Source organism: Anguilla rostrata, chromosome 3, assembly GCF_018555375.3.
Source record: "Anguilla rostrata isolate EN2019 chromosome 3, ASM1855537v3, whole genome shotgun sequence".
Taxonomy (NCBI): domain Eukaryota; kingdom Metazoa; phylum Chordata; class Actinopteri; order Anguilliformes; family Anguillidae; genus Anguilla; species Anguilla rostrata.
Window position 1 is genome coordinate 45,755,980 of NC_057935.1, and position 72,089 is coordinate 45,828,068.

General features: G+C 39.0%; 1 protein-coding gene across 3 annotated transcripts; it reads left to right on the forward strand.

The window, feature by feature from the left end:
* The first annotated feature begins 3,103 nt into the window (after nt 1–3,103).
* LOC135250991 (E3 ubiquitin-protein ligase Midline-1-like) lies at nt 3,104–59,487 on the forward strand. 3 transcript variants are annotated; one of them, XM_064327907.1, is made up of 10 exons: nt 3,104–3,233; nt 29,509–30,230; nt 45,176–45,271; nt 48,337–48,444; nt 49,971–50,119; nt 50,566–50,693; nt 52,148–52,291; nt 55,335–55,496; nt 56,301–56,508; nt 57,238–59,487. In XM_064327907.1, exons 2-10 carry the CDS (start codon nt 29,565–29,567, stop codon nt 57,584–57,586), a joined length of 2,010 nt encoding a protein of 669 aa, XP_064183977.1. In that variant the 5' UTR covers nt 3,104–3,233; nt 29,509–29,564; the 3' UTR covers nt 57,587–59,487. The 3 variants fall into 3 exon arrangements, with proteins under 3 accessions (XP_064183977.1, XP_064183976.1, XP_064183975.1); XM_064327906.1 differs by lacking the exon at nt 3,104–3,233 and adding an exon at nt 16,818–17,064; XM_064327905.1 differs by lacking the exon at nt 3,104–3,233 and adding an exon at nt 26,102–26,752.
* Nucleotides 59,488–72,089: the final 12,602 nt, after the last annotated feature.

The following is a 72,089-nucleotide window of genomic DNA, read 5'->3' on the forward strand; positions in this document are numbered from 1 at the left end:
TGAACCTTGGTCCCATCCATCCACAAGACCTTTTTCCAGAACTCTGCAGGCTCTTTTAGGCCATCCTTTGGAAACTGTAACCCGGTCATCCTGTTTTTGCATCTAACTAGTGGCTTGCATCTTGCAGTGTAGCCTCTTTAGTTCTTGAAGCCTTGCGTGGAAAGCAGTCACAACCACATCCATGCCAGCCTCCTGAAGAGTGTTTCCAATCTGTGGGACATGAATTTGGTTGGTATTTCTTCATTATGTGAGATTTCTTCAGTCATCAACTGAAGAGATCTTTGGCCTACCAGTCCCAATTACTGAGCTCACAAGCGATCTCTTTAGGGATGTCCCGATCCGATCATTGGATTGGTATCGGCTTCTGATACCGCCATATTAGGTGGATTGGATATCGGCTAGGACATGGCCAATCTGAATCTATTCCTGTCTGAGACTACAACACTTACTATGCATATCAATTCTTGCCTGTAGCAAAGCTTCGCCTCTGTACTTTCTGACTCCTTTTATGCCAATTGCCATCACTCCCGTGAACAAGCACTGTCCATTTGCCACCATGAATGAGGCTGTGGTTTATGAAACAAGTTGGGAATCTGCTACGATGTCTGCTGTGTAAAACTTATACAAAGTCCAAAAGCAGCCCTATGGCCACTTGCACCATCTGCAATACCAGTGTTTCAAGGGGCGGCATTATCACAGCTTCTTACAATAAGTCTACTGCACATTTGATAAAGCATCTGAAGAAACGCCACTAAAAGGAGTATGCCGACTTTTCGCAGTGGTTATTTTTATCTTTTATTGGAATCTTCAAGCTTGATGATAATGCTTATACACTACTCAAAAGTAGGGCTGGGCACTATAGCCTAACATACTTTTAGGTAGGCTATTAGCTACCAGTATGAATTCACGCAGCAGTAAGCCCACAGTATGTGGTGTTGCAGTAGATCGGCAATGGTATTTTATTGTTTGTCATTAATGAATTTTAGAAATAGCATGTTGCAACCGTGGGCTATGATTTTAGTAACACAAACATAAGGTAAATTATCTTATTTGAATGAAACTCGCACCATTTCATAAAATCTTTTTAAAAAACATGACTTGCACAGGTGTGATTAAAGAAAAAACCGATACGCCATAGCCTGTGGTGGCGTTGATTGTTATTAAACACTTAAGAACATTTTATAATTGTAGATGAGGTATATCACCCATATTTGCAGGCCGCATGTAGGGTATGTTGTTTATTATCCAATTATTGAACATTATTCAACATTTCATGCCATTCATGCTCTCAATAAAAATAGTGAAGCTATTATTTTTATTGATCCTTATTTTTTTGTCACAGTAGACATAGTTTACTTCTCCTGTAATTTGCATTGAAAAATCAAATCACATCATACTGTAAATAATATGAAAAATATCATGATATTTTGACCATATGACCCAGCTCCACTTCAGAGTCTGTAGCCAGAGTGATTATCATTTGATAATGGTGCACTTGGAAACCATTAAAGGAAAAAAAGAAATACAACCAGCCATATTGTGCACCTGCATTAAGGCCAATTTTTTCTCGAGCAGAATTTATTTAATTTTTTTCTGTATAATTTGTTTAGAATTATCTTCCTTGCCCTGGCATTGTTTTACAGATTTTAAGCCAAACTGGGTGTTCTTGTGTTAGACTAGCTGTTGAATAATTTAATGAAGACACATGACAAAAAATGATCAGCATCGGATCCATATCGGCTGATACTGAACATTACTCTTCTCAGATCGGACCGGGAGACAAAAAAACCTGGATTGGGTCATCACTAGCCCTCTTTCTTTTTAATGATGCGCGAAACAGTTGATTTTCAGTTTTGGCTTTTGAAGCGCTCAGCTCAGCTGTCTGTCCCTAATTCCCTGCCATTACGCTTGTGGTTGATTGGGTTGCTGACACGGCATTGCAATTAAAATCTAAAGTCTTTGTCCGTGCTGTGCTACGCTATGGGGAGGGAGGTGGAGGCAGGGGAGAGGCTTCAATACGTTATCAATTATTATTTTTCTCAGACCACTCAGATAACAATGTGCTTCGTAGAAAAGCAGATCATTAAGAACGTTCTGGCAAAGTGCGTGAAGGTAAACAAGCTATTCTTGAATAGAACACTTTTCAACTGGTGATAATAATCCTTCCAGATTGATGGCTTTCATTTCACAGTCATTATGTGATACTATGATGTAGACATCTATAATAACTAAGTAACACTTTTCTCTTCTATTTAAAGACTGTTTATCTGCTGGCTAATGATAATTTGAATGCAAGGTGTTTTTACTATTTTATCATGATCGCTGGATATTCTGTATATAGGCCTATTGTTAGGACATTCTGTCCATGCTGAATTTACATTTCCAGATGCATTGCTGCTTGTTCTTTGCTACACAGTGTTTCTATAATTGGCCCACACCTTCTACAAATTTATTTTTTATTTTGGTTTCCCACAGAATATCTATGGCGTGCCTTCTATCTGAATTAACTTTGAATCGAAGTAAGATAGCATACTATGCTCGTCTGAGAGGAAAGAATTTGAAATTACAGTAGATTCTATTATGTACTCCTTATATTCTGTGCTTCAGGGTAATTTAAGATAATTTTCTGGATATTTCATTATTTGAAGGTCCTAATGTCCCCGGGCTAATTAAAAATGGAGAGGAATCATTAAAATGCTAATTTACTGTATTTGTTGGGAGGGGGCTGCATCAAACCATTAAACTACTGCATCAAACTAATTACAACTACAGTTTCTAACAGCATGTAAATCCATAGTACCTTTCATTCCTGTATCTTACTGGTGGCATGGTCAGAAAGGAACAGGGATGCTCATTCGATGCATAATGGACAGTAATGGAGACGTAGCGGGATGCAGTGGTGCAGGTGCGGGAGAGTCTCACGGACCCAAGCCAGCTGGTTAACTGGGGTGATTCATCACAGTGCAGTCCCCGAGGTTCCCGCGCTCTCTTGTTTTCCACGTTTACGGCTCTTTTGTTTTAAATGGAGTGGGGGAGTGTTGAGGCTAAGAGCGCACACCCCCATTGATGGGCATAACATCCATGAAATATCTCTCAGGCACGCTTCACGCTCGCCAAAGCACGCGGCAAGACCGCGCAGGAGTGAACGGGGGAGGTAATAGGGTTCGTTTGCTTTGGACCAGCTTTGGATGCGTGTTTTTCAGTGCTAGACGCTCGTCGTTTTCTTTTACGAGGTACAGCAACTTTATTCTCTTTTGCTGCGAGTTGGACAAAATGAGCGAGAACAGGTGCATGCGATTATTTTTTATGGGGAGCGTGGTAAATTATTCAGTGATAATCTGTTTGTGAAGGGAGTTAAAGAGGACGGGAGAACTGTTCTGAGGGACAAGTTGATGTGAGTAATGTGCTCATGTGAAATTGTTTTAGTTCTTGCTTTCTGTATCCATTTACAGCAAACTTCGTGTGTTACTGCATGCCTACACAAAGTTACGCAGATTCCATATTTCTTTATATCATAAGGATGTTAAATGACTGGGTTTTAAAAGTTCATAGTCGAAAGTTTACTGGTTGGATAGCATTGCATGACGTATACGTATGTATATAACGGAGTTAAAAACAGATCTGTAACAAACATATACATTAGTGTGGTCTGTATTCTGTTTGTGACTTGTGAAATTTCAACTGAACATTCCAACCATCAGTTGTGTATTACATATCATGGTGTATATATAGCTGGAAGAAGGACTTTATAGGGAAAGTAAATAATTAGTGTGATTGTGTGGCATGTGTGAAAATGATAAACATAAAGGAAATAACAGTTCTGCATATACATGCAATTGGAATAAGTTGGGGACTATGTTAGGGTCTATGTGTACTTACACAAGTGGTTGTTCTTACTGTCTATTTTGATAGAAAATACGTTGTCGGATGGGAATATCAGTGCCAAATGGTTATTGTATGATTTTTGTTTACAAATGACCATCACCTACAAAGTCAGGATGATTTCTAGGCTTCAATGACACAAGTCAAATACATTTTCTCATTGGCATCAGGCTGCAACTTCATTTTATATAAATATTCATGAATATTTGTGTATAGTGTACAAATTTGGTGGCTCTGGCTAATTGATACATGTTAAAAACCAATGCACTTTGTTGCCATAATTACAAACTATAATTGTTTGGGTGTTCATATGTTCTAATTGTTCATTTTAAACCAGAGAAAAGACCTAGTAGAATATTTATCTTACAGGTGGTTTGGGTACACAAAACCTCACGTGGTATCGAATTATTACCCGTTAAGTTAATATTCCAGAGAAATTGCCTACACATTGTTCTGTTTTCAGCCATCTTGTTGTCCATTCATTTATAATTCTAGAATTGTACTAAATGCAGTTTCCCTGAGGAGTATATTTAATAAAATGAAAACGGCATAGAATTTCAGCATTGCAACCACGCTGCTGTGAGTGTTACCATGTGACCCATCATTCAGAATTGGGGAGGCTTGTATCCATAGTTACTACGCAGAACATGTACTTTTTATGCATTAATATTTTATAATCATTTAGGTTCAGTAATGGAGCGTGTCGATTTCTCAGGAGGCATAGCTGTCCATTTCTGAGGACTGCTGTAAGTGTACTTGCTCAAAATATATAATGATACATCCTGTCATCACAACTATGAAGCTAAAAGTTCAAATATTTCAGTGACAAAGGGCCTTGATAAAGCTAGATTTGATGTACAGTTATATTCAGCTCTAACCTGGAGCTGGACTACAGCTGTCTTTAACCCTTGTGTTGTCCTCAGGGTCAAAATCCATCCTGTCCTGTGAGCTTAACGGCTGTGGAATTTTATTTTTTCAGCATGGCATTTGATCACTTCTCCTGGCATGACCCTACCATTAGAAAGTTCAACATTGCTCTTTTTTATATATTTGATAATGGCAGTACACCATCAGGGTACAAAGATTGCCTTATGATTCTTTTTATCCCTGCAGTTGGAAGTAACAATGAAAGTTAAGCACCACAAATTTATACGATGGATATTTTGCTGTAAAAACAAGTGGTGTAGACTGAAGAAATCAAGGCTGCTGAAGTAAAACAGTTATTCACAGGTTGGTTCTACATGCAAAATGTTCATTTAGGGCTTAAAATTCAAGGCTTTATCATAAGGGGTCTGGTGAGGGTGGGTCATTGTTGACCCTTTGGATACATGGTACATGCATAATATGAAGACAACACATGGGTTAAGCCTTTTGAAATTGGCATTTGCTTGTTACGTGACAAAAGATAATCAAACACAAGCCTGGTGGAAGGGTAGAAGGAATTCTTTTTTAACCAATAAAAATTGAATATTTTCATATTGGCAACTATATGCATTCATCCACATTCATCGCAAGGTAGAATTTCTTGTGGGCAAACTGGAAACAGTGCGTAAGCCACATATTGCAGACATACTTTCTTGCAGAGGTTCTGTAATGTCTGCTTCTGCTGCAGATATGTCTTCACAGAAAACAGTGATTGGCACAGACGTAGAGTCAGTGGTGGGCTACAGATTTGAGAACAGATTGATTATTTTTCCCACAGCAAGCATCATTTAGTCTGAGCCAGTGTGGCATAGTGGGATATTCAAGCGGGCAGTTGGATGGACAGCTTCTAATTCTCTTTGCAAGGTTGATTTTGAGTCACTGGTAAAAACCCTCTCGTGGGTCAGCTCCATCAAGCCTTGTCCTGTCAAGCTGTCAGTCCAAGCTTTGTGCTCAGGTCACTGGACACAGAAGGGCCCCCTTCAGAGGTCGAGTTTTTTTTCTGAGGAAAGAAAGCCTCCGTAAACAAATAGTTTTTCTTTTGGACATTTCACTGAAGCACAGGGGAGTGTGGGAGAGCCAGGCTGTAGCAGCCAGTAAGGGAGCCTGGGCCTGAGACAAGAGGCTTTCATTGGAAATCTGGACTGAAAAGATTTTCATCTTGCCATGAAAAGATTAGAGTGCCATTTGGCGCTGCTGCCAAGGCGTGCTGAGGAGATTCTGAGCCCCGCCATGGCAACGGCAGACATGAAAGAAAGGTTTTATTCCAAAGCTGTTTTAAAATACTCATAGTACATTTACAAGTACATTGCTTAGAATAGCAGTGACAGCTTTTTTACCATTTTAGTTTGGACCTTGTCAGTTGCCCACACTTGTTGCAGCACATTGAAAAAAGTATAGATAATGTTGAAAAAGTTTTCACACTAGTCCATCAGTCAGATTGACAGGTTTAGATAGAACTGGGTGGGGGGGTATTTTCGCTCCCCCATTCCACCCAAACAAAACTATATCTCTGATCCCTCATGTGCATTTAGCAAAATCCTGTGCCAGCTATGCAAAAAAACAAAAAAAAAAACAGATAGAAGCTTGGGATGCCAAATAAATTTCCTTATGAGGATTTCTTTTCACTAGAAGTGTGTGTATGTGTGTGTGTGTGTGCATGTGAGAGAGAGAGATAGAGAGAGAAACGTTGGATAAAGTGTCACATGCAGGAAACTAGACGATACTAGAAACTAGACGTACGTCGATAGACTTACTAAAAGGCTGTGCAGTATTGCTAGTGTGTGTGTGTGTGTGTGTGCTTGTGTGCATGCTTGTGTGTGTAAACATTTTGCACAACTGTAAGGCAAACTGGGGGGTGCAGTGCATGCAAGCAGTCATCAGTAATGGAAAGCCATAATATGCTTGCTACCTTCACACCTGATGTGAGCATGAACGCCATTTAAAGAAAGGTATGAAGAATGGTCACATATTATTTGGGGGGGGGGGCTTGGTTTGACATACGACAACTCACACCCCCCCCCATTTTTTTTTTCGAAGGCTGTATGACCTGAGAATGTGTCGATGGACTGACTGGTTGACTTTTCAGTTGTCAAAATTTTGTTTTACAAGACTGCTTACAATATCGTTAAAAGTTGGCAGTTGTAATTTATATTTAAGTGCATGCCTAGTCCTCTGAACATTGAGGAAATATTAGTTTTTAAAGAAATAACTGTGCATTATCATGCAGAAATCATGTCCTCAATCTATGTTACTGTGGCAGCATTAAACTGAACTCTAATGCTTTTTTGGAATACTAATGCCTTTAAAGTCACATTTCTGTTGATGGTTTCATAATGTTCTTAGAGTAGCAAGGAAGCCTTGCCGACTCTATGTTTAGTACAAAGGAAATTATTTGGAGTAATGCAGGCCACAATAACTAGATTACACACAGCTGACGAAAGCAAATGCTGAACTCCTTGCTTACAGGCATTGAACTGAATGCAAAGTCATTTTGCTCCCTTTTCTTTGAATCTCATCCATCTTGTCATCTTATTTGTGATACTTTCAATTTAGACAGAAATCTTTTATATTTTCATTCACTAACCCAACACAGCAGACATGGACCTTTATGGCTTTTAGAGCAGCATAAACTTGCTCTTGCGCTGACAAGAAACTCACTTTCAATAAAACATGCACAAGTTCATATGCCAGGCTTGTGAAGTAGATTCTCATATGTTTAAACCATGCATGAACCATGATTCATTTGCATCACATTTTACAAAGAATGTATTCTATTCGGTTGAATTATTACACAAGGTATATGAAAACTTACATCGGAAATGAATCATGAATCTCCATCAGTTGATTGTGAAATACGTAAGAGTGTATGGTATAATGACACTGTTTTGTACATGTATTGTCACAGCAAGGTAAAAACAAAGTAACCTTTGTATATTTTGTGTTGTTGTGTATCCCTGTACAGAAATATAATGCACTCTTATTATAGAACACAAATATATAAATACATTTTACTTGAAGACCATATGGTTAATGTATGAGCGCTATGTATGTATATAATATGAACTTTTTAGGGCATTTGATAGACATATAATAGTTATTAGACAATACTGAATATTAAAACAAAGTTATATTCCATCTTCTCAGGTGTATGCTGCAAAGCTCTTTGACTGGTATGTGTAGGCAGTCGATACAATAGAGGAAGCCCTATTATTATAGGGGTCACCATTTTTTGATAAGGCAGCATTTGCCAGCAATAAATGTACGTGACCTGGCTGTACCTATGGAACAAAGAGCCACACACAAACCAAACTCTCCCAGGTGAAATGTTAATGCTAAATGAAATGATGTAGCTTAGAATAGCAATATTTCAAGACAGTGAAAAGATGTAAATGCTCAACGTGCCATATGCATTTTGCAATTACAATCACTGAATTAAACTCCACACCTGGTAGTCACATTCTTCAAGTGTGCAACACTCTTTTGCTGTCGGTAGCGTCACACATGTTTACAGCCAATTACGTCTCAGGATCTGGTCAGATAAATACAGTCACTGTCACCGATGTTCAATCCATCATTTAGGCCAATATTGGCTCGATTTGATAACTAGTATCGGGTCGATGCATCCCTAAACCATACCTGTGAAGTTATAGTTCCCACGTATTGCAGTATGTTCAGTAGGTTATGCCTATAAATAGAACATTCTGTTCAAGCTGGAATGAATGCCAATGAACAGTCAAAATTACCATTATGCACACATGGATGACATTCAGTGAACATTGTACACTGTGGCATGCTCAGTGTTAATTTGACCATAACAGTGTTGATACAAGCCCACTAGGGCAGTGGTTGTCAAACTCGGTGCTGGGGGACCCCTGTGTATGCTGGTTTTCATTCCAACCTCAACAGCAATCCCAGAATTTTAACAAGCTGTTAATCTTTCTATTATTTATTATTTATTAGTGTGCTATATAAAATGCAATGTTTCATTAATTCATTTATAACATGCATTGGGTATAGTGGGGGTTAATGAAATGTATTTATTTGCAGACCCCTCCTAATATTCATTATATCACTCTCTTCAGTCAACCAGGTTGTATTATTGACTTGTAGCCTTGCTCTGATTATTCGGGTTGCCAGTTTGCACAAGGTCATGCTTTGGTCAATTCATATAAATGAAGTTTGATTTTCAAAGAGGAAAACAGCAGTTTCTTACAAGAGAAACTGTTTCATATGCCTGTGTACTGTATGTGTGTGTATTCAGGTTAATCTATATTATTTAAACCAATTACATTGTGTGCTAACAACAACTGCTGAAGAGAGAGCAGTAAATGTGAGGTGAAATCAGGACTTAGATAAATTCATGACCATGACGATGCCTCTTTCAGGGAGAAGGATTTTTTTAATAACTCCACATCTGTTGTCGTGACGCTAGCTATCAAAGGAAAAATAATCACTACATTATTTTTTTCTTTTGTAATTCAATTCACCACATTAAATTTTTAATTCAGTTCATTTGGTGTTTCATTTATTGTGGTGGTTACCAATATAGCTTGTCATAAGCTATAAAATGTGCCATTATAAAATAATGTTGTGCTCAGCAATACTGGTCACGTTGCAATAGAGATCCCGTCAAGCTTTACACAAAAAATGCATTGACATCATGGACAACGGAAACACAAAAATGTCTGGATACATTTCAAGATGACGTTTAAAAAATAATAACATCATATTGAAATGCAAAATTGCTTGTTTGACAGATGACAATTTATTAGACAATTGGCTTGCAACACAGGTACATCTATGCAGGTTTCAACTACAAATTCATAGTTCATGATGGAGTGTAGAGCTGGTGTTGCTGGGGTGGCAGTCTGAGATTTCCATTTTATTGATCAAATCTCAGAGTAGAGCTAAATAATCTCAAAGAGATTATAGGCTAGGGGGTGGGTTGTGTTCTGATGAAAGTGTCGAATGACCTTAACTGTCACAAAGACACTTTATGGAAGCACAAAAGGGCAAAAAAGAAAAAACAGCCCTGAACCCGCTGATGGCAAGCACATAAGGTAAAAAAAATTAAAAAAAACTCTCCAGTGGGAAGAAAAACCCTCAATCATTGGCGAGAAAAAAACTCCCCAATGGTAAAACATGAGACTAACCTGGCTATAGAGGGGGAGCCTGGTGTATGCTGTATAGTAAAGGTAGAATGGGTGTAACAGTAATGCAGTAAGGGATCTATCACAGCAAATCACAGGGGTCAATTAAGCAGGTTACAGTTCAGATAATAAACTAGAAGGAAAAGTAGGAAGTCCGAATGGGGGGAAGTGTAGTGTGCAGTTTTAAGGGACAGAGTGAGTCATCTGGAGCTTCAGGCTATGTCAAGGTGTGGGCATGAACCAGGGGAGGAACAGGGCTGCAGCGGTCCAACACCGATGGTTGCGGCTCGTTGCACCGTGAAAAAAGCCAATGATGCAAATTGGTAGTTTGGTATGAGAAAGGGAGTATGTGAAAACTCAGAAGCACTATGAACAGTCTTATACAGCTGTCAAATAATGCTGTCCCCTGCATACATATTCACCAAGGTCAACCAACATAGACTGTCACAGGGAGTAATAATAATATTACCTTGTAGGACATCACACTGCCGGGTAATGTGCTTATGGGGAGTTTATGGGTGTTTAAATACTAAAATGCTGAGATTCTTGACAGTGTGGTCAATGTAATGAAAGAATAATGCATCTCCAAATTTTTTTACATACATTGAAATTTCTGATGCACGATTACTAGTTTCAAAAGTCAATGACTGATAAAGTTGGTACAAAACCCCACATGACTAAACTCAGTAATGCTGTGTTGGTAAAGGGATAAAAGCTGTTTTTGGGGTTTTTGAGATTTACTTTTGTTTGTGACTCTTGACAGATTTTTTTTCTACGGTATTTCAGCAGGTGCAGTGTAAACATGTAAGTGTTGCACAGCGATTGAGGACAGGTTTAGATGTCAGGATTATATCCCTGGTGCAGAAGTAATTGAGCAGCAATCAGATCTCAGCTGGTGAACATGGAGCCCTTAAAAGGCTCTGTGTGATGTAATAGATAGATGCAGAAACGCTTAATCCCTTATGAAAAAATCACGCGTTCAAAATCCTCGTGTCCAGAAACAACATGTGAACACCCAACATGTGAAGAATACACATGTGAACTATGAAAATAATCCCACGTATTAGATGAGAGCAAGAAAAGGTAACCTATGCTACCTCAAGTCACATGTTTTGTTTTCACAAGTAAAAATTATAGTTCACATTTGAAGTCAGTCACTTGTGAAAATGTTCAGTTCACATGCAACATTTTTTTCCCCACATGTGAGAATTTTAATTTCAAATGCAAAATGTGAAATAGTGATTTTTACATGTAAAGGGCAAATTTCACATGTGCTTTTTTTGTAAGTGATGGCATGTGCTGTCACCAGCACTGTGTCCCCAACCACTCCTCTCCAGAGTGTCAGTCCTGATGCCAACAACACTAGTTTCAAAGTTTAAATACACCCTATAAAGCTACATTGTTCTGCTTTGTCTGGTGTAGAGAAGGACCTTATCTGATAGGATGCACTGTCAGTCTGGAGAGATACCTTTGGGTAAGTAGGAGCCACATCAATGAAATAATTGCATTAATCCATAGAGTATTCCAAAAGAAGCTAAATAAATAAAACATTTTTCTCTTAAGATCAAATCAGTTGTGCCAGTCTGAGGCATTTGCTTTCTTAGAGTGGCCCAGGTCAGCGCACTGACACCCAAATGTTCTTGGAACCGAAGTAAAATAAGAATCAAATTGAATGTCAACCCATGTCGTTCTTTCAGCTTACGTTTTTTATTTCTAACATCCAGATCTCATGACTCCTCTAGGGTATGTGGACTTTGAAATGTGAATGACTAAATGCTGCCAGTGTGCTTTACTCTAGAGCAGCTGGATATGAGGTCTGGTGAAGATCATTGTGTCTTGCTGAAAGTTTATTTCCTGTTGAAGTTCAAACCATTCTGAAAAGAATGGTTTGAAACATGATGGACTGATTTAACAAAACTAAATGCTGCGGTGTAATATGCTGGGCTGTGCATGTCTCTGTTTACTGATTGGAGAGACGCTTTTCTTGATTTCTCAGTTGTTTTTTGTTAAAATCTTTAAAGCAGAGCACCCACTACTTTTTCCGTCCTTGCTTTAAAGCATACCAAATCATTTCTTTATTATGCTAATGTATTGGGACATTTTACCCAAAAATGTATACAATGAGAGAAGCCTCAGAGCCCAAAGAAATGAACTGCAGATATGGCAAAGTCTTCCATTAGTCTAAATGGCTGGAAATGTAATATTTTATTATTTACCCAGCTTTATTTAGTATTTTATTTTATTGATCCGCCAGTGCTTCTGAAGAGCCATGCCACATAATGTCTGAGTGGGAAAAATGATAAATTCATGGATAAATTAATTTTCCCTGACAAAAGCAAGCACTGTTTGGTGAAGATGTATGGATATGTGGTATGACAGTGATGACTATTCACCAAAAAGAACCAGTTGATTTTCCTGACTATTGCAAACAGTTGCATGCATTAAAGGTAGCATTATGCATCAGATGCTATCGTGTAAAAAATTAAGCGTTTGTTGATGGATGGTCTACATTGATATTTGCATACCATTTTAATTGCATTCATCAATCAAAAACAGAGATAATTGTCCAAGATAATTGTCTTATGACAAAAGTAAGTCTTTGCTGTTCCTATTTATCACCCACGCAGTTGGCACTTGTTTGGAGCAATTATCAATGCAAGGCTTTCAGAGCTAGAATCAATTATAATTTTAGCTTGGCTCTCTTGTGTACTCCTTGCTGGTGAGATGTGTACAGGCTGAAGATATTTTAAGGATATTTCATGGATCCTGTATCCATGAGACTGAAAGAAGAATGCAAATGAGCTGGGGTTTAGGTAGGGCTGTCTTTCAGCTAAAGTTGAAGAACAAAGGACACTATGCTAAACAATTAAGCATAGCATAGGGTCCCCTGCAGTTGCTTATTGGTTATTAATATTGCTATGATGGACACTAACAAGCTGTTTCACGCTATGATTTGTTTGACAATGTGCACGGACGTCCGAGAGGTCAAGCTGTAATAAGCCCAATTGTAAAGACACAATCTCTTGCCATTTGAGTATAATATAGTTGAGTATCGAGGATACCATTTGCTGGCGTGTGCTTGTTTTGCCACATGTGTTTTCCTGCTGGTGGGTGGGACTGTTTTGGAGGAGTTCAAGTGGGGAGGTTGGGTGGCAGGGCACTCCTGACCACGCCCATACAATCATGAGGTTTTTTTTTTCCAATATGGATGACTTGCAACAAGTGTTATTACAGTTATTGACATTACTGTGTAGTGGATAAATCCCTCTGTGACAATTTATGGCTATTCCAACTATTTTCAGCCACTTTACATTCACTTTCATTTATGCAACATTTATATTATATAGAGTATATATTGTGCAAAATGAGATCACATGCATTATTTTCCAGTTCAGTGTAGAAATGTTGTACAATATATACTGAACATACACACACAAATTCCTGATAAAATGTGTGCACTAGCTTACCCGACGTGACATGCTTTAATAAACAGGAGGCACACGATGTCTGCTTGTTAGTGTGACTTTTCGACATCACACCATGGGCTTAGGCATTCCAGGAATGCCCTTTGATCCAGAACCGACAGTGCAGTTCGGTTTTGCGGTACAGTTTTGGCAGTGACACATTTTTTGTTGTTTTGGCTCTGTGCTCCTGCACATTGGATTTGAAATGAAACACTGGATATGAGGTTTAAATTCTGTCAGAATTCATTTGCAGACCTACATCCATATCGAGTGAACCATCTAGGAATTGCATACCTTTTTATACGTAGTCCCCCCCCATTTTTGGGGATCAAAAGTAATTGTCTGTTTCTTGGCCAGCTGTGAGTTGTGCATTATTAGTTCACGTACAAGTAAGCTAAGAAAAGATCTAGAGTTAATGCTAAGTGTGCATTTGCATTTGGAGTCTGTTGCTGTTGTCTCTCAACATGAGAACCATAGAAGTAAGAATGCACTGGTGAGCCCAGTGCAATAGTAAACAACCTGGTGGACCACGGCAGGTGATGACCAAAGGATGCTTTCAGTTGTGAAGAAAACAATTTTCGACTATCAAACAGAGGGTATGTTCTCCCCGTCTCCACGTGGGTTTCCTCTGGGTACTCCAATTTCCTTCCACAGTTTAAAGACATGCATGTAGGCTAGTTGGAGGCTCTAACAGTCCCAGTTGGAGTTTGCAAAAAAAAAAAAAAAAAAAACATGTTAAAAAACTACTGTTCTGGAATAAACTCTTACGGACAAATGATATGAGTATTAACATGTAACAAAGTGATGGAAAGAGAAAAGTGTGAAGAAAGAAAAGAACTGCTAATGATTCAAAGCATACCACATCACCTTTGAAACACGGTTGATGTAGTGTTCTGGCTTGAGCATGTATGGCTGCCACTGGAACTGGCTTACTTATCTTTAATGATGATGTGCCTGCTGACTGCAGCTGCTAGATGAATCCTGAAGTTCACAAAAAACATCTGCTCAGACTGAAGCAAATGCCTCAAAACTCATTGAATGGCACTTCACCTTGCAGCAGGACAATGACGTCAAACACACTGCTAAAGCAACCAAGGGGTTTTTCAAGGCCAAAATGTGGAATGTTCTGACTGGCAAAGTCGATATGTTTCCAATATGTTTTACTTACTGAAGGCAAGGCTGAAAGAAAAAAAAAAAGAACTGGCCTAGAACAGCATCACTGGAGAAGTTATTTACCGTCTGATGATGTCTGTGGGTCACAGAATGGTATTCTATGGTAGTCATTGAATGCAAAGAGTTTGCAACCAAGTACTGAACGTGACTACTTCATTTAAGATTATGTTCATTTGGCCAATTACTTTTGGCCAAAAGGGGGTGGGGGGTTGTGTATACAAAGGGCTGCTATTCCTAGTGGATTCACCCAATATGGATGTAAATACACTCAAAATAATGTTGGCAATCTGCACTTTAACCTCAGTTTCCTCAGTAACCTAGTTTTGAATCCATGAACCTCACGCGATGAGTCCGGTAACCTGACCAATGTTTTACCCAGTAGTCCTAGTAGTCCTGTGTTACAGCGCTGTTCATCGGTGGCTCTGAGTGACTTACAGGTCCTGTGAACATTCCCCTTGCAGCCATACTCTGATTGCACTGCAGTTCTTTTTTCAGTGGAACGGTTATGCATTGTGGCATCATGTGCTTTGCTTGTCCGCGGGTCACGGAGCTCAATTGGATCTGCCAGTGTGACGGAGGACGACCTCCGAGCCCAGCTGTATGCAATTCTGCTGCACTTCGGTGGAGAGGGTAAATATAATCTTTACATAGAAGAACAAGTGCACATACATCAATACATTTGTCCTGTAAACCATAACACCGTAAACCACATTGAAGTACTTAAATAAATGTTTTCAAAGCCCATGAACAATGAGGTGGAGGAGGGCACAGATATCATTTGTCTAACATAATGTACCCTATATATTACACCTTCATAGAAGTGCAGCACCAAGTAGTTCACAAAATTAAAAAACGTACAACAGAAATGAAATCATAAACTAATAAAAATATATTTAATTGTTAATTGAACAGATCGTAAAAGCAATATAATAAAACAATAAACTTCATAAGATACTTACATTAAAATAATCAAAGATTCATGAAAGCAATCATGTTAAAAGTTAAGGCTATAAAAATATAGAACAATGGTTCCCAACCTTGGTCTTGAAGACATCCTGTGTATGCTGGTTTTCATTCCAACCACAGTTGCAATCGCAGACTTTTAAGAAGATTAAATTCTTCTTAATTCCATGATTTTCATGTCTAGCGGGATTATTTACCCTCTTATGCTACATTATGATATAAATGCTATGGATGCCATGAAGAATAAAGGTTTAATGTTCACATTGTGCCATTTAAATTTAGTTCAATGCTCAACAGTACAATATTAGCTGTTTTGAAAGATCTGAACATGCAGATTGTGCTTTTAAAATCTTGGTTGCAATCCCATACAGTTTCATCCTGCCCTCTCTGTGTGATTTTCCAAGCCTCTACACTGAGTGTCACAGTCTCTAGTGGTGCCTAATCATTACTCGGTTGGCCAGAGGACAGAGGACATTAATTTCGTACAGATACATTGCCTCACTCTTGAACCCTTACATTCCTCCAGGGGCTCTGCAGTGCAGATGCCAGAGCTGATCACCCTCATGCTGTTTGACCTGTTTGGCCATCGCTGGCTTTGCAGGAAGAGCTTTTCACAAATTGCAACTGGCACTTATCAAAGACATCTGTGCCATACGGCCAGCTGAAAATATCTTCATCTGAACAACTGGAAGTGGTTGGAAGTCAAAGCAAACAAAATACTTTTCACTGGTGAGTCACACAGTTCTAAAACTAATAAGATTCTCATTTCCCAGAAAGCTGTCTATGTTTCCAGGATGAAATTACTGGAAAAAAATGTGTGGAATACAGAATGTGATGGTTGCTAGGATGCAAGGATCAGCTTTGGCTTTTAATTCTGCCCACAGTAAACTGCTCATGGGAGAGATGTGCAACTGCGATTTTCTCAGTTCTACAAAAATGAAGTGCTTTGCTTAAGTGTTCTTTTTGTGAGCCTGCACATTTTGAAATAAATCCAAAATGCAGATTTAACTCCCTGGTATTTATTGTGTTTATTGTATTATGATGCATTGTAGCACATGTATTTGTTTTATTTTGTAATAATATAAAATGATTTATCCTTACTGGAAGCATTTATTGAGTCTGTTGCATGTATAAGGTACAAGACTCGCGACAGCACACCCACCCTCTCAGAGCAAGCCCCACCCACACCATTTGATTGGCCAGTCTTTCGGTGTACAGCCTACAACAGCTGGTAGTGGTTTTCCATTTGAAATGAGAGGAAGGGCAGGGCAGACAGTTCTGTTTCATATGCTGGCTCTCAATAGGCCCGGTGAAGGCATAGAAGTACTGATAGTACTGACAGGGATGAACAGTTAAAAACTGCTAAGTTATCTTACTTGTGTTCCTGCCATAAAGCTGCTGTGGATGGTCTTGGAAAAAGTATTTGAGTTTGCCATCTTTAATGCATTTATTTATTTTTATTTATTTCTCTGCACATTGTAAATAATGGGACATTAATCATGTGGCAGGTAAGGATGGCTGTATTGCTTGCTTTTTCTTCAGCTGTTGTTCTTTTCAAAAAGATTTTAGGAATGTAAGTTTAATACCAGTAATAGCTCATCTTAGCTTTGATGGAAGTTAAGAGTAGCTTCAAAGGCACTGGTTTGTTTGCTTTGTTGCATGGAGTAATTTTTCACATTTATTTATGAAACTGTGCAGTTTGTACATTGATGTACATTGCTTTTCAGCTGTGATATTTTGTGTGTGTGTGTGTGTGTGTGTGGGGGGGGGGGGGGTCTCTTTTCTAAAGGTGACTTCATTCTTAATTTCTTGTGATGCAGAACTTTCAGAATTTTCTGTGGGCTTAATCCTGAATGACAAAGGTGTGGCAACTGTAATTGAGGTGAAATTTCCTTTCAAAATTGAAAAAGGGACATTCTTGTTCCTCTGAATCATTTTCACATGACCCTTCTCTTGGGACAGTAGATTGGTGTTAGTTGAGAAGTGTGCAACTGAGAGCTAACTTTGCCCTAACATGACACAGAGAGTAGTGGCCTGGAGCAGCATTTAGAGAACTTTACTCATAACAAAGGGGGTGTTGGTTTGAATCCCAGATTGGGTATTACCCCTGTGCCTTTATGAATGATATCCCCTTGGGTTTTGAATGGGTTATACATATATAGTCTCCCTGGTTAGTGCATCTGCTAAACACATACAGAATGGAATGAAGTGCTGCAGCCCTGTGAAGGATTTTATCTGCACTTCAGTTAGCAGTTTGATTTATTTGTTGTATGGTGAATGATGAGGAAAATGTTGGATATCAAGGTGGGAATCTTGGATTAAGTAAAGTTTTAAATTATGGTGTCTGAGGCATTTTTCACTTCCTGATAATTTACAAATACTGATGGTGACTGACTGAGATGAAGTCCTCCCGTTTATTTTCAGTTTACCTTCTCTGACTGAAAGTGGGCTATTGAAATCTCTAGTTGTGTATACATACAGCATACTTTAATGGTCATGTATATTGAGATGCACAAATAGAACAGAAATATATTTTAAGGGCTTATTAAGTAATTGCTTACTAGCTACTCCCACATTGAAAGCTGTTCTGAGAAAGCTGTCACAATGCCTTTTGTTCCCTTCTTGCAATACCTGCTTTCTTTGATCATTTGTCTAGTAAGTACACATGTAGTGTTGCCATGGAAACCTTTTTAGAAGGATTTAGGGACCAAGAGAGATTGAGACATGAGACAATGAGTGAGCGGTTTGTTGAGGTTAGAGGAACTTTGGAAGTATGAGGGCACATTACATACATTAAACTGTATCCAAAATGTTGGGACAGTCACAGAAGCAGTCATGTGGAACTGTATTCATAAGTCCTTGTATTTTCCTTTTTTAGCATGTTAAATGGACTTCCATAAAATACAATTACTTAATTAATTAAGTAATTGTTGAAAGGTAACCATATATCCTTTTGGAAATGTTTGCAATTGAAAATGGCAACAGGATAGCAATTATTTAAAGGGTTTTACAGCTAAGTACTGATATTAGCATCCATGTAAAATCACAGCCTTTTGAGCTTGTTTGCTTCATAGATATTCTGCATTTCTGCCTCAAGAGGGCACTCTTGAAGCTCCTTCAAAAGTTAGCTTTAGAAAATCCTTTGCATGCCTGCAATGATCAGTCAGTACAGATAGAAGTGATATTAATCCAAATGGTAATACAAAGTACAAGGAAATGCCTTGCACAATAACATCTTAAAAAAGAGTCTATTTAGTGTCAACAAGGATTTTATCACTCAGATTATTTAATTAAATAAACATGCATGCAATGCTGAATCGTATATGTGTATTATACATGCATAACAAGGCAGCGGTTTCCATGACAGCGCAATGCCTCGCGCGCTGCATGACAAACACAGGGGGCGGCTGATGTATCGATAAAGCGCAGCGCAGCGCTGGGTGACCTTGCGGTTGCCTGCGGAACGTGACTGATGGAGCCTCCCCGTCCGAACGGCCTGACACAGAGAAATGAGCCCCGGAGTCGGCCAGCCCGAGGATGCCGTCACTGTAATCTCCGCCATCTCTTCACACTCCGGATCTGTGCTGGAAAAATCCCCCGCGTAGCGCGATAGCTTTCACCAGCGGGGCCCCGGGAGCCCGACAGGCGGCCCCCGACCTGTCAGTCTCTCTCCCTTCCTGCCCTGCTCGCAGCTACCTTTCTAGCCGTTCGGGAGAGGCAAACACGGTCGATGATTTGCGCGCCGGTTACGAACCGTCAGGTTTATTCGTCCGCGTTCCGTTGCCGCGGCGTGTGTTGACAGCATATCAAAGGCATTGCCGTCTGTGTACCCCGCAAAGGGAGGGGTGAGGGGAAGCTGCCCTCGCAAACTGTGAACGGTTTCTAGCGCCGAAAATTGCGTTTTTGGGCGTCGGCTGGAGCCAAGTCAAAGATTTGACCATCTGTTTATCTCAAATTGCATACCCAGTACAAATTGCAGGTTTTAGTTTATGGCAGAAACAAGTAGAAACAGAGCTGCAGAGCTTTTAGGTTTTTTATGCTTGGCTTGTAATTTGTGATTAAAAATCCACCCCCCCCTTTCAGAGGGGGTCAGGGTTGAATTTTTGTTCAAGGCTAGTTCATGATTCCAACCATACATTTTGGTATGTTCGGTTTCGTGTGATTATGCCGCTGTTGTCATTTATGAATGGACGTGCTGAATGTGTTGACAGCTGTGAAAGATGATATCACTGAAACAGCTGGAAGTCATTTGAGTAAGAACAAGGGCAATATTTAGGTTTGTTTGTTGTAGCTCTTGTCAGAAAGGAGAGGAAGCAGTTTTGCTGCTGATGACCACGCGGGGCTGTGGGGGAGGAAACAGGAAGGTGTGGCAATACTGATAACTGGCCGGACTACCTCACAGAATGTTCAAAAGGGGCCTTGGACTTCACCATAATGCCCAGAAACTTTAGCAACAAACATGTCAACTGATAAAATGACATATCCATAAAATAAAATATAAGCCTAATGAAACATTCAACTGCAAGCCATATGATCATGCAGTTTGATTTATGGATGGGGGGGGGGGTAGATTTAGTGGGTGCTTAAATATGGGAGGCTACAGGAACTTCTGGGAGATGGAGAGCCTATGGAAATATTTTTGTGTAAACATTGTATTTCTGGACATATACTGTAGTCTTACTCCTTACTACTCCTTTTTGTAGTGCTATGTAAACGTTTGGTTTCTCTGCCTCACCAAAATAAATGAGCCTGATCAAGGTTGCAGACCTTTATCCCTGAGACTAAACCTTCCGTGGTGAAACCTAGTGGATGAGGCATCATTGCTGTGCCCTATTGAGACAGACAAACTGACAGACATACCCATCCAGCCAAACATGATTCTATTTGGGAGAGAGTAGTAAATATAGTGCTGTTTGGTAAAAAAAAACAAAAAAAAAAGTACAGAAAATGCAACATTACTGTAATTAAGAAAACAGATAACTGAGAAGAAGCCGGCTGTCCCTTCTCCTTGTGGCTATGTGTTTATCACAGGGGAGCAGGCACTAGTTGCAGAATGCATTCTACTCTATTTGGACCTGTGCAATGGCCCCCCAAGGCCCACCAAAACAATCTGAACTTGAGTGTTCTGGCTGCTGCACAAAACATTCCACAGCCTCCAGGTAAGCGCTTTCCCCCCTTTTCCGGGAGAGGCCAGGCGGAGAGCCGGGTCAGAACGCGGGGCGGCCGACCGGCGCACTGAGCTGCCTCTGACGAAACGGGCGAAGGCGAAGGCGCTCAGTAACCGCAGCATCTGTCTTTTCAGCTGCATCTCAGCAGAACCCGCCCGCGCTTCCAACAATTTCACGCTCGACTAAACGCTGAGTGCGGCAGCTCTGCAGTCTTAGGGTGGGGGGGTGGGGGGGGGTGGGGGGCAAGGGTGAGGGCGAACATCCTCCTCCTTTCCTTGGAGGTTCTGCTGCACGTAACTCAGACTCAGAGCATAGCGGCCCCCGGAGGAGTCATAATGTGGTGTGGCATGGTTTTGCATGAGAAACCGTCTTACATGTGCTGCGGTATCACATGCAGCATGCTACTGAAGTGTGTGGTATGCTCTCTGCTCTTTGAGTGTTGGGCGATGGGGCGCATGGAAACATTGATGTACGTGCTGCTGAAACCGGTGCGTGTGCCGGTATTTTCAGTGAGTCACGAGCACCTCCCAATTTTTATTGTTTATTTGTTTTATTTTTTCAACTCTGCCAAGTCTGAAAAAGAATGTTACACGGTATGGCAGGTTGACTGAGGGAGATTCTGCAGAATTCTTTCATTTGTAACTGAAATTTGAATTTAAATAAATTCTACTACCTTTAAATCCATTTTATGTTGTTTACTGAACATCAAACATCATTAATTTGGACAAATGAAATGTTTCTATCTTGTTTTCAACATAATACTAGTAACAGTATGTAAAGGATACCAAAGAAAATTAAACTTTTTTTTATTTCACCATTTTCAGATCAAAATCATATTCAAGAAATTAATTGGAATTGATCAGCAATTCTCAATTCAATATATAATTGATTTGAATCCTAGCTCATTGCCTTACTTCCACCAGTACCTATGGGAAGCAATTTCTCATTCTATGTAGTTTTCAACTATAATATGGATGATAATTGGTGTATACCACCACCTTTAGTTCTGGAGTGTACTGACATGCAGTCATTTTGAAAGTGCAGTAAGCATATAGGCTTGAAAAGGACACACCAGCCATTCACAGACTTTGCACTCAGCATAGAAAGTAAAGGCTTGACACGACTCACAGGAGTAGACCATGTTGTTAAGTTTATATTTGCTCTCCTGTGTACTCTTCAAAAAGTTAACTGACTAGGATACCTGTCACACACACTCGTACATACATACACATGCGCATGCAGTTAAAACATATATATAGACAAAGAAACAGCCACCGTTATCATTGGCTGAGCTCACACGTAGTTCATCAGAGAATTAAACTACATACGCGCGCTCTGATTATGTTAGATAGGTCAATGCGTTTGACCTACTTTCAGCGCAATGCTCCAAATGATGCCAGCATCGGTTACGTCAAGGCACTGGGTGGGCAATTCTACCCTCCATTCCGCGCAGAAAAGCATTTTTTATGGCTATTTGTTCTACCACTCCCTCACAGTGACAAAGCGTGTTATATAAACTGGCTCTGAATCATCTCTCTGCTGTTTTAATAGTTCTGGACTGAAATAATTCAGAAGGGATTTAAGGGTTTCACACTTTTTGACCCGCTGACATTTAAATTTGCATTAAATTAATTTTAAAGCTCATGCCCTGGGTGGTATAAATCTTTCTTTTATTATAATTATTAGAACTGGCACACTCTTTGCCAGAGTTTCCGGGCGTGTATTGCATTGCTAAAACTGATGGAAGTAAGTGGCTGTGCTCAGCTCCAGTGCCATTTTATGCCCGTCAGTCTGAGGGTGCTCTGGCTGGCCAGCAAGGTTCCCGTCTCAGGGCATATCTCGACTCGAATTAAACGCCTCCTCGCTACACAGGTCACTAAGCAATTCAGAGTGAGTGTTAACATTGTCTCAGTCTTTTTTTGCATATCTTTATCTGTTCTCAGCCAAGGAATTTTCAACAGGGTTTTTAGAGGAAAGAATGGTTGAATAATTGAAAAGAGAGAGCACTGTACTGTACATAGTGAGAGGAAAATGCTGGAACCTTCCTGCTGGCGATTACTTAAAGATTCAGTTCATTTCAGACATTTACAAACAGTGGCAGTGGTAATTGCAAACATATTTGGTCAATTTGATGTTTTAATGTATTTAATAATGGCAATTATGGCAATGATTGTTGTTGTAGTAGTTGTTGTACTTTATTTACAACTATTCCAGTAGAAAATGCATTATCTGCAGAGGGTGAAAAACAACATAATGCTTTAAACCTCTTTATTGGGGGGCGATCAAATAAATTGTTTCAAGTAAATGTTGTAAATGTTTTGTAAACAGAAATTAAATAGAAAATATTAGAAATATAGATAGCAATATTTAAAGAGTCAAAACAAGAGGACTCCTGAAGGACTTTGATGTGTCTTGTCATCTCCAGTTTACTTCCAACAACCCTATTACATTGGCGGGTTGACCTGGAAGACTTAAGGGTTAGGACTTGTCATATTGATGTAACAAAGTTGTTGGTCTACCTGTACAGAGTAAAGAGGGATGTACGGGAGTGTATGGGTAAATTGTAGGCACAAGATAGAAAAGAGCAGATTGGTTTTCAGTGAGAAAGTGCAGAGATCTGAAGGGACTCATCAGCATTTAGGAGCCAATGTAGTGAGGGATGGTATCAGCAGAAATCCCTACTAGCTTTAATGTTATTAAAACTCAGTTTAAGATAAATAGCCCATTATGATAAATAGCCTGCACAAGAAAGTATAATTTTTATTCAGATGCATAGATGAAGACAAAAAACCATGAAGCAAAAATCCAGTCCATTCATTTGGCATGTCTCTGGTATTTGGATATGAAAAATGCACAACATGAAGAAAAAAAAGTTTCGTAATACTTGCATTAAAAAAAAAAATGTTTACAGGCACAAAACTTTGCCAGATATACACAGAATGCTTAGATTGCCCTTTAATTCCATGCGTATGTAGGGATACAAATATTTACACCAAGTAAGGTTTTTGCGGCCTTTAACGTCAATGCAGAAATGAGGAACTAGTGTTGCCACTGAAGCTGAAGGGAACTGATGACTCTGACAGGCTTCCTGCCCTGTATGCAGCATGTACTGCTTCATCCCCTCCCCCCGGGGACTGGTAAGATCACCCGGGCCAGGCCAGCCGCTGATTTGCCATCAGTCGTCTGTCAATGTCCTGCACAGCCCATGATTCCCCATGCTCCGCTGGAGATTTTGAACTGTGTCACTTTATTCACAGGCATAGCACACATGGGCCTCGACAAACTGATTACGGATACAAGGCCAGGGCCAGATCAGTGACAGAACTCAAGCACCTAATGATTTAATGGGACAAAATTATGTTTTTTTTTTTTTTTTCTCAGTTGTACATTTTTTCCGCATTACCATTTCCTATTTGATTCAGACCATGGCTATGTTCTTTCGGATATTTTCGTTGTAGGAAAACTGCAACGACCTCTCCCTGGCAAGTTGAATTACTAAATGATTTATAGTAACATGGACAAATCACATCTATAATATCCATGTCCTATACAGGACATTGTACATGCAGCAGCTTTGGCCTCAGTTTATCTCCATTATTGTAAGCATTAGCATAGCATGTTTTGGAGAGTAAACAGGACAAAAAAAGTTTCTGAAAACAGAAAAGTTTTATGTAATAATATACTGTTGTAGGGTGTGTTGGTGGATAAACGGCAATAATCAAAACAGGAATTCTGAAAATGGCTTAACATGATAAAAAAAATAAAATGAACAGAACTCTGTGGCTGGACTTGTACCTGCAATAATTTGCATAAAATACAATTCCACCTCAGTTTGCTTGAGGAAAATAAGCAGGCCTCTCCTGTAACATTCAATGGTTTCTTTTTGTCTTACAGTTTTTATGTGCCACATTCCCCTTTCATTTTCTCCCGTTTGGCAGTTATTTAAGTGGATGTAAAATATGATTTATTTATTTATTTAATTTTAAGAAGAATGTTAAATGGAAATTAAGCATCTAGTCATTCTGGAGGATAGTGCAGCTATGGGAAAATACACAAATGTTATTTTGTGTTATTTAAAAAAAAAACACACACACACACCCACACACACATACACACACACACAAACAATACAATACAAAGTATTTACCCCGTTTAACTTTTCACATTTTTTTGTTGCATTCTGTCATTTTAATGCATTTCAGTGTTTTTCCCCTCCACCAACACTGAATTCAACACATTTATGATACAAAAAAATATTTCTCTACCAAAAAAATGAACTTAGTAGGCAGGCCTTTGGCAGCAATTAAAATTCTGAGCTGTCGGTCATGACCGTACAAACTTTTTTCACTTACATTTTGGAATTTTTGCCCATTCGTCCAAGCAAAGTTGTTGCGACTCTGCCAAGTTAGATGGAGGACTTTGGTGGACAGCAAATTCCAGGTCATGCCACAGATTTTCAATAGGATTTAACTCTGGGCTTTGACCGCAAAATTCTTTCTTGTTTTTTTGCCCATTTCTGTAGGCAGTGTGACCTTGGTGGTGTCTCGGTCCTGCTGTATTGTTTTCATTTTTTTTTACAGTGGACTTACTAGTACTTCTAGGAAGATTCAAAGCTTTGCCAAACATTTGTTGTCTGTTCCTTGGTCTTCATAACAGTGTGACTGATCTTATTTGCTCTGATGTTTCATCAGTTGTTGATCTGATCTGCTGTAACCACCAGATCTGGTGATATTTATTATGTAATCCTGCAGTTGAACACAGGTGCGATATATTGGCAACCTGTCTCCTGCCTCTCTCCCAATGCACACTGGGATAGGCTCCAGGACCCCTTATGACCCTGACCAGGAATAAGCGGGTAAAGATAATAAATGTGTGTATATGCATATATAACAGCTTTGCTTTATAATATGAGGCACATTATTACTCACACAGTCAAATGTTATCATTTATAAGTAAATAAACTCTAATAGAAAAAAACGTCAGGTATCAGATGACTTAACTCTGAGCCTTTTACCATGCAACCAAAATATACTTTAATGCCATTCAAATTTGGCAGCATAGTTTGTATTTCAGTTCAAATAATAAAAATATATATTTACACGATATCACAAATACTAAAAATGCCACCAGAAATTGCCTACTGCCCAAAGGTTATGTCCATTATAATTCGTTTCATTGTACTGTACATTGACCAGTAGACACGGATATGGTGTGCACACATCAAACTATGGGAAGTGTGGAGAGAGCATTTGTGTAGATAGGTGATCTGCGAATGATCAAACATCACGCAGACACACGCGAGTAACACAGCTGTCGCCAACCAGTCACGGAGGAAGACAACGGATTGTGATGTAATCTGCCAGTTCCAGGTCAGCCTCTTGTTCAGGAGCTGCATGGGTCATCACAGATCCTCCTGGCACTCTGCTCTCGATGATTCACACTGCCTGCCGGACTCGTTTTAATCATTTTGTTTCGCATGCTTTTTCTTTTCTCTCTCGCTCTCTTTTTGATTTTATTTATTTGTTTTATTTATAGCGACAAAGCACAGAAAAGTTCTCAAAACAGGACAGCGCTGTGCGAGCGTCAATTCTTGGGGGTTAGTAGGAGTGGGAAACTGATACGTGACGTTTTTTTTTCACTCGATTACAGTTGAATGGGCTGGGTGAAACGACACAGACACACCTCTCCTGTTCTTTTGGTACGGACGCGCTATCACTTGCCCGGACTGTGCTCAGTGCGTGGGAGCTTGTCCTCCGCTCTACGGGCACTGATGGGGGCGATTTAGGTGGAGCTGGCTTCACTGGAATTCTCGGTCATCTTTTCCTGTTGTGCCGCATCAGACACCTCCTGCTCAATGACAGCCTAGATCTGGGATTACCGGGCTACGAAGGACTACCATCTGGCTCCTCTGACCTAGAACAGTTTTGTCTTTCTTCGTATTCTTCTTAAATATGCATTTATGATTTAGGCTGGAAGTTCCCATTCTTCAGACATGTCTCAGCGATGTAAATCGTGGCGAAATCCATCGGTATGTAAACTCTATGTGAATGTTAAGTCTTTATGTCCGGTTGAGAGCAGATAATGTAGGCTACAGCTCTGTGAGTTGGCTTGTCTCCAGGGTGTACTTTTACGTGCTTTGTTTAACCTTTCTTGTCATTAGTTCTTGAACACGTTAACAAAAGTTATTTATAGTTCCTGTTATTAGTGTGATTGTCCATTGTGCCGAGTACGTGTTCTCTCGTCATTTAGTATGTTGTTGCAGTTCAATTAATTTAAATTTGTCGATTCTTTTTTTACCCAGGTTTATGGGATTTCCGACATTGAATAAACATAACTGCTCTTTCAGTGCACGGCTTCTTTTATGTAGAAGATCAAGACTATCCCTAAATTGAATTTATGTTTACTTGATTTCAGCTGACAAAGTTAAAAGGGAAAATGACTTAACGCAAAAGATGAAACAGTGTGTTGTGTCCTTCAAATCTAGCAGTGCGATTTATCCCTAACTATTTGGATTATTAGAATTATTTTGCTGGATAATGTTTTTTTTTTTTTTTTTTTTGTATTTCCATTTCCTATTCGTATTTTAGTATTATGGTACAGTTGTGTGTGCTTATACAGAGGGCAGAAGGTTGCCAGATTGTCATGAAGTAGGCTATGGTAGAGGCTGTACCATAGTCTGTATCCTAAAAAGTGGCCCCAGCACAATTAGTGTACGCCTGGCAAGTAAGAAAGATAACCAAGTTTTTCAATTTATCAAACCGAGAAGTATAGGCAATATGTTCCATTCTGAAGAGGTGTTGACAATGACCTATCTTAACCCCAGTGTTAATTTAACATGGCCCGTGTAAAACCAACATAATCTCAGGTGGGTGACATGAGTCAAAGTAATAATCTACAGACTAAATTCGATAATATATTAACACACTGAATATACCTATATTGCATACATTTTTCATTAAACTGCAAAAAAGTCTGGCTTAAGTGGTTTCGTCTTGTAATGAGATTTAACATCTTAAAATATACATATATATATTTTTTATCTTAAGTAAAAAATTTCAAATTGTTTTAAGTTCCTGCTTGCTTGACAAGTGAAGGTTTCAGTGAATCAATCTGTCTCATCGCCAATATTTTTGTCTCATAATAAACAAAATTTTATAAATTAATAAATAAAATTTGAAGACTTAAGACTAAAATACTTGGCTTATTATTATTATTATTATTATTAAGTTCCCTTGAGATAAAATATACATAAAATATAATATTATTATAGTCTACTTAGCTCACAATTCACAGGCTTGATTTATTTATTTATTTATATTGCACATAATGTAATGTGCAAAATAATTGTCACAATATACTTCACAGAATACCTTTGTCTAAAACCCTGACAGAAGTGAGCATAGGGTAAGGAAATACTCCCTTGGTGGTGTATAGGAAGGAACCTTAGGAGGAGCCAAACAGGGAGAGCCCATCTTCTTATGGCCGGCTTAAGGCACTTGCTCATGGTGAAAAACAAGTCAAAGTCCAAATCAGGCTAAATAAATTCAGGAATTAAAATAATTGAATAAGATAAATTAATAAAATTGCAAAAACACCGTTTTGCTATACACAGTGCTTGTGACCAATCAGAAGAAACCAAGCTCAACATGTGATAAACCACTATGACCAGGATGCACAACTGTAGCATGCATTGCTTGCTTATTGTGTGGTCTGAGAGTTGCAGAGCAGCCACATGGTTTGTGAATAGGCTGGAAAAACAAAGTGTGGGGCTTGTGTCAGGGCTAATTGCTGGATCTTCACATCTTCAAAGGCCGCCATGCCTCGGAATGATAATGAGCTTTTGCCTTTTTTTTTCACTCTTAATGAGCAGAGGTATGTTCCAATCAGCTCGCATTGTTAAACAAGGCCGGTACAGTTTGAAGGCGTGCAGCTGGGGTGTCGAACTGTCTCGTAACAAAGGCTCAGTGTAGTTGCACTGCGTTCTGTTGGGCCATAGACATGTGGAAGAATGGACGTGGCTTCAGCTTCGCTGGGCCTTCTGGCCATTGGCTGGCCTTAACCGTGGGAGTGCACCTGGAGACAGTGTTCCATTCCCATTTTCAGTTTTAATTACACAAGAAAACATGGGGCATTGTTCAAGCCTGTAAGTTCTGGGGCCAGATTCACTCAAAACAAACACAGCTGTTGGTTGAATACAGATATGAAAAACGGTTGTACTGATGAAATATTGTGTTTGTAGTTTCATAGATTGGAATACTTGTAGATTTTGTTAGTTGGAAAAACAGGGCAAGTTGGGGTCTGATACCTATTTGTTTTGTGAATTCTAAATCTTGGGTTTTGGTCACAAACAAACAAAGATGCTACTAATTATGCATCCATGCTTAACACAAAGCTTAACTAAGCATGACTGCACAAATATGTGTTTCAGAACATTATGTTCTGTATTTTGTTTGTGGGTTTGTGCATCTCTATCATAACAATTTGAAACAAGTATGAAAAAAATGTCACAATCCATAATTGTTTTTAAGTAGACATGTCTACTTTCAACCAATTCTGTGTATGCTGCTAAAAAAAAAGTATAATCAAATCATAGAGTGCTCTAATCACGGTTTTCGTACTCGTAACGCTTGCCTCTGTATATCTTGAATGGAAGCAGTACATTTATTAAATCCCATTCTGGGAAAAATGGCCACCCCACCCCCCAGCCATCACCCCCACTCCCCTCCAAAAAATAAAGCTTCTCTGTTTTTTTTTATCAAATCAAATTCTGTGTCACCCTTCCAGATAGCTGACCAGCTTCCCTGGATTTCGCTGACAACACCGCTTCACTTGGACTGAAGATGGAAACGCTGGAGTCGGAGCTGACCTGCCCTATCTGTCTGGAGCTCTTTGAAGACCCCCTGCTGCTGCCCTGCGCCCACAGCCTGTGTTTCAGCTGCGCTCACCGTATCCTGGTCTCCCACTGCGCCTCCAACGAGCCCGTGGAGTCCATCAGCGCTTTCCAGTGCCCCACCTGCCGTTATGTCATCACCCTCAGCCCCAGGGGCCTAGAGGGACTCAAGCGCAACGTCACCCTTCAGAACATCATCGACCGCTACCAGAAGGCCTCGGCGAGCGGGCCCAACTCCCCCAGCGAGACGCGGCGCGAGCGCCCCCCCTTCGACGGCACCGCCATGAGCGCTCCCAGCGAGCGCGTGCAGTGCCAGTTCTGCGAGCAGGACCCGCCCCAGGAGGCGGTGAAGACCTGCGTCACCTGCGAGGTGTCCTACTGCGAGGAGTGCCTGAGGGCCACGCACCCCAACAAGAAGCCCTTCACGGGCCACCGGCTCACCGAGCCCCTCCCGGACGCCCACCTGCGCGGGCTCACCTGCCTGGAGCACGAGGACGAGAAGGTGAACATGTACTGCGTCACCGACGAGCAGCTCGTCTGCTCCCTGTGCAAGCTGGTGGGCAGGCACCGCGACCACCAGGTGGCCTCCCTCAGCGACCGCTACGAGAAGCTGAAGGTAAGAGAGAAACGCGCTGCGCGAGTCTCAGACTCGGTCACGGGGTCCCAGCTAATCTCTTGATTGATTACGGTGGTTGAAAACAGTGTTTAAGTTCATCCAGATGTTTTCCTCAAATGTGTTAACACAATGTAGGTTTGGTTCATTGCCTTTCCATTTGCTTTTCAATGACCCCATTGATTTCATCTATCAGTCTATAATTGAATAAATAAAAAAATAGCCACTTTCAAAAGGAATCATTTACCATATTCTCCCGAGACCCGGCAGTATTTATTTATTTTACGATGCAAGTGTCTTGGATGACAAAAAATGTTGCAGTGAAAATTTTTTTTTCAAAAAGATTATTTAATTTATTTGTATTGAATGTTGCTTGTAGTGTAGGTTTCAGCACAGCCGAATACATGGTTCTTGAGATTAAGACCGGAGACTCAGGTTCCCTACAGGGGGCGAAAATTAATCGCCAGTTCTCCGGAGGATACAGCATGTTGTAGAAAATGAAAACTTCCGATGGTCTGGCTGATTAAAATCCTGGGATGTGAATATGTAGCGTTTATTCTACCTGGCACGCGTCGCTATTTCTGACCTAATGTGGTCACGAGAGGATAAATCCTTCAATAGACATTAAAAGTTAATTAAGAGCAATTAACAGCTTGTTACAATTCAGGGGTTGCAATTATGTCTGGAATGAAAATAAACATACACAGTAGGTCCCCAGGATCAAATTGTAAAAGCCATTATGTACAGTTAGGGCGCTTCCGGTGGCTTGTGGGATTGGATGTTATTGGAAAAGGCTTGCACATTGAGACTGACGAGGGACATAGCCTGTGATTTTGTGCCTTCAAATGAAACCATTTATAAAACTGGTGAAGTATATTTTTATAGCTAGATCAGCTTGGGAGTAAGGTCAGGAACAAGGACTTCATTTCAGAAGAATGTTTTTTTCTCAATAAATTCCATAAAATTTGTAATTCGCCCTTATGGGGACTTTCCACTCTGTACTTTTTTATTTTTTTGAATACACGTTCAAGAGTTCACGAATTAATATTGTATACCATCTCTTACTACTTCTCCATCATATTTTTGTTGCCCAGAAACAGAACGGTTTATTTTTATACTTAAGGGAGGCTTGTCAGTCATAGTTCAGTCCTGTTTGCCCGATGAAAATCTGTGTCTTGAATTTTCAGAAAGTAGGAGTATTTTTTGTTTTTAAAAATGTTTTATTTCTGCTATAACTGCTTACTGGTAATTCCATTAAGCTGGATTTATAAATGTATATGAACATTGCAAAATGTCAGAATATGTGTCAGGAGTGAATATTGTCAACAGGCATTGCGCAATTTAATTGCTTAAAAATATATTGTTTTTCAAGCAGTCCGGGTTTTCGGTCTACAGTTTAACTGTGTTGAAACTGAAGTGATAAGGTGAGTGGGTGATATATTTCCTTTCGTAAAATTCCATGTGAAGCATCTATGATCTAAAATTACACATTTTTATTCATTTCATAATATGCCTATCATCAAATGCATCGCTTTAATACAAATACTTGCTTTAGAGATTGTATATTGATTTTAGATTACAATGCACCGGGCTTATACTGTAATGTAATGAATAATTTACAGAGGGCAACTGGTCTGTGCATATTAAAGGGCATATATTATTAAAATGGTGGATATATTCTTCAGTGTTAGGATGAGTGAGGGCAGGATATCCCAGGGTATGGTGACTGTAGCATAGACGGTGTGGAGGATAGGATAAAATACATACAGCTGTGCAAGCGCATACTGTAACAAATACTATGCAAACATTACATCAGCAAAAAAGCAAATCCGTGGGACTACGAGCATTTTCAGTACTTTCAGCATTGTGCCAGATGTTATTATATAATTGTATTTAAATGAACAGATTTTCTCACATTTGCATTTTTAAAAAGAAAAAAAAGAAGTTAATTTATTTGTGCCATGATTCAAAGGTTTGATAGGAGGCAGGGTGGGACCATGGCTAGGGGAACAGGCTAATGACAGGACTACCAGGCATTGTGATACACTGCTACTGTATGTATGAACCACTTGTGCAAATATTCTTATGGATAATGAGTCAAGATATATACGGTCAAAGATAAAGTTATTTTCTGAGGAAATGCATTGCATAAAACCGTCATTTTACTGCATAGTGCTTTTACTATTTCATAGGACATCACATATGATTTAGAGTTGACAAAGTGGTCATACAAAGTTTCACAGCAGATGGGATTAATTATTTTCCCATATTGGTGCTGATTAGTAACTCGCTGTCCACTCTTGTTGATGAGGCTATAAAGAAAGGCCACTTTGGATTGTGTGCCCTTGACCCTCTGGACCTGTGAGAACCGGTCCTTTGTAGCACTGTGTCGTGCCGACACACCCCCTGCTGATGGGACTCGGTCGCGATCCTCCGAATCTCCCGCAGCGAATTAACACGCCGTCACTGAATGGAAAATGAAATGGATAAACACAGCTGCATGTACAGTAAGGGCAAGGCTTTTCATATGGTAATGTCTCCGGTTCTATGGTTCTTTCATAACGAGAGGCCATAAAGAGAGGTTACAGGGTCCTTTGAACAAGTCCTTAATGTGGTACAGTATCAGAATGTCTGCACGTACATCATAGAGGCATGGAAATGTGTGACAGGCAGACTATATAACGCAAAATATTTTCACAGGACTGTATTTAAACAAATATACATAAAAAAGTACATATGACAATGTCTGAAAGCAAAAACAATGCATTTTCACATATGTTGTGAAGTATAGCAATATCTTGATAATATATTTAATTTCAATATGTGTTAAGTATGGTTCATTTTCATAAAGGGGTGGTACGGCTTATAGTTTTATCCATTGTTTCTACAGTCATGATTGTACACAGTCATGGCTGTGGATTTCTCTTTGTAGAGTACTGACCAGTAATGCATGCTCAGGACAGCCCCATAAGTGAAAGCCAGTTGCTGGAACAATGCGTAAAGCTGCGTGGTGCAGCCCCCACATGGACTTTATTTGTGCCCGTGTTCATTGTGGGCCGCTGCTGTTTCGCGTTATCAAAAGAACTGAGACAGCAGGAACATGTACTCTGTCTCCCAGCTGAGGGATCAGACCGCTTGTCATGAATGGCCTTTATAAAAAGAAATGAAAGGACTCGGAACAGGGCCCTGAAAGAGGGGGATGGGCCAGCACAAGCTTCCCAGATGCATCGCATTACCACCGGGTACTAGTAAGGGGTTTTCCACTTCTATTTGCTCTGTGAAGTACTTGTAAACCTTATCTTACTTTAGATCTGAAAGCAGGGTGAACAGTTCAAATGTCTATTATGTCAAACTATACTTATCTTGACTCAAAACCTACCACACAGTTCAACCAAATGACTTGTATGAATTGTGTGCATCATTTGTGCACACTTTTTTTAAACTTTTTTAACTTTGCCAAAACATGACAAATTTCCATTTCCAAATTCTAAATATGAACTTTAATTAAAAGGCTACCAAGCAGGCATGGTGCTGGAGAGCTGCAGAGACTTATGTGTTTTGTTTTCAACAAAAAAATCAGCAACAAATTCAGACCCAGGACATCAGTTGAGTTAACTTTGCAATCAAATGGTTTAACTGATCAAAAAAAGGACCTGAGTAACAGGAAAAACCAGCAGTCCCTGTTGTTCTCTAGGACCTGGGTTGTAGGGAAAAGTTTTAGAAATTAATTTTCTCAAACCAGTTAAAATATGTGGTCTGGACTGTCCACAGACGTAAAAGTAGTTCATTAACTGTAAAAGGGTGTAAACACTACATGCTATCAGGTGTTGTTTTGACATTGGCTGCCTGTCAGCCACTTATGTGCATAGTCAAGGCAAAATACCAAATTAACTGGAATGCCGCTTTTCTACTTCTATAAACTATGAGTACTGAAGGCCAGTCACAAACATGTATTATTATTGAGTGCATTGGGTTGAATTTTAGCAAATATTTAATAATATTTAAGCCTTAGTCAGACTACCTTGAAATAGGTTATTGTCAGAGACGTGATCTGACATATATCATTTAAGCTCATCTGCAACTCTAGAGGTAACCTTGACCTCAGCAAGCCAAATGTTGCAAAGTCTATTTTCTCTCTCTGGTATACACAGTAGGTTTCACCCTAATGAGAATAAATCTACTGAATTAGTATTATTTATTTATTTTTATTTTATTATTATTTTTTTAACACAAACACTTTGTTATGTGTTTTAAGGTCATTTGGTTGTTACTCAGAAATTTGCATGACCTGACGTTTACATAGTGGGCCATGGCTTTGAGTATCTGACACATTCCAGAAGTGTAGCCTGGACAACCTCAACACTGCCAGCTGTCTTGTATATCATGACTGGAAAAGTCATAAACCTCTTTCCCTCCCTTGACCCTGAAGTATCCATGACACTGAAGTAATGACCCCTGAAATGCATTTTTTGATAGTTGTGGATGTTATAAATGAAGAGCGGGGGAACAGAAAAAGCAGTGATTTATTACTGTTGCAAGATATATAGTTACACCAAAGTCTGTGATCTAATGGGTCATTGGGGGACAGAGACGGTATTGGCAGTGGGTCCACTCTTGCGCTATTGCCTTGTCAGAGTTTTTATTGTAGTGGTGAAGCAGAAGGCTCCAATAGATTTTACTACTTTCTCTCTAACCGCAAGTTCAATAAAAAATTTAATAAAATATATTTTGCCATACTTCAGTTTTTTTCTGACATAGTGCTATATGGACATAAGGTCAGGGGGGGTTTATGTTGTGCTATAATGCTTCCAAGAGCCAGGTTAACCCCTATAATTTACCTTTGAAGCTGATGTATTAACATTTCAAATCTCTCAAGCGTAATATTGTGGAGATGTAGGCCACACTGCAAAATTAAAGCTGTAAATGATGCAAAATTCATGGCATTTAATGTGCCCCATTTCATATCCTCAACACTTCATTTTGCAGGGGCCGTGTTCTTATCAAGACTCCTCTGAGAGAAATAAGATCTAGATGCTGTACACATTAATGTTTGGCTGACTGCTAAGCAGAAGAGAAGTCTTATGTAAACAACTGCACAGAAATATTAGAAAGTCTTACCTTTTTGGACACGTTGGTGTGCCAAACATAGCATATTTTCAATTTTCTAATTATCTGGATGGGAAATTATATCATTTTAATTTTTTTTCAAGTCAATGGGAGGTTTACAACGAAGTGATCTGAGATGACAACTTCATTTGGCACAGCTTCATTAAATTAACATTTTGCCTTTTTTAAATTTAATAAAACATGGAAGCCTCCAATGGTGCATCTAAATTAAATTCATTCTGTGTTTAATCAATTTTATTGAAGAAATGACAGCCTCCTTATGACACCTATTTGAAGATAATATAAGTTTCTTTATACCATATATTTCAATTAAAAAGACTGCATCTTTTTGAATGTACTGTATAAAATACAATTGTATTGTGCTTTAATATATCTATATTTTTTCCTTTATATTTGAAAATATATATTTTCCTCCTCTTCATCTCACTGGAGGAAATGCAGGGTCTTACATTAGTTTACAGTTGTCAGTAAAGTAGACAATGTTGTGATTGTTTAAGAAACCCCTGTGTTATACAGGTGGGGATTATGTCATATTGTTACTATGACATTTCACTTCTTCCTGCTGATTACATCCTCACAAATGTTCCAGTACCACTAACAATAATTCTCCCCATTGGACATTTAGCTGCATTTGCCGATGATAACATCTCATCTTGAAATTAACCAATTACAGGACAGTCGATACACGCCACCATTGTGGTTTCTTGCTAGTTACCTAATTGCCAAAAAATAAATAAAAAAATTAACTGCTAAAAAATGCTTTCACGGCTGTATAATGTTTCTTATAAATGCATTCTCTATCATTTCACATACAAAACCCACATAATATTGGTTCATATCAAAAGCTTCATGACTTCAAAGTAGACCATAAAATCTTTGACTGAATTTGTAAACTAAAAACATGGTGTAGCCAGCTGCATAGTCACGTTTGATTCATTCATACAAGCTGGCTGGCTACTTACAGCTTCATTAAACCAGCTGCATGGCTAGCTAGCTTGCTAACTTCAGCTCAGTTCAGTTAAAATGAAAAGTTTAACTAACATTACTGAACTGTAGCTATAGTAGTTAACCCTGGCTTACATGGCATCAGTGAAATTATTAATAACTTTAATCTAACTGGGCAGATTACTAGCTGCCCCCTTAACTAGTAGCTACCTCGCTATTCTTTGGATGTTTCATTACAACACCACACCAGCCAGCAACCTTCTGTGCCCTTAACGTACAACTGAAACTAACAATACTGAACAATAATTAGCTAGCTAGCTAGCCCATACCAGTTCACTACAGTTGACTAGCTAACTGTTAACAATATTTCACTGATCACCCGTAATGTTCTGGTTAGCTAGCTACTTAGCTAGTAATAATACATCGAACAATACAGCTGTCAGACCGGTGTGGCATCCCTCTCGGAACCGCCGTTATGAATAAATATTGAATATTACAAACCTATCCAGACAAATGTTTGCCCAATGGTCTTCTACCTGCGCTGAACATTTGTGATGAACTTTTCTCCCAGACAGTGTGATTTTTTTATTTTTTTTTGCACTGCACCAGAAGATATTTTACATGCAAATCAATGCCATAATGCATACGGATGTGTCAGATGATCAGTGTTGTGAATGGTAAAGTCCCAGGTCTGTTGCTGATGTGGCCCACAGACACATACAGGAGTGCCTAATGCCATAGTAAACCGATTAGTATGTTAATTGGATTCATTGAGAAGAGATGCATTTTAATAGAATAAAGTATACATGACCAGGCCCCATCTCATCTCCCTGATCTCCTGTTCCCCCTACATCCCTGAGAGATGTTTGTACTCCCTCGATACTGGATTAATTAATGTTAATCTTGTTTTAAAACTGTTGACGATAGAGCTTTCGGGCCCCACAGGTTCTCCCTGAACACGATGGAAATACGTTTTGTTACGTGCCATTTTTTTCTGTGCTCGGTACATAATGGTGTGTGATGGTGAATAAAGGGCTTGGGCTTGAAATCCTTCCAAAGTTTAAGGAGTATCAAAATGACAAAAAGGGTAAATTTTAACATGTTATATGATCTGAGTAAGGAAAATGGACATTTGGGAAAACAATGGGGCACAAATGATTTTTAACTGAATGTTTAATATCTAATAATGCAATACATGCCTCTGTCCAGAAATTGAATACATCAACAGAGTATATGTCTTCTCCTCATAACTGTATTCAAATGTTGTTGCTATTCAATTCAGGTGTGCCATAGTCACACTTTGTAATGTTAGTCACTCAGCTTCTGGTTTTGCTTTGTTTTTTCTTGCAATTTACATGCTGACACACGCTCACCAACATTCTTGCTCCTAATGATTATCAAACATCTGTACTTTGTCGCTCAATGTGTTATGGTGACAGGTGATGACAGTTGAGTCAAGGGTAACACCACACCTATTTCCTCTGAGTGTTTTTTGTAACCAGTTCAGCTAAGGGCTCCCCTGTCAATCATGCGTTTACTTTCGTTTGAAAAAGACTGAAGACTTGACAGTCTGACAGGCTTATGGATCTGCATGTTCTGGATAAAACAGCAGGACAATACTTGATTTAAGATTTGCACATTAATAAGAAATGCAACAAAGAAAAAGTGAGATGTAAAAATGCACCTTAATGTCATGAGACAGAAATACATTCACTGATGTGACATGCAGAACCATGACAAAGCTAAATTGAATATACAATAAATAGGCCTACATATTTCAATGTTGACATGCAATTATAATGTCTTGAAAGATATTTAACTGTCCCCAAAGTATTCATCCTGTAAACAACATCCAGTGACAAAGAACATACATTTTATTTGGAGATTTTGACTACTTTTTGTACATTTCTACTAAATATTTAGAAATGTATTAATATTATGCATGTGTATTTTTATTAGATTTCCTTTGCCAAGGATCAGTATAGCTAGAAATATACAAATTCAAACTTGTGGCAAAGTAAAGTCACTTTTGGAAAAACATAGTTATGCAGACAGCTGGGAAACAGTTTTATGTCAATGTATAACAGAAGGTAGACAATATTGAAAACCAGACAAAGAACAGGCATTTGACAGGCTATGCGTTTTCTCTAACATTTAGCTTGGAGAGTGCTGCTTCCTTCCTGAAAAGGCTAGCAGGTTAGGGAAATATCCGGGCGGGGAAAAGGCCCTGCCCTTACTGCTGGAGACAGCTGGATCGGGGCTTCCCTCAGGCTGGGTCACCTGATATCAGCGGCGAGATGAGATGGAAGAGAGAAGCCAGATGCCAAAGTGATGGGTGGTGTGAGCCAACTCAGTTTCATTCCAGGACTACTAATTCCAGTTCTTAAGATGATCAGTTGCAAAAAAAAAAAACTGCATGGTTCTGAAAAGTAAACCCCTGATATTTTTTCTTCTGCATCTGAACACACTTCGCTTGCAATTCTTCCTTCCTCACAATTGTAAAGGCATGTCCAAGAACAGTTCTCTGCGCTTCATTGCTATTGGTCAGACAAGGTGGGCAGAAAGGGTAAACATGATCACAGTGTTTACATCTGAGAGCACAATGAGCAGATGATTTTTTTATTACTTTATCACTACTGAAACAGCAATACGAATGCGATTACTTCCATTGACTGGGGACCGTGGTCTTTAGTTCAGGAAGCAAACTGGATATCCTGCGGTACAGAGCTGCCGACAAGGGTAGGTAGCAGACCTACCCTAGAACAATGCTACCCCTGATATGAGTCTTGCATGCCAAAGAGAGGTGGTTCATGTACTGTAACCTGTGGAGAGCAGAGGCCCGTCCATACTCAGGAATATACCAGTGTAATTTATACGTGCGCATCATACCACTTTAAAGTGCCACTTTCTGAATGACTTTAGTGTGACTCCAATTAACAATGTATCATATTCTTAAAAGGATATAATCAAACTATAGTAACCAGTGAAGACTGTCTTGAATTCTGTCACACAGCAGGAATGATGTAAAAGCACAGTGCACTCTCAGGCTAAAGGGCTGAGTGCTAAGTCGAGAGAGCGGATGTCACTTCAAAATAGTTTTATTCGAGTTGGCTGGAGACAATCAACCATCCATGATGAATGGGTAATCTAACCACAGAAAACAGAAGTGTGAAAAGTATTGCTCTTCTGTGACACATGTTTTAGGCTTATGCATCAGTTATTTTATTTTATATTTGTGAAAGTTAACACCACGAGCAGATGGTAAAGTCAGTGTGTCCTTCAGATAGCATGAATTGATCTTCCAACCAAGTCACAGGATTTCAAGCTATGCAATCAGCTTTATTGAGCTACCAAATGGAAATAGCCTTTCCACAGTTCGGTCAACTGTCACTCACAGCTGCGTTGTCAATGTTCAATATTTCGGTACTTAACCAAAGCATTAGTACCCTTGCACTTTGTTGATCTGTCCTGCTCCACACTGAAGTAGCACACTATGAAAAAAAATAGCACAGGACAAATGTAGCAGTGTGTTTAATAGGTTACTAACACAGCAAGTTTCTTTTGACCTCTTGAAATATTAAAAAGTGGAAGAATTTGTTTTGTATGTAAATAATAAACATTGAATTTTTAAACTTAGTTTAAATATTTAAGATACTTTTGTTTAGATTCTTCTCAGTTTAATGCTTGTGGTCGCTTGCTAGCTGAACTCAGCACTGCCTCCATACCAGTCTTACTCATTACATTACATTACAGGCATTTAGCAGACGCTCTTATCCAGAGCGACTTACACAACTTTTTTTACATAGCATTTTTACATTGTATCCATTTGTACAGCTGGATGTATACTGAAGCAATGCAGTTAAGTACCTTGCTCAAGGTACAACCAGTGTCCTTACCGGAATCAACGCGCCTTCGGTTACCAGCCCAGTTCCTTACCCACTGTGCCACACTCCGTCCCTTAGTTACTCAAGCCTTAGTTGTGACCTTCACTACTTTGCTTGCTCTCTCGCTCTCACATGTATTGTTTAGTTGAAAGGCACAACTTCCACTGTACATATATTACAGCTGTATCACAAAAGCTAAAGTACACTTATTCTTTTTAAATGGTACCATTTGGAGTGTGTTTGAATCATTAGCAACCCACCCCACTAGCATGCAAAAGAACATTTTGGCGTTTCTTCTTCTCATTCTGCGGTTTTCAACCAGCAGCAGGAATGGGCTTTGGAACATCCTACCGTCCCCTTGTCATGGAACATAATGGTTAACCTGACACTTTACTGGCATTTAGCAGATGCTTTTATACACAGGCACTTATAATTCATACGAAAGGGCAAAGGATCAGGAAACATTGTCAGTAATTCCCTAGATGGGGAAAGTATCGATCCAAGAGAGACAGTGAGTGCCAAAATTGCAGATTCGATTGATTACTTGTCAACTACCCTATTGAGCATTTAATTAAGCCATACAAACAAGAATGGAATTACCCCGAATTAGAATTTGACTACATTGTACAAACAACAACAAAGAACCACAGGTCAGAATGAAAAAGCCATAGTTAAATTTAATCGGGTGTTCAGGCTAGATAAAACTGCTACAGAAGGGTGAGATGGAGGAGGTGAGGTGCAGTCTGAAGAAGAGACAAATACAAATACACAAATGTGCCTTCTTTGCCAAACAACTGAACACACAGGGCCAGCTGACTTAGAAACAATGGCTGGGCAAATGTCATACATTCAAATTCCACCTCAGGCTTGATGGGTTTAAAACTTTGAGGGTCTCCCTGCAGGCATAGCAAGTTATATATTTGGGCACTGGTTTTATGAAAATAAGTTTTATATTTTATAATAATAATAACAATAATAATAATAATAATAATTATTATTATTATTATTTGGTGCTATTTTTGTCCATCAAAACAAGATCCACCACGTACAAAGAGAAAAAGTAAATCACTTGTCTGATGAAATTTGCTGTACAAATGACCATATGGTGTGTTGCATAACTTGCTGTTTGTTGTTGTTGATCTTATTATGCAATGCATATACAATATACAAAAAGTTATATATTTGTCATAACTTTGCCATAATTCTTATTTGGCATAATAAAAATACCATAATTATTCACTGTGCATGTGTCACACATTGTAGCATCTACAGCTACTGTAGTTAACTTCCACAATTGTTTGTTAACCATCTTGTACATAAATGTTACTGCATTACCATTCATACATTGAGGTATTAAGTGAAACTTGAGCAGTGAATTTCAAAGAGATCCAGGGAGTTTCCTTTGGAACCCAAATTGCTCCTCTATATCCGGAACGCCATAAATCTTTTCAAAGAGGAAGCGGTGTATTTATCCACTGATGTGGTCTGAAGTGCCAGTTGGCAGCAAACCCATGCTACCCTAACTATCAATGATGGGAGTTACAGCTGTGAAAATTAATGTCAGGAAAATGGAAAGACGCCCCATTATAAATTAACATTAAAGGCTTTTAATGAGGTTCTTTGCTTATATCAAAAACTCAGAGCTCACGTAAAGACTGTTTTTCTTTTTTTTTGTATTTCCATTTTGGAATTTCTTTTCCCCGGTAAGTATCCTGTATATTTCCTTGCATTCTTGCATAAAAGACCAACACTGAAAGCATATAGTACCTCAGAAAGCAGTTGACTAACCTGCAAAGGTATTAACAATGTAATTTTGCTTAATTTATTCATCCTTCCCCCCTTAAATTATTTTTCCCAAAAAAATACAAAGGATTAATTGAACATCATTATATGTTTGACCTTATGACCTCTATGTTTTTTTAAATTTTTTAAAATTATACAGCTTACGACTGTTTACATTACATTTTGGCATTTAGTCTAGCAGACTGCTAATGAAAATTATGTGGGCATTTGCTTTTTTTACCAGGGAAATGTAATAAAATGAAAAATGCTCAAGAGTTGTGGAAATTAAACATTTTATGGCTAAATCTCAAGCAACATGGACAATACCCGAGACATTCTTCATTTAAAAACTGCATTCAACTAGCTAGCTAACTAGTAGGCAAACTATAACTGTTTGGGAACTGATGCATTCATTTTCATATGGGTTAGATAAATCTGGCAGTGCACAGTACATCTTGCTTCTGTAAGGCAGTGTGTTTATGATATAACTAACAATGTTGGTAGCAATCCAATGAAGTTAGCTAAGTTGCTTTATAAGCGGGCGATGAAACCAATCAGAGCGATGTAAATCTCTACTGCCGCATTGTAGCCCAGCCATTTAACGCAAATACACGTTAAAAAAATAAATACATGACTTACTGGTGCCTGCTAGATGTGTAACTAAGACTCCGAATTGAAAACGGTACAGATGTAATTACAAAATCTGAGGATCTGCAAAAACGGCATCAGGTGTCATTTGGACATATCAACCACTTAATTGAATATAATAAAAAGACTAGTGAGTCTCTCATATAGCCTACTAAGCTGCTGTAAGATGATAGACAATTGTTTTCTGGGATTCTTCTGGAAATTCACATCCTACCATGCGGTAAATTACATTTAATTTACTTTTTTAATAGAATTTACTTCATTTATTTTATTGCCAGTTTTACCCGATGTTGTTCATATTTTACCGGATGTCGAACAATAATGATTCCTTGAAAAATTGAGGGACATATTTTCTGGAGAAATGTGTTGATTGTTCTTGGTCAGAGCCCATAAAAATATGCATGTGATTTAGTATGTGTTCTCTGGTCTCACACCAGAATACATGGTGATCCTGTCGTGACATGTATGCCACTAACCGCAACAATAGGCTGTTTCTTAGGAGTGACTGTGCAGTAATTTAAAAATAGTGTATATATCACAAGAATGTGCTTGCATGCTAGTGGGGTGGGTTGCTAATGATTATAAACTACTGTGTTACTAATAAATATGCATTTTAAGCATTGTCTCAGTTTATATAATATAAACATCTGCCGCTGCAATGAATTTCCATGTCAGTTATCGGTTATGCAATGATCTTCACTCCTAAAGCTAGCTGGTCCACAGTCACCAGAAATCCCACTCTTGCACCTTCAACATGCCTGTTCTAATGGCTTTCATAGACTCCATTTTTACATAAATAAATGATTTACTGAAAGCACCCTGGCAGATCCTGAGCTATTACCAGACATGCTGATGCAGGCTACTCACAGAAGCCTAATGTTGTAAACCACAAGCCTCAAAGAGTTATTTGCCCATCCATCCCAAACTCGGTGCTGTGCTAATGCTAACCAGGCTCTTCGCTTCACTCTCAACTCACCAATGCAGTTTTCATTGCATCCTCAAAACTGTTTGTCACTCAAATCAGTCATGTAAATCAGCTGTGCAAGAAACTCGAAAATGTAGCGTAATTGTATTTGCCCTTAAAGTTAAATCTTTATGAATACGGGCCCAGGTTTCAGATTTATGGTTTATTTTCCATACAAAGTAGGTGAATAGCATAGTACTCCACACTAGCATATTCGTGATATTATTTATTTTGGAAAATATCAACTTATAAAATGTAAATAAATTATGACTCAGTACACAGTAATATGTGTAGGTTAATAGGATGGTTCAGGAAACAGGCCAGAGCTAAGCTGTTCCTTATCTAAAACAAAACATTACACCTCCCTACCAGGACAGAGTAAAAGGAGTGAGTCTTCCATCAAATGCTGTCCCTACTATCCTGTTGCTAAACCAAAATCAGTGTGCTGCTAATTGAGATTGGAATTCAGAGGATATAGTGATATGTATGTTTGTCATGACTGTTTGATGTGTTATGTACGTATGAAAAGTGTCATATGTGTAACTGTATGTTTAATCTGTGTGTAATCTCTTGAACAGAACTGCCTAAGGATGCAAAATGAATTTCAGTGCAAATTGACAATAAAGTTGTATCGTATTGTACTCCTAAACTATCTAAAAAGGTGTTAAAACAAGAAAGAAAAGAAACGGCATTGCCACCTGCAACCCACAACAAAATACTGTAACACAAAACAAACTGATAACAAGACATATGGCAAAACATGGTAGCTCCAAATTGTAAAAGCACAAGGGGGTCTCAAACAGGAGTGTAAAAGGAATTTCTAGAACTGCAGAGTCTTCTGGCTTTTATTCACTTGGGCCTTTAGGTGAACACAGGTGAGCATCATCTGCAATCAAGTAATCAGGTCCTCAATCAGCTTAACCTGCAGGACCCAGAAACAGGCATGCAGAGACTCCACAAAACAAGAGGACATGACACTAATATGTGACTAAGAACCACCAAATTTTGCATGGTGACATGATTAAATGATAAGTGGAATTGTCAAATTTGAAACTGAAACATTTTAAGTTTTAAAATAAAAAAGTTTCTAAAAGTTTCTCTTGGTTTGTTATTTTATTAGTGCCTCCTCTCCAACGTAGGTTAATGAATTATTGAATATTTGTTCATCAGTTAAGTAAACTTGTTGTCATGGTTGTAACAAAAAGTGAAGGGCAGGCATAGAAATAATACACATGTAGGGATAATTACTTGTAACCTAAAAATAATTATTTATGTAAAGGATCATTTCAATAATTCATCATTTTCCATTCAATAAAATCCAAATTTGCTTCCAATTATTCACCTAATGAGGCAGGTTTAAAGTGCAGCGTTACAGCTCAGTGTGTCAGTTTACAAAAACTGCTTTGATATCGACGGCAGCATAGGTTTTGCGTTTGTTCGCTCCTTTTAATCCGACAGACACGATTGCAAGATCTGTACCACGTTTAAAAGAAAATTGAACTATGGTAGGCTGTTTATTGTGTTGTCTAAAAGGCATTGAACAACTTTAAAATATGTGTTAGGTGCCATACTATTTTCTCTTTTTTTTATACCTGTAGCAAGCGTTGGATTCAAATCTCAGCTGCCTCATTAAGAGGAACAACGAACTGGAAACTCTCATGGCCAAGCTGATCCAGACTTGCCAGCAAGTGGAGGTACAGTAAGACCTTTTTTCATAAGTGTCCATGTTCTATATTGTACCCACACTTGTGTGTAGTGTGAATAACTGCAGCGTGTACATGCAGGTGACGTAGTACAGTATGAAAGACAAACTTTTACTGGCAGTTTATTTATTTATTTATTTATTTTACCTCAAACTGAAATCACATCAAACTTTATTTGTTCTTCAAAATGTAAAAAAGAAAGTGACTTGATGGTTGTGGTTTCCACCGTCACTGTCAGTATACAAAAAGCTTTATTTTCCATATTATAGTTAAGATATATAAAAATTAGTAATTAATCTTTTGCATTTAAATTCAGTTATTTGGTTACATACATTATATGGAACAACTTGTATCTTTTCTTTTGGCAGTAATGTACATTGATCGTTATGCCATTCTAAGGTGATGTGTTCTTTTGCAGCATGAAAACATCTTTACACCACAGTACTGCTGAAAAGTTATTTATTCTATTTTGTTATACTGTCTCTTTTCCACATGTCATATTGTTCATGTATGTCTGTTCAGAAGGCAAGCTACTGTAAAAAAAGTTAGAGATGAGTGTTTTAGTAATCAGAGAAAGATATCTAAAATGATGTGCAATGTTAGTCATTCAATGATGAATGTCTTCATATCACAGAACATGTGTGCACTGGGGTGATTTAAAAATAGAACCCCATGAAAGAAAAGACTCATGGAGCCATGACAATGCATGGGCTACTGCTTTTGATGCTGACCCCTCAGTAGCTGGATGAATGAACTGAGCTTTCATGGCTGGATCACACCTGAAGGCACTTTCTGGGTTCTCATAGCAAGAAAAAAAATTGCACTGATCTGCCTCATGTCTGGAATGGTTTTAATGCCAGATTCATCATTGTAAGATCTAAAACACATCTGCTTTCTTGGTCATGTAAATGTTTAATAGTGCATCTGGGCATGAACGCCTGTGCTCCATTTCATGACAAATTTCTGTTGCATGCTTGGAGCAGAGCTTGCTAAGAAAATGGCTGTAGCGTATTGGAGCTTCTTTTAAGCAGTTCAGAGGAGATTATTTTCCTTCTGCATCTCTCCAGATTATATCAGATGGACCCCAAGTAAAACTGATTTCCTATATACACGTATCTGGTTTATTTTTAGCATGAGGAAGATTAAATTATTTAAGACACAATCAGTAAAATGTAGTTGCCTTCAGATGGATGCCTTGACAAATCGAATAAACTTAAAAAAATAATTTTATTGTAATTGAACACATAATTGTCTGCACTTAAAATTATTAAATGCACCAGGAAATAGAACATGCTGTTCTGTGCTGTTTATAATCAGTACAAAGTAATGAAATGATAAGCCTTGCTTGGGTCGACTTTTTAAATATGAAGTTGTATGATACTGTGTCGATTACATTTGCATATGAAAAATCATGTTCCATGTCTTCCATGAGTAAACACTCATAGGGTTTTTTTATGACCTGATGTTGCAATAATGGATTTTGCTGCCCTGGTTAGTGGTGAGATACGCATTTTCATAAACCAATTTTACCTATTTATACCATGTGACTAATTTGTTTAAGGATCATTATGGAGAATGATACTTGTATTTAGGCCTACATACCACTCCTTAAAGAGACAGCCCCCCTACAAATGCATCTTATTCATTCGCTTTATTTTCTTGAAAAATATCTTTTAACTTGACAATGACTTTTTTTTTAAATTTGGAAGCTTGTGAATGGCTAAATTCAGCTTCATGTCTGCTTTATTACATTTCTAAAAATATGAAAAAGGAATATTAAAAACAAATGTCATCACCATAGCAAAAATTCACTCACAGGGTGTTTTTAAATGAAAAGAAAAGGCTGATGTTGAATTAATGAGAATTATTGTTACATTAGACCTTTGGGGATTAAGTTGGGTGAGCTGTCGTAGTCAGAAATTTGATGGTTATTTTCCCTCTCAATGGTAACAGAAATTCATGGAATGAGCTCTTGTAACCTTGAAATATGGCCCCCAGACCCCAGCTTTATGAGCCACTTCCCCTGAACAAAAAAACAGGGAAAACACTGCTTTGTCATTATCAAGGCATGTCAGGAGCAACATACTCATATCGCTCCACTTTCTTTTGCTTTGCTTTCTTTGCAAAGCTGTTGCTACAACATTCAGCTACACACATGTTTACAGCAGGCGTAGTAATCAATCACTGAATGCAGTACTGGTGACAGTGGGATTTGCAACTTTGCAAGTGGGAGGTGCTAATTAGTGTGTAAGAAAATAATTTGCAGCTGTACAGCACTTTTTGAAATAGTCCTCTTTCCAGAGCATGTGCGACTGCTTAGCCACTTTAGCTGGTTAGCTGAAAAAGTACAGTGCAGCTAGGTGCGATTAAAATCCATTGTTCAAAGGTAAGAAAATTTATGTGTAACAGTTATTTTATGGTGAACTACCAATTTGGAACCTCAACTACTCCACAGGACCTAAAATGTACAAAACACTCAGAGCGCTTTGTGTGTTATTTGAAATGATTAGTGCATTCTGATATGCACCAAGTTGTTGTTGCTGTTTTAATTTAGGTTAATTGCTTTCTCATCTGCTCTGTGTTATGTACACTGTAATTGTAAACAATTTGTTGTTCTCTGTCTCTGCAAAGCTTCATAAATGTGCTGATGCTTTTATTCTGTTTAGAAGCAGAGGTGTACAATTTCTTGTTCATTTATTTCATTATAGAACATGACTAAGGTACTTTCAAATCTAGTCACATTACTTGAGTTGCAGAAATAAAACAAAGTCGTCGAATTCGAAACTGGATTCAAAAGTTGTCTCGATCAGCGCTGCGTGAGTGGAGTCCTGATCCACCCACACAGTGCAGAGAAGGATATGTATAATAAATGAAGCTCATGAAACACTCATGGCTTGGATAATGAAGAAAAATCTATCTTTCAAAATGTGAACTGTAGTTCAAGTTTGCAAGGTTTATGCACTGAAATTGATCGTCTCTTACTCTGCATCATCTTTTTTTAAATCTTTTTTTGCACATGTTGAATGTTAATTTGCTATGGCTGTTTCATTTATCAGGTAAATGCATCACAGCAAGAGAGCAAGCTCCTTGAGGAATGTGACCTCTTGATAGAAATCATCCAGGAAAGACGACAAATTATTTCAGCGAAAATCAAGGAGGGAAAGGTATAGTACTGATGTGATAGTGATGTTACTTCGAATACTGAATTGTCCTGTCATTCCAAGCCATTAGATATTCACCTTCTAAGAGAACATAACAGGAGCCATAGCACATATGTATTTTTTTTTCTGGCAATGTGTATGTGTTGCACAGTAAGATCCAAAAAGGAAACTTACTCAGAACTTGTGACAGATGTGATAGGTTCAAGGTGCTCATCTGCAAGAGAAATATGTCATCAGTTAAAAGTGATGAATGGCAGTCATTGACCCATCAAATATACCACATTGTTGTGCACATTAATGGCTGTTTACACCAGCTAGGTATACAAAAATATCACATGTTAGCACCTTATTTTACTAATGAGGATCCATTTCCAATGCTTGTTTTTCAAAATAGAAGTCATGTTAAGTCAAATTCCAAAAACTGACTACCCAGCTAACTGAATGAGCTGGGTAATCTGCTAGATAGCTAGAAAATCATGAAATGATCATGACAGCCCAAACTGTGAATGTACACAACATTATGGCTACTGTCTGGAATGGTAAACGTGTTAATAATAAACATATGAATTTTATATAACTGTTCTATTGAATCCAAACAATGCCAGAACATTGTTTTGATATTGAATAATTATTTGGCCAACAGTCTAAATGCCCACTCCTGAAATGTAGGCCTATAGCTTATACAAGGCATGCGGTTGCTATGCATTTATTTAAATTGGCAATTATAATGTGTCATTTTACTTGGCCAGGGAAAACAATCTTAACTTACACAAAGGCGAATGTGTCTAGATGTTGCTAGTGTAATTATGCCAGTATTATGAAAGCACTGCTCTATATTAGACAATGCCTTGGGCAGTGTATGTTCTAGAACTTGGAAACCACCTGGTCAGAGAAAAATACAGAGACTGTCAAATACATTCTAATTTAAGGAAGACATAATTTCCTGAAGAAAAAAAAGCTGACATTTTAGATACGAGTCTGCCATGATGGTTTCAAACATGGCTGTTTCACAGTGCACTGAAAAAAATGTAATCTTTGGAAACCACCTTCAGTCCAGTAAAATTTCACTAAAACACAGAAGTAGCTGAAGTAAAGCCAAATGTTTGTGTCTATGAGTAATGTGAATATGTTCAGTGTGTTATTAGTACATTTTTAAAGGACAGATGGATCAGACTGCCATGCTGCTGTGAGTGCAAATAGCCAGATGAGCTCTGGCTTTCCTTCCCCCGAGCTGTTCCCATCTGCGCCAGCAGAGCTGCCATAGCACATGGGAGAGTTCACAGGCACAGCTTTCAGAATGCCTCAAGAGAGAATTGTATCATTTAGTATTCTGTTAAAAAGTGAAGGGATTTCATCTTGAAAATATTATAAAACAGCCATGCTCAGTCATTACAATCGTGCACTGGCAATCTGTGTCAGTATTCACTGCTGTCTAGTCCTTGCTTGTCTACCTGTCAATGCTAGTCTAAAAAGTGATCAAATAAAAAAGTTATTTAAACCCCACTCCATTTCTTACTGCATTTTTTCAGTCTGTTAGGCTTCGCAAACTGGCACAGCAGATTGGAAACTGCAAACAGTGCATTGAGCGTTCCTCTGCCCTCATCACGCAAGCCGAGCAGACACTCAAGGAGACCGACCACGCTCGTTTCTTGCAAACAGCCAAAAACATCTCAGAGAGGTAACCGCATACACAGTCCTCAGGCTTATAGAGTATATATTAAGTGTTAACTCAATTCTTATGATGTAAATTAAGTATTACGTATGTCTGATTCTAACTGGATCCGTAAGAACTAATTTTGAGTTCACACCCAGTATTTTAGTGTATACATTGGAATTAATGTATTCTAAAGGGTGTTAGGGTTGGTAATAGCAATGTGGCACAATGGTTGGGACCCACTGTGTCAGACCCCGGGATTTTGTGCAGACGACATACCCTTAAGAAATACCACATGCCTTTATCTAAAAAAGGCAGCTATGTAAGGTGGGCACAAATGTGTAATATTTTGAATTTAAAATACAACAGATCTTGAATTGGTGGATATTGTCCAAGATGAGTTATGAGACTGCAGAATTATGTAAACAGAAGGATGCAGCCAGCTAATTAATATACTGTTTGTATTGCAGGGTGTCCATGGCAACAGCATCCTCTCAGGTCCTGATTCCAGAAATCAACCTGAATGACACCTTTGACACATTTGCATTAGATTTCAGCAGGGAAAAGAAGATGCTGGAAAATCTTGATTACCTTACAGGTAAAGTGATTTGCTGTACTCACTGACACCGGAATGTCTCACTTCATTGGTTTTAAGAATATTAGAGTTGGGACCATATTCTGCATAATAGTAATCTGAGAGAGATGACTAACTTAGTAGACAAGACATAAAATGAGTTTGAAAATATCAAATATATTGGGAGTTCCAAATCAACTATTTTCCTCCGTTACAATGCAAGTAATAAAAAACAAATATATATGAAGTTACAAGCATATTGATGGATATTGTACTATATTGTTCTATACATGTACTATATTTTATATTATAGATTCTTCATTACAAATCATCATATACTGTATGTTAGCTAAAACTTATCACACTGCACTTCAAAATCAAGTTGTACTTAGAAAGCTTGCTTATAACATTTGCTTTTGAAAAATGCATTGGTTTATTTAATGATCTGATGATTTTGTTTTTTTCCAGAATCGATTAGATACACAACCATTTAAATAAGAAATCTTAAGTCCGAATATGCTCTGAGTGACGCATGTTGCCTCTCAGAGGAGTTTTGCTCTGCCAAACAGCAGTGTGTTGACATTTTTAGCACTGCGGGGCAACCTGGCAGCCCTAATGTCCGTGTGCTTTGATGTCATTAAATATTGACAGTTTAACTCTGTGTATCTGTCTAGTGGAAATGCAATGACTCACACATCGCTTGCAGGCCCTCCTCTGCCCTTCTAACGGTCCTGCCATTTGCCAGCATTGCTGGGCGATTGGACATGTGAGATCACGTGATTGGACTACCTGATATTGTGTGTGATTGGACATGTGACATCATATGTAATTGGACATACCTGATATCTTGTGAGCCAGCTGTGGGTTTGGTCCGACACCCCGGTGAAGGGTTTATCCGTATGCGATTTTTAGGTGCTTTCAGCATGAGGGCATGATGTGGCAGAGAGCTTGTGTGGATGGACAGCTAACTGAAAGGATTACAATGGCCTGCTTTCCCTTCGATTACAGAGGAAGAAGCAGCAATTCACCAAGTCCAAACTCAATTTGCCCTCATCTAGGGGGGCAACATCACAAAGAATGGGTCTCAATAGAACTCATTAAATTGCCTATACCGGATAGTTCATAATAGAGTTGTAAAGGAAGTACTCTAAAAGTATTTATTTTGAACCAAGTTATCACTTGAGCCACAATCCCATTCCCCAAAAAAAGAAAATGCTATTTCATTTTGATAGTATTGTAACTATGTTTTACAGTACGCATCTATTAAATGCATCCATATTTAATCAGATCAGTCAAGGCGTTTACACTAATGAAATTTGGTTCGTATTACATATGCCATATACATTGCTGACCTTTTGCAAATTCAGTGAATAATCGACATCATTGTCCTTTCGAATATGACTTGGTAATATTGAACCAACGTTGGATTGCCCTGTGGGATGTGCCTGTCATGAAATAGGACTCCGCTTCTCTCCCAGCACCAGACCCCCCTGGAATCCGGGAGGAGCTGTGCACTGCCTCGTACGACACCATCACCGTCCACTGGACGTCGGACGACGAGTTCAGCGTGGTTTCGTACGAGCTTCAGTACGCCATCTACACTGGACAAGCCAATGTTATCAGTGAGTAACGATGCACAGATGCAGTTCTGTGTTTTTCACTCCAATCCCTCTCAGCCTTTCTAGTAGGCCTCCGAGAGTGCATTTAGTGCTCACTACAGCCTGGATTCAGTTCCTAATGCATTTCATAAGGTATTACTATTGTGCCTATAAAAAAAATGCTGACAGATTATTATTCTTATTCATGTATTAATTTTACTCCTAGAGGAAAAGTGACTGTTATGCGAATGTGTTGGAACAGTTTATTTGCATAGAGGCCCAGAATAAGAACTCTTCCCCTTCAGTGAATCTGACACAGGACATTGCATTATCTCTGCTCTAAGTCTCTGGCTCCCAAGTCAACTGGGGCAGAATGTGAAGGCTGAGGCAGAGTGGATTACGAGCAGGCTGCAGATTACAGGCGGAGTGTTTTCCTACGGCTCACAGGGGGCTTCAAACCGACAGTTTTTCTGGCTAGCAGGGTCGCAGTGTGCTAAATAAAGCATTGTGCGCTTTGATTCCAGAACGCGCACGTTAACGCTATCGTCTGACGGATCATGTCAAGGGAGAAGAAGACATTCACTGCAGCATTGAAGTTATCAGCTCGCTAGAATTTCAGTGGGTCAATTAGGACGGAATGGGATTCCCTTAGGCTGCTGTGCAGCTATATATCCCATATGGGCTGTTATATATCCCATATTACATAAATATGAGATGTATGTACATATTCTCACTTGGTCTCTAAGTGTATAGATTGTTTGAGAGTGTAGTCATTTTTATATGCCTAAATTCTATGAAAGCAGTAGTGACATGTCAGTAGTAGAAGTCTAAGTACTGTATGGTTATAATATTAGGGATACTGGGATTTTTTTTTCTTTTTTAGCATCTTTGCCATGTTATCATATGGATACATCTCCAGTGCAATAGATATAATCATATACTTTGTAAAATTCTTATTGTTCCACTGTCTTTTTGGTGAAATACCAACAGTGGGCAAAAGGGAATGGTTGGTCTAATAATGCTGTGTCACTCCTAGTCTTTTGCAAACTCAAATCCAAGGCCATGAATCCAATCTTGTCACCATACTTGAACGTCTTTTAACTTTGGCTGGATATTGTCTTTGCAGTCCCATTTGTGGGACTGGATTTGTGGTTTTACAAATGTTGCGCTGCCACCATCTCCTTACAAAAAAATAAATATCAAAAATAATTGAGGTTGTATACAACTGGGAGATGGACAGCCAAGCTAATTTTGATCAGCCAAGCAAGACCACATATTCTGCAGTGCACACACCAACGGTTTCCTTAGCAACCGATCTTCAGACTGATTAATCCCTAGATATTGCCCACAGAGAACTGTGAAGCCACACTGCACCATTCTCACACATGACACAGGCTACAGAAAAAGAAGGCAACATACAAACAATGATGGAGAATCTGGCCTACTGAGACTGCATGGGGGGGAACACACTGAATATGAAGTGGCACAGTCACTGAAGTGGAAATGATGCCTTTTTATGTGCCCAGGAAACCGATGAAGGGAAACCATCGAATGAGCTGAATATTAAATTCAATATTGGGGTATATTTTGAAGTAAGCATATGGCAGGAAATATTCATGCACGTAGCATACTTTACACATTTCATAGCGCTTAGCGTTTACTGAGCCAACACCTTGCTCAAGGTTAAATTGGCTGTGTCATGACTGCAACTCAAAACTTCAGCCTTTAGCTACAAGTCACTTTGCCCGATGACTGTTGGACACCTTCGTCTCTACAATAGTTCTTTTAAGGTTGAATAATAATCTTGTGATAGTGCTCATTTAAAAAAAAATAAAAAATCAGGCATTTTCTGTTTGTACCTTTGATGTGTTGCAACTAGAATGGTTTGCTTGCTATGTATAGGGTAGCTAGGCAGCATTACCAAAAGGCATTCTTAATATATTAGACAATATCAATCACATCCAGCCCTGTGGATCCCCATATGACACAGTTCACCAAAAATATCCAGGAGTTAAACAGTTTAATAGCACTGTACAGCTCAACAAGTGCCACATCGTATTATCAGAAACGATCTTCATTTCCACAGAGTTTCCCAGGTGGATCGGATTACAGCTGTTAGCTCATTTCATTTTAGGACAAACAGTGCAGCTTTTTTGTATCCATTTCATTCTTCGGTTTTCAGATCCGATTAATAACAGGCCTTTATTTGGAGCCAGCATTTGAATAGAGCTTCAGCCCGAGACTCCTGGGAGGAAAAGGCTGTTAGGAAGGTCCAGCCTGATCTCCCTCTGTCAAACACACTTTGATTCATTAAGCAGTTTTATTTCCTCTGCCCTGGAACAATGTCATTCAGAACACTGGGACTACTTTAAAGACAAACAAGCCTTTAAGATGAGCAGGATTTAGCAAGCATTAGCATTAACTTTCGATGGTAAATGATTAGGGGCTGCTTGGTGGCTCTTCCTCTTAAAGCACTGGATTGGCCACCCGGTCTGATATCAAATCCGGGTCATGCCATTGTCGACCATGGCCATCAGCACCCTGGGACGACACACGAGTGCCTCTAGCATTACCCAGGGATGAAAGCATGTCAGTCAACTAGGATGATAGTGTTTCATCACGCACCAGCAACGCCCCCAAAAATGGGCCTGTTAAGAAAAGTGTCTTTTTCCAACACATCTGTGTGAGCTGAACTTGCAAACTGCAGTGTGATAATAGTTTGTGGATGACTTCACATGTTTGTCTGTACTCTGAAGAATTAATAACAGAGGTTGTGGGAATGAGTGCTGACAAAAATATAAGCGGACATTCCAAGAATTAGTAATTGAAAAAATAAAACAGAAGAGGCTTATATAAAATAGGCAATCTAAAAAATACTTAATGCCATAGTGATCTTGACTTGTATTGTTGACAGCATATCAAATGAAATAATAATAATTATTTTTGGAAATATTTTAGATGAGCTAAATGTATCAAATAAATGACTGTTGAATGACTGCGTGGTTAAATGTGCTTTTGCTAGCATAAGTAAATGGACCTCTCCTTTACCGCATTCCTCCTTGCACAGGTCTGTGTAATTCAGCCGATAGCTGGATGATCGTGCCCAACATCAAACAGAATCACTACACAGTGCACGGCCTGCAGAGTGGCACCAAATATATATTCATCGTCAAGGCGATCAACCAGGCCGGGAGCCGCAGCAGCGAGCCGGGTACGCTGAAGACCAACAGTGAGTGTCACTGTCCTTACAGGACAGTTCTCCTGGTCCACACAACTGCTGTGTGCTGTCACATGTAATGAGATGGAATGCATTATCAGGATCGGGGCAAATTTAAATTCACTGGGGCGACATAGCTCAGGAGGTAAGACCGATTGTCTGGCAGTCGGAGGGTTGCCGGTTCAAACCCCGCCCTGGGCGTGTTGAAGTGTCCTTGAGCAAGACACCTAACCCCTAACTGCTCTGGCGAATGAGAGGCATCAATTGTAAAGCGCTTTGGATAAAAGCGCTATATAAATGCAGTCCATTTACCATTGCTCTATTCAGGAAGTAATCTGGCTAAAAACCGGCAAATATTCATTGAGTATTTTACAATGTATTCATTGAATTTCATTTCATTTCCTAAATGTACTGAACTGAAATAGAAGCGAGCATAACCCTGTTCATTAATGTGCCCATCGGAACCGAAGGTTCTACTCCTGGCCCCAGAGGCCTACAGTCTGATGTATTTTTCAGCTGGAGATCTCCTCAAACAGCATTTTGTCCCAATTCTCACCCAATCAAAGGCTCCAAATAATTCATTATGGAGACCAGAAACTGACTTTCCTGTGGAGACCACTGTAATAAGATGATTTATTTATTTTTTTGTTTCAACATAAATGCGCACATGCTGAACCTATTTCACATGACACCTGAATTTAATGCGTGATTTATGTAAATATGAGTAATTCCAAGGATTGTTGTAATGTGACTAAAAAAACCATGACATAGGCTCTATATATTTACACGTTTATATGCGTTTCTTGTCGATTTCAGGCCAACCGTTCAAGCTAGACCCGAAGACAGCCCACAGGAAGCTGAAGGTGTCACATGACAATCTGACAGTGGAGCGTGATGAGACTTCCTCCAAAAAGAGCCATGCGCAGGACCGTTTCACCAGCCAGGGGAACTACGGGGTCACGGGCAACGTGTACATTGACAGCGGCAGGCACTACTGGGAGGCACTGATTGGAGGAAGCACATGGTATGAGAAAAGTGGGATCATCGTCCCCAGCAAGCAGACCACCATCAGTGAGAGCTGTTAGTATGGCACAAAGTGGCACTATGGTAGTCAGCAGTACCCTTCACCATCTATTTAGCTTTCTCTTGTCAGCTGTCCCTCACCTCAACTACCTTGCCTTGACTGTCCAATACCAGAGTACGGAAAAACTCCAGCAGAGTGACCGGTGTACAGAAACACAGCAGTCAGCAATGCCAATGCACCCAGGGAGCATTTTTTAAACATTATTGTGCATGCATATGCACAGTACTGCAAAAGATAATTTGAACTGAATTCTGGAAATTTCTCTCTCAACCCACATGTAACGTTAAATTATATCCATGTCATGCATGGGTGTAACTGTGCCACTAAATGTTGGTTTAGTGGGATGTGATATATGACTTTCAACAAGAGCTTTCTGAAAATTTACCCTACAGCCAACTAGGTCACTTTATTTTATTGCTAATCATTCAAGTCAGTGTTTCTTCTACTTCAATGTGCCATTTAATCTTTCCAATGGGAATCTTCATTGACTATATTTTTCTCATTGTTAAATTTGTAGATGCATGCTATGCACACTGGGTAATAGTGGCTGCCTCATCAGGGGAAATCATACGTGTTGTTCTTGCAATATTCAGCAGTACGCGGTTGGCATGGCCTACAATTCATGTGGTTACTATTATAATTACTATTGCGATTATTATTAATTTGCAGGTACGCGGTGGGCGTGGCCTACAAGTCGGCGCCAAAACACGAGTGGGTGGGGAAGAACTCGGCCTCGTGGGTGCTGAGCCGCTGCAACAACACCTGGGTGGTGCGGCACAACGGCAAGGAGGAGTCCATCGAGCCCTCCCCCCACCTGCGGCGCGTGGGCGTGCTGCTGGACTACGACACCGGCTCCCTGGCCTTCTACGACGCCGTCGGCTCGCAGCTCCTCTACGCCTTCGACGTCTCCTTCGCCCAGCCCATCTGCCCCGTCTTCAACGTGTGGAACAAGTGCTTGACCATCCTGACAGGGCTGCCCATCCCCGACCACCTGGAGGCCGCTGACCTGCAGGATTAGAGGTCATGCCTCAACGGCAAACGAAAAGGAAAGGGCCCGGGGAGACACAAAATGGTCGTCTTTCGCTAGGTGTCTGATATGACTTTCATCCGGTTTGCTGTATGAAAATAGGGGGGAAAGCCATGGCTTTAAAAATTGTATATTATTCAATGTGAAATTAATAGTGATTAATTATTTATGAAAACATTGATTTCAGAATATTGTAGTTGTTATTTTTTTTTAATTGTAATGTTTTGCACGTGTTATTGTTTACTAATATATTTATGCCTAGGCCATTTTGTGAAGATAATGTGTATAACATTTTAAAATGACCTAACTTTTAAAATGGTTTTTCTAATCTGAAATGATCAAAGCTCACTTATGTTTCAATTTTTTTTTTCTCAACAATTTTCATCTACAAGTTAATGTAATAATCACTGGGTCTTGGTGAATCTGAAAGATGTAGCGCATGATACTATAGAAAACAGCCATGTTATTTCTATAAGACTCCGTTGTTGTTTTTTTTTCTGTTCTAGGGTGAAATAAAATAACTCTTTGATACATTGTTTTTAATCGCCAAATCATGCAGTATTGTTAAATATTCACTGAATTAATTAGCCCCTTCTAGTCCGGTACCATGCTCTGAAAATCCCAAAAAAGTTACGGTAAATGTACCCAGAACTTTTTTTTTTTTCCCCTCGTCCAGTCCATTGTCAGTTTGTCCAGCAGCATTGTAGGAACCTTCAGACCTTATTCAGCTATTTTTTTTTTTTTAGTTAGTTTTTGCTTGTTTGTTTGTTAAACTTAAAAAATCATGTTGATTGTCATCAATGTCATTTTCACCAGGAAAGTTGGCAGTTTTCAATGCTTAGCATCAGAATATTATTCTCATTTTTTTTACATTTCTTCTCGAAGAAATGCCTCTACTGTTTTTTCACTAAAGAAATTCAAAATTGTTCTTAACATAATCACAGTGAAATAGGACAGTAGCCAGAATGCTCCCACACATTCTAGACATTTTTTTTTTGTACTGCCCCATCTGGATTTGAACTTTAAAACTATTTGGATAAATAGGAGAAACAATTGGTTTGTTCTGTGTGTTGCAATCATGAGAATAACCTCTTTCCAACAGGGAGTGGTGATGTAGTTAAGTGGTATTCTTTTTTTATGATTCACCATGATTTTTTAATTGTTATGTATATAAAAAGGGAACATGAGTTGTTTCCTTTTGTCATTTATCATGTATCATGTGCGTAGTCTCTGCTATCCTGCCTGTGCGTTTTATCCTGAGGGACAAAATGGGTGTGAGACAGTGAAATGGAACATTTGTGTCCTTTGAACTGATAAGGTTGCCTGTCTTGCTCGGTCTGCATTTTAAAAGGTCACAGACAACCACGGAAGCAGAGGATCTACACTACGATGTTTTAACTGCTGGGTACTCTGGAGCACAAAGACAATGAATCACTAATGGACCGATCGAGGATTTCTCCCCAAGACGTTGATTGTGAAATTGCAGTGTTTCTTTTCACTACACATTGATACTTGATGTTACATAGCTTTTGCACCTTAGTTGCTTAGCTTTGATTTGTAAGTAAGGAAATTGCAATGATTAGCAGTATACGCTTTTGAGGTTGTGGAATAAAAAAAAAAATTGCAGTGTTCTTTTCATGGAAAGAACCCTCTGGAAAGTACCGTCTGGATGTGAGAATCAGCGAGTTGGAGTAATTCCCAGATGATAGAAAGCTAAGATCATTTTCCCCTTTTGTGTTATTTTTTTATGTTTCACATTGTATTCAGGTTAGGAATGAATGGTTGGAGTTTCAGAGAAAAGAGAGACAATACGCCTGTGTTACTGTGTTTTTTTTTTTTTTTTTCCTGGTGCAGTATATTTGTGAAAGGTAAAATAAAATAATATGGTCTAACATATTTCATAATGTTATTATTTACCAAATGACTGAACTTCATTACCCCATTTCTGCTTATGTGAAAATACATTTAAAAGTATGAGTGGGTTAAGAGACTACCATAGTTCTATGGTGAAGGAGCTGGAGCTGAAACCAGAATCTAAATTGTTATTATTTAAAAATGTTAGGCATCGAACAGATGCTTTTATACACAGACTTACACAGATTGCTTTCTTTGTATATAGTACCGCTCAATATTTACTGATGAAATTCAGGTTAAATACCTTACTCAATGGTACAACAGCAGTGTACACATGAATTTACCTTACAATCTTGGAGTTCCAAGCCCAGTTCCCTCACCATCCTGCTACAATGCAGCAGGCATCTCACACACCAGAGCATGATAGATCTTGGCACATATTTGGTCATTTGCCATAAGAAATGGAAGCTTGGTACAGCTAATTGCATTGAGGTTTTTTCTTTCCATAATCTAGTACCACTATTGAACTCCTCTGTTTTCTTGATGTTTTTTCTTTAAATAAGCAGCCTAAAACCAGCAAGAGTAAGTGGGAAAGAAATCATCTTCTGTTTGTAAGATTTCCAGTTCCAGCTTTAGATTTACTCCTTCCTGGTTCTGTTCCTTCCTGAAACAACTATTTACACTGAATTGTACCTAATATTAGTCAACAAGCTGTGGAATTATCCTGAGAACTTCCTGAGATGACAAGCTGGCTTCCTGTAGCCCTTGCTGCTTTTGTATTGCTACTCAAGGTCAATAGTGTGAACCATACATTTGACTTTACTCACCGCAACCAGCACAAAGAAGCCCACCAAATTCCCACCCATATACCCTTCCTGATGTTCCACAAATAGAAAGAAAGAAATGACAAAAGCAAACTGTGGGTCTATGTCAAGCCTGTCAGTAACCTAGCCTACCTTTTAAACTGCTGTGAATTTGTCCTGAGCACTAAAAACAAATGCTTTGATCTGTAGGCAAATCACCCACAACTCATTAAATAACAGTGTCCTCCAAATTTATCAACATGGTTTTTATTCTATACATTTTTCTAAACTTCCTCTTGCAGCTGGTTCTTAACTCTGGTAAATGAATTTAAGAAATACTCTGTTCTTTTAATTCTCTGTCCTTGAATTACCCTTTACAAAGACAGATATTTCCATGAGGTGCCACATTTTTTTTTATCATGTCCTTCATGTAGTCAATTACATGAGCAATGCAGCCAAGCCAAGGTTTCTATTAGTGGGACCTAACCCACATATTTCACCTTTAACTGCAGACTTGCAAAGGGGTCGTGACTAACATAAGTTTCACTCCAAATTGCTAGTTTCCATTAGTCACAACATCACATTGAGAATACAAAGTTGCATAACATTCTGCTAATGGAATTTTGGTAGTGATTGTCAACCAGAAAGCATTTTAACTCAAAGTTTCTGCAATAGATGGCAGTTCTCACTGGAGAGGATAAATGCATGACATAGACATGCTAGCCATGCACAGTGTGAGAGAGAGATCAGAACAGTTTGTACAGAAAGCCTATATACTAGACATACACCAACTACTTGTTAATCTTTGATATAAAAAAGATTGCCTTGGCGACAAACTGCATGGGACATATATATGGCCTGACACTGGGCCACTACATGGACCCAACCATGCATCTCACCAAATATCAGAACCTGTAAATGGCCCATAAGGCTGATGGTCAGAATTTTAACCTCATGTTAGTTTAATGTAAAAAATTTTAGTCTAAATTCAAAGAACGACACCTCATTTATTGAACATTTAACATCTACACTACTATTTATGTATGTATATAAACATATAGGCCCCTATACATATGTACATATATATACATATATATGTCAATTTATTCCCACATCAAGAATTCTCTAGGAATGACATGATGCTTACTGGCATATCTTTTTGTCCCACGGCCAGGCAGCCGGAAGACCCGCCAGACTTACACTCAAAGAGGGCTAAGCATGCGTGAACTTTCCTTGACCCTCACATCAATGATTACTTGACCCAGATCATGACAAAAACAACTGCTCACGAATAATGCCCCAGCTTAAAGATAGCAGAAAGACTCCCAGGTTTGACTGTGAGCATCTGTAAAATTCTCTCATAAGGCTTTAAAGCTATACTGTACGTAAATAATTCCACACGAGAGGCATATGAAGCATATGCGTTGATCCTATAACAGGAATGGAGAAAGATAAAATGATTTTATTGTCGGTTTGTACAACAGGGAATGCCCTCCTACTCTTCCCTCATGTAGACATTGATCGAAATTGCTATTCTTGGCACTGGGCACCCTCCATAGTTTTTTTTTCCCTTAACTTGAAAAGGACTTTTTTCAAATTAAGGTTTTTGTTTAACTAAGCCTAACATTTCACTCTAAGGCAGATCAGAGTTCTTGAAAAAAAAGACAGGACTGTAAGGCAAATTTTGACACAAACACATCAGCAGATGCCCTGAAGATTTTCATTTTAATTGTGTATGTGTGTTCATGTATGAGTGTATTTGTTTACATGCATATGCAGTATGTGCGTGCACATATGGTTGTGTGGCTGTGTATATATTTACATGTAGCCTACATACAGTATGTGTGTACACATATGGTTGTGTATTTGTGTAGATGTTTGTATATACAATGTGTGTGTACACATATGGTTGTGTTTGTTGTGTAGACGTAAGCAATTATATGCAGTTTGCATGCGTGCATGTGTAAGGGGATTAATAAGCAACAGAAACAAAACACTTTCCTACTTTTAAAAAAATGGAATTTTATAATCCAGTGCTGGCTGAAACAAAGGCATCTGCTGATCTGATGCCTAGTCCATCTGTACTGGTGTGAACAGACGGCGAAAGAGGTCAAAGCTGAATGGCCTGATAAAAAAAACATTTCTGTTAGTCAGCCAGTCTGGAAATATGGAAAATCTCACAGGAAAAGAGGGAGGGAGGGTACCTATTCGGAAACTTATATATTTGATATTAGGGTGAGTCTAGTTGCATGAAAAATGAAATAAGTCTCATGACTATTTTTAAGGAATAATAAAAAGCTTAATTAATGAAAAAGTAATTTACTCAATGAACGTTTTAAGGTCAAATGGCAACATATTGTGTTTAACACACTGCTATGATATCAGTCTACCTTAAACTACTGGTATAAACCGTGACATGTATATTTCCTTCTGAAATAATGCCAAGTTAGGTTGCAGATGAAACCCTTGAAATTTCATAATGTCCATGTTAAAATCACTGTGGCTGTGACCATGCTGTTCAAACCATTCTATTCGACAGCATTCACAAGATTGTACATGGATCATATGGAGTGTACATAAATTACTCCAGAAGACTGAGCAGGGATTGCCGATCAGCTACTGGCTACACAATGGATAATCAGCATGAACGAGGCTTATTTCCAGGGGCTATGCTAAAATAAACTACAATTGCTCAGATGCAGTAGCTCCCAGCTCACTTAGCATTAAATAATGCCTGTTCTTGGCCTGTTCATGTCTCTCCCTCTGTCCTTCAGGAAATAGCCTCAAGTTGTATTCAAAACAAATCATTGTTTATTACCGTTGCTTAAGAATGTATTTGGGTCCAGGGCCAATAACTGGATGATTCAGTGCTGGTTATCAACCTGGGGCTGAGTAGAAAAATAATTGTATGGGGGAGTTTTTGGAAATAGGCAATTGTTTGCCCCGTGACCCCTATCCTGCCCCTCCATTGCCCACCTATTGAGGCTTGATTACTCGGGAGGGCATTTCATGGCCAAACTCTCAGTCACCATTAACAGTAGATCCATGGGAAATCAGGAAGAGTGCCCAGCCACAACAGGAAACGCGTTAAAGCAAAGCAAGAAGGAGGAAGCAGCCATACCGGCAATTAAATACATTGATTGAGCAGGGTGTTGGACCTTCAGAAATTTTCAGAGATCACCTTCTCTTTCTGTTCTTTGCCAGTTCATGCTCAGTCCAGGAGTCCTTCAGGGACAGATGTCTAAATTTTTTACCAAACAACCAATGGTGAAACAATTTATTCCTTTAATGTTTTAGGGCAGGGGAGACCAACCCTGTTCCTGGAGATCTACCATCCTGTACGTTTTCACTCCAACCCAACAAAGCACACCTTATTCAAAAGCTAAAGATATTGTTGCACTGCTGAAAACCCACAGGACAGTAGATCTCCAGGATTGGGCACTCATGTATTAGGGAAACACAGTATGTATTCATGTGTAATGCACAGTTCACAAACCTGGACTTTTAACTTGCCTATTTGAATCCCAGGTGTGGCACTGACTCTATAGTTTTGAGGAGAGATTTTTGCCTGAGCTGATCAGAAAAATTATTTAAATGGACATCCAAAGCATGAAATACCTTTATTGTAACATGTATTTTCTCACATTCAAGTATCCACATTAATCCCAAGAAATAATGTTTCAACGTGATATGTGTTCTAATATGACTGTAAACCTAAGGCCAAAATGTATACCTATGTTTAATTTCTCTTGCATACTATTTTACAAAATATTTGCATTGAGTAAATGTATGTTGTAAAATATGTAAACTTGGCACGTTGCCCTGGATAAACATTTAAAAGTTCAAGGGAAAGTTCACCCATTGAGCTCTTTCATGTATCCTGATTTTGTATGACACATAAATTAAGTTATATATGATTGATTGATTGATCGATCAGTTCATGGATTGATTGATATTTTTCATTTAAGTGTCGTCCATCTCACGATGATTAGCCCATAAGGGCTACAAAGCAAAGCATTCATTATATTCACAGTACATTGATTGTGTCTATGTCTCTAAATTGCACCATCAGCTCTCTCTGTGTTAGCTTCAATTTATTCATTATCGTCTTAATATTGTATTAAATTCATATATTTTATTACCTTTCCAGTTTTGCCACAGAACCAGATTACATCCACAGAAAATGCACAGTATATTTTACTTTTATATTTCTTACATTTTTAGTGTTTAGTGTTTGCCAGATAATATTTGCATATGTACGTTTGTTTATGCACATAATTTTACATAAATTCACATTAATGTAAACATTTTTGTACATATATAAATAAATGTTATATAAAACAATCTAACTTATTAAAGCTGTAATAAAAATACTGCACTCAAAGCTCACAGGGTTATGCAGAACGTGGTAATTTAAAGTAAAGAATCAGAATGGACAAAGTCCTCCACCTAGTGGAGACACACACACCTTGACCACAGACATATAGTTTTCTTCCAAATGTTTTTAGCACTATTTGCTTCTTTACTAGGACAGATTTTATCTTAGAGTCAATGAGTGGCAACAGCAGGATCACATGTGATGATAACACTCTCAGTCCTTCATCCTGAATGCCTACCTTGGGGTTGGCAGTTGACAACTAACATAAAGCATACATAATGTTTTCAATACCTGTAGGATGCTTTAAGTTCAGCCACAATTAAACTGGCAGCAGAAATACCGCTATATACAACAGTTCTATGGCCAAATGACAGATTTCACCTGGTTTTCACTACAGATAATACAAATGTATGAGCACCGTGATAACATTAAGAAACTGAAAACTCAAAAGGTTGTATGAAATAAGTACTTGTTTTCTTTAAAGCAGAAAAGTGTTGATTATTTATGCAGTCTGAAAAAGCCTTCAACAGTTCATTTAGCATGCCTGAACAGGATCCATGTTCTTAAATGTGAATGCATAAGATAACTGTTGTCCATGGGGTTCATTTTTGTTCAGTAGAACTGCAACACATTGCTAAATTCTGAAAATTACTAATTCAACCAGAACACCCACTAGATGGCGATCCTCTCTCTGAAATGGCAATGAATCTGACAAACCTTTCAGAGTTTGCAGAGGTTTTCCCCTTTGCAACAGCTGAACATGACCCACGTCTCTGAACTTCTGAATCACTCATTAAACAACTGGACAGTGTCTTTGAAATTTGTGATGTTCTACATTCGTGCAGAGGCGATCTAGTGGGACTAAAATTAATGCCTGGTTAGGCTACAGGCAAAGCCATAAAGCCAACACTTGTCATGAGTGTGTGGAAGATATGGGTTACAAACTTGCAGTTCAGTACTCATTTAGTGAGGTCATAGTAGAGATGTTCATCAGTCAAATAGACAGATGAAATAAGATATTAAAAATGGGATTAATTATGAATAAAAATTGAGAGATGTTTCCTTAGCGATTCAAATTTTGATTCTTTAAAATTCAGCACCAAATATTCAGATTTAAACTGAAACAAAATATAATTTGGGACAAAATGGTAATGTTAAAGAAACTAAAGAATTCCTTTGGTGCTGTTATGATCCATGCGTCCTGTAGACAATGGGGATGGCAGCAAGAGACCTTCTGAGCTCTCGGAACACGTAAAGATGGTCAGTCTAGATTCTGGGGCCAACTACTAACATAGGACTTTGCTGATTCAGATCATATGAGACTTTGTCTGGAAGCAGCATCCATCACCCTGTCCATTATCTATACCCGCTTATCCTGGGCAGGGTCGCGCGGGGTGCTGGAACCTATCCCAGCGTGCACTGGGCGAGAGGCAGGAATTGGAAGCAGCAGTCAAGGCTAAAGTTTTGAAGCTGCTGTTTACAAGTTAACTGAAACATTCAAAGCAAAGGTTACAGTGTCTGATTGGCTGACGTCTACCTGTTAAATTCAAAGATTCCACGGGCCTTAGATGTCATTACATTACATTACAGGCATTTGGCAGACGCTCTTATCCAGAGCGACGTACAACAAAGTGTATAACCATAATGAGGAACAAGTATGACGAAAACCCTAGAGAGAAGTACCGGTCCAAGTGCAGGGAACAACTCGGGGTTTCTGCCAGTGTATTGCAAGCCCGGTGGCCCGCCGGGCCTACGTTGACCCGCCGCCGGGGCAAAGCATCGGGCAAATTTTTTTAAAAATGTATTTTTAAGGTGTTTTTAAATTCCAGTTACAGTGGGGCGGCTCGGTTGAAAAGCTCACCAGCGGCATCTGTTGGTTAAAACGTGAACGCAATAGGAAAACAGCAGATCTAAGACCAGTGTTCTTTACCGTCATTGTGCGTAGAGTGACATTCAACCTATTTACAGTCTCTGCATGCAAGACGCTTCCAACTATCACAAGCTAACGTTACCTAGCAAGCCACAATTTCTTATTTAGTAGGCTAACTAACCTCGTTACAAACTGCGTTATCACTTCATCTCGTTGGTAAGTACATTCCTTTTATATTAACTTAAGCAGTGGGTAGTTAGCTACTAGTTTAACGTAGGTAACGTTAAACTAGTAGCATGAATGTAACGTTCGATATATTGTAACATTACATGACTTATTAATCGCCAACGAAATAACGACTTCACTTGTTTATTAATAACGTTAGCTTGGTGACATTGATGTCCACGACAACGTTGTCATAAAAATTTTCCCGACCGTGAAAACTGGCTGACTTGTTTACATTTTGGACAGATGTGGATACAGAGTAAATCCATCGTTGTTTCCGTCCCAGCACGTTCGACACAAGTAATATCGGAAAAATCCTAAAATTTCTTCGTACGGTGAAGAGCGCCTGACCGGCAAAGAAATGTGTTAACACAGCGGCAAAATTAGGCTATATCTAGAAATACCATCTTTGGGTAAAAACCGCTACGGTTGAGGGGCAGGCACTCTTCACGGTAAGAATAATTTTCAGGATTTTTTCGATATTGCTTGTGTCTAAAGTGCTGCGACAGAAACAACGATAGATTTACACAGGAGCCACATCTGTCCAAAATGTGAACAAGTCATGCAGTTTTCACGGTCAGGAAAAATTTTATGACAACGTGGTCATGTAGCTAACTTAGCTAGATAGCCAAACAGTCAGTAACACAGATACTTCCTTTGTGCCATTTAGGGATAATGTCAAGGAGGAAAGGTAGCCTACTGTAAAAGCCAAAAAACCTTAGACAGTTTTTTAAATGTTTAAATGTGCCCAGCATTCCAAGGCTTGTTGTAAGATTCAGTAGCCAATCAGGACTTGAATACCAGTTTTTTGTAGAGTGCAAAAACCTTGATATTATTTATTTTAATTTAATTTCTTTTGTTGTTGTTGAAATGTGCCCAGCATTCCAAGACTGTAAGAATCAGCAGCCAATCAGGACTTGAATACAAGTTTTTTGTAGAGTGCAAAAACCTTGATATTATTTATTTTAATTTAATTTCTTTTGTTGTTGTTGAAAACACAGCATTCCAAGACTGTACATTGTTGTCAGATTCTTTGTAAGACTCTGCTATGCTGTAAGTAGTTGTTGATTTTTTAAAATGTGTGTTGAATAAATGACTTATTTATAACAGCATTCACATTACGTAGTCATACTTTCAAATCTCCAGTCAGCTTTTAGCACGGACTTAATGTAGGGCCCTATAGAATCTGTGTTATAGCTTTTTTAAATTCTCAATTCCGCGATTCCGTCTGTCATTCTGTTATCACAGAAACTATAGGACCCTACCTTAATGCTGCCATCAGTCTGTCGCTGGCCCGCGCTGGACCCGTCAAAAAAGACACTTGGACACCGGCCCGCGCCGGGCCCTGTCAAAAGATACCTGCCACCAGGCCTAACAACTTTTCTGGGGGAAACCCTGCAACCGCATAGTTCAACTTGGACCCTGAAGGTTAAACTGATTAACACTAACACAAACGAGAGCAGCAACAACACAGTCTATGGAAAAATACAAGCAGTAGTTAAGACAGGTGCATTAACTAAGTCACCTACGAAACAGCTACCAAGTTACAACCCTAAGCTTACAGTCATTTAAGAGATTACAGGGAGGTAGGGAGGGATGGGGAGAGGTGCAGCCTGAAGAGGTGAGTCTTCAGTCGTCGCTTGAAATGGGTCAGCGTCTCAGCTGTTCTGACCTCCACGGGGAGGTCATTCCACCATCGTGGGGCCAGAACATTACATTACATTACATTACAGGCATTTAGCAGACGCTCTTATCCAGAGCGACTTACACAACTTTTACATAGCATTTTACATTGTATCCATTTATACAGCTGGATATATCTGAGCAATGCGGGTTAAGTACCTGCTCAAGGGTACACGGCAGTGTCCTACCGGGAATCGAACTGCGACCTTCGGTTACAACGCAGTTCCTACCCACTGTGCCACACTCCGTCAGGAGACAGACGAGACGTTCTGAAGCGCAGGTGCGAAGGGGAGGTGCAGGCGTCCTGAGTGCAGAACGGATTGCTGCATGTAGGGTTTGATGTCACCGTCAGTTCTCTGCTTCCACCCATAGGAGCCTAGCATTGAGCAGGCATGCAGGAGAGGAGTGTGCCTCGTGGTCGATGCCCCTCCTTCTCCTGCTGTCACCAGGGCGATGGATGACTGAGCTGGGGCTGGCTCTGTAGTTCTGCATCCTCGTGGCTGAGTCTGCTCCTGAGGGCGTCTTCACAGGCACACCTCTTTTAAATGTGTTACCAAGGTAGCAGCTCTCAAAGCTGGCCTCAGTTTGTCGGAAGACAATTTGATCTTATTACAAGTTTGACACACCACCTGTCATAAACAACCATGACAGCATAATTGCACGTATAACACGTCATAATATCATAATGCATGTCACACATTTAATGGAATGCATTAACCGCAAATAGTGAATTACCATGACATACATTATGTAAATGTTATGCCACTTGTCATAAGCTGTGATATTCTGTTGTGACTGGTTATGACAGGTGGTATGTTATGCTCATGACAGCATTGGGCATGCTATTATGTGTGGTTCCAATTGCATTCTTGAGACCATTTGATCTTTTTATACAGATAATGACATACAATGACTCAATATTGAAATATGGATATCTATTCCTAGAACAATTGTGTTATAGGTGTTTCTCTTTGTAAAGCCCTCCAGTGTTTTATGGGACTCTTTTGGAGGACCAGTGAGTCTGACAGTTAGCAGAGAAAATTGGAATGCCAGCACTGCACAGATGTTACATAGCCTGGGAGCTCCCACTCCAATTAACAGCAATACTGCCCCGTGCTGAATTCAAAATCACATGCTAAAGCTAAAATACGAAAATCCTCTTCTGATATTTCTCTAAATATATGCACTGCTATTGTAGTATTCACAGTAGTCATTTACTGGAATCAAGATGTGGTTGTTATAAATTGCATACATTTGGGCTTAGCCAATCATATAAAATGGAGAGGACCTTTCTTTCAGTGATGTGATTTAAAGCAATAGCAACCATTAACAATTATCACAATGAATAGGATGAAGTATGAAATGTCAAATTGCATTCAAGTATCCATTTGTGAACAAATATTTGAATTTCTGCAACTTAACAAATCCGGTCAACACACAGTTAAAATGCACAGAGCCCTTTCAAGCATCTTCAAGAGGACAACACGTATTCAGATAGCCTATAATATGAGTATATCTCATTTGTTCTATCCCCCTCTTACTCTCTCACCCCTCTCTGTCTCTATTTTTTCCTCTCTCTTTCTCTCTCAACCTCCATGCCTCTGTATTAATGTGCTTTTCTCTGTTGTTCCTCCAGAGAACATCTTTCAAGGCTTATCGCAATAGGCCTTGCCCGCCTCCAGCCAGTCCTTTCTGAAAAGCCCCACACATCATTATCAAGAATGCTGGCTTGGCTAGCTGGAAAGGCAACAATGGACCGATTACAAGGGTTGCCAGCAACGGTCACCACCTGGACTCTATATCTCAGGGGGACAATTGCTACATGATGAAACATAACATAGCGAAAGCCGTTAGATCTTTATTCACTGCGTTGTCTCAGAACTATAGAGTTGTCCCAGTTTTCTCAGGCAAAATAAAGACTCAAACTCTGGGGATTTAATGAGTACAAATGAAATTTGCTTCTTTGCACATGAAGTCTGAACTTTGGTTCTTTGTGCTTTATGTTTCTTGTCTTTTTTTTTTTTGAGGAAGAATAATAATTTATGGGAAGTTTATTTGGCTGTATTCCATATTAATATTTCATGACTATTTACAGTGCAGTTAATTTTCATATTTATTCAGTCCAATTGCTTCAAATAAAAGGGCTAAGTCTGTATTTTTCACCAGGGTAACTGAGAACTCCATGGGTGGTCTGGAAATGATGACTTGAGATTCTAGTGATTCTAATCACTTCCTAGAGATTCCAGAGCCACATTCATGTTTTAAAAATGTCTTTCGGAGAGCCGGTAATAGTGTCCGCTCTGTCCAGAGGGCATTGGAAGAAACTGAGACCAGGGCTCATATACATACAGTGTCATGGAGTATAAATACAGATCTTGGTCAGTTTTTCCCTCTAAATATCAGACACATATTCATTAAGAGATATGAGATAATGTAATCCCAGGTCAGCATTGCTAGTTGTAGACACTTTATGAATGCGGGCCCTGATGTATACTGGTTTTGCAGGATCGGCATCCAATCCAGATCCTTCCTGCACTGGGACAACATGCTGCCATAATTATGCATGTGACATATCAGGGCTACATGTCTAAGAATGCATGCATCAGAGTTTTAATGCATTCTCTCCACAGTTCACTCTTCATATACATCCCACTGAGACAAAAACAGCAATAGTTAATATATTTTCTATCATCTGTCAACATATCGCCTCAATACAAATTACAACATATATTTCAAGTAACACACTCTTATACCAATAAGTGTTCAGCCTTGTGATATCACTGGTATAAGTTGTTAAATGCTAAAATATCATAATATCAGCCTTAGCCTTACATAGTCACAAAAATGAGAAATCAAGAATGTCAATATATTAGATCTCCATTTCTACAAAATTGTTGCTCATGAGGTGATAGATAATTTGAGACTGACTGGCAGTTAATGCCACTGTTTTCAGTATAGCATAAAATACATATAGGCTACTTCACACAGAATATTTGTGCTTGTTCACACATGTGAGGGAGCACACAATGATGCTGATGCTTGGCTACTTGAGTTTCCTTTTTGGGAGAGACCACACCAAAAAGGTTGTAAAAGACGCTGACCGTGTGTGCAGTATGCAGCTGAGGGGGTAACAGTTTGTTTATTTTCTGTCTAGAATTATTCATGAGGTGTGGATGACCCTGTGCTTATTAGCAAGATGTAAGCAAAAGCCTTTTACATCCTGATTTTTAAAAATACTGGAAACTGACCAATGGAAACATGGCTATGGAAATTCCTCTGGTTTCTGAGGAAATCAGATTCAGGGCCTAATATTTAAATAGAAACATACCAGAAAGCTGTGAGGTATGTTTGAAAAACTGTAGCTACGGCATGCTAAAATAAAGCAACATTGCTGCCATTTTCACAACAAGAAATCTGCCCACATTGGTCAACATTTTAAACACATGATTGTCGGGGGCATAATGTCCTACAAGAAAACTAAGAATAATAATGCAGTCACACAGAGTGGATAACCACTTAGATTTATTGTCTCTAAACCAAAAGGAACTGCTAGGTTAACAGGGCTAAATCATAGGAGAACCCATGGGGATTCCTATGGCGACCACCATAGACAAGTCTTACCATTGCGACTCATTGACCTAGAACAGCAGCAGACAACCCTGGTCCTGATGTGCCAGTGAT

Excerpts from the sequence above, each read along its gene's own strand:
- LOC135250991 (XM_064327907.1), top strand. The coding sequence starts at position 29,565 with ATGGAAACGCTGGAGTCGGAGCTGACCTGCCCTATCTGTCTGGAGCTC. Across the intron at positions 30,231-45,175 it reads ACCGCTACGAGAAGCTGAAG|CAAGCGTTGGATTCAAATCT; the intron begins GTAAGAGAGAAA and ends TTATACCTGTAG. Across the intron at positions 56,509-57,237 it reads CTGATTGGAGGAAGCACATG|GTACGCGGTGGGCGTGGCCT; the intron begins GTATGAGAAAAG and ends ATTAATTTGCAG.